At 45.7% G+C, this 65,012-nt stretch overlaps 1 protein-coding gene across 3 annotated transcripts; it reads right to left on the bottom strand.

Annotated features, from left to right (window-relative positions):
- Nucleotides 1-8,526: 8,526 nt before the first annotated feature.
- Nucleotides 8,527-31,766, bottom strand: LOC138762692 (zinc transporter ZIP10-like). Of its 3 annotated transcripts, XM_069936286.1 has the most exons (11): nucleotides 31,688-31,766; nucleotides 26,645-27,006; nucleotides 24,061-24,229; nucleotides 21,878-22,055; nucleotides 20,050-20,219; nucleotides 17,781-17,918; nucleotides 16,459-16,549; nucleotides 13,275-13,559; nucleotides 12,107-12,187; nucleotides 9,430-9,620; nucleotides 8,527-8,907 (listed from the first exon to the last, which is right to left on the bottom strand). In XM_069936286.1, the coding sequence occupies exons 2-11, from the start codon at nucleotides 26,989-26,991 to the stop codon at nucleotides 8,764-8,766; spliced, it is 1,794 nt and encodes a 597-aa protein (XP_069792387.1). In that variant the 5' UTR covers nucleotides 26,992-27,006; nucleotides 31,688-31,766; the 3' UTR covers nucleotides 8,527-8,763. The 3 variants fall into 3 exon arrangements, with proteins under 3 accessions (XP_069792387.1, XP_069792389.1, XP_069792388.1); XM_069936288.1 differs by lacking the exon at nucleotides 9,430-9,620 and having other exon boundaries at nucleotides 8,820-8,907; XM_069936287.1 differs by lacking the exons at nucleotides 8,527-8,907; nucleotides 9,430-9,620 and adding an exon at nucleotides 10,116-10,691.
- Nucleotides 31,767-65,012: the final 33,246 nt, after the last annotated feature.

Here is a 65,012-nt window from a genome sequence, read left to right as displayed (position 1 = left end):
CACCATCACCCCAAATCCTTGCCAGAAAGTCCTAGTTTAGTGTGTAGATCGGATTTAAACATTGGAAAAGTTTCAACAGCTGCACAAAAGCAAGTAGAATTATTCAGCTAGTACAGACAACCATCAACAAGTGAAATGGGTTTCACTAACTCTTCACACCAATAAAATCAACAAAACAAGCAAGTCCCAACAATAAAAAGTATTCTTACATTTTCCCCAGACCACAAGCATCTTTCTGAATACCACAACTCTAGAGGACCCTATTCATCATACCCATGAACTCTTGTCACATGATAAGCAACCATCTTTAGTTTAAAACAATTGTTTTAATACATTAATGCTGTCAGCCTATTGGCCAGAATTCAACCAATAAGAGACTGCCCTTGATTGAATGTGGAATATCAATTTGCTGGAAAATCTCACACGTAAAGCAACCTCTGTGGAATTAAAGGGACAGTCAACATTTCCATTAAGCTGCTCATTGACTCTGGCACTGTCCTCATACAAAGATCCTGAAGTACCTGTTTGCCAGGGACAATTTGATATTGACTCCATGCAACCAGGCTTCTGTTCCATTGATCCTCCAGTAGAGATATTGTTGGTTGTACACAGGCCTATGGGCCTGTTTCTGCTGTGGGACTGACCCTGAGTAACTACAATTCCGTTCTACTGATTTCTCATGTGGCACAAACCAGTGCATAGAAAAACAGTAACATGGTTCCAAGGTGGAGATGATTGAGCAAGATGGAACCTGGCTCTTAATTTGAGTGCAAGAAGAACTGTGAATGTTGGAAAATGGAGCAGATGATGAGAAGCTGGAGGAGCTTAGCAGGTCAAACTGAAGTCAACTCAACCTATATGGGCTTTTCTTTTTGGAGTGACGAAGGATGAGAGGAGATTTAACAGAGGTGTATAAGATTATGACAGGGCGGAGATATGGTCACCTGTTGGTTTGTTTCCAGCTACTGTTGTGAAATTATTTCATGGTGCCCTGTTTCCCTTTACTGTTTCATGAATTGATGGTCTTTAATTACCTATGAGCTTATAGATTTTGGATTCAGCAAAATGGAGATGGGGTGTGTCAGGCCTTCACTGAGTAAATGTGCCATTCAGGGGAAACTTGAGAATGGATTGGTGTGTCAAGTCTTTGTTTTTAATCACCCATTTTTCTTTCAATACAATTTGCCAGCATCTTTATCTTGGGGTGACAATAGCAAATACCAGGGGACATCTGTTTAAGGTGAGTGGAGAAAAGTTAAGGGGAGACATCAGAGGTAAGGCTTTTTTTACACAAAGTGTGGTGGGTGCCTGGAGTACATTGCCAAGGGTGGTGGTGGAGGCTGGTACAATAGGGACATTCTAAAAACTCAGGTAAGAATGTGTATGTAATAAAAATAGAGAGTTATGAGTGTCAGGGATGGAAGGGTGAGATAGATGTGGAGTTGGTTTTCATGGGTCAGCACTGGCTTGTGGTTTATTCATGAGCAAAGAATCCAACTTTTGTGGTTTCCATTGACCACCCCCTCCCATCTCTCCCCTTTCCCTATCCTCTTTCTGCTTTTCTCTAGCTCTGACTCTCTCTCTTTCCCTTTCCCTTTGCCTCCCTTACACTAGCTCTGCATTCACAGCCCTATCCCCTGATCAATTCTCACCTTTCCTCTGCTGTCCTATCTATGTCCAATTATGGCCTTTTTTTCTTTTGGTCGTTGTTCCTCCTCCTGCTCTTTCTTCCCACCTCACCTGCCTGCTTTTTGCTCATCCCTTAAAAAAGAGCTCAGGTCTGAAACATTGGTTATATACCTTCTGTGGAAGCTACGTGTCCTGTTGAGTTCCTCCAGCATTTTTATCTTTTGACTACAGTCACAGCACCTGCAGACATTTGTGTTGAACATCAAAGAGTTTATTATTGACTGTTAGGAAGGAGAGGCCAAGTGACCATGTACCCATCCTCATGGATGGGACCGAGGTGGTTGTTGGGCACTACCAGTTGCCCCAATAATTACAAAGACAAAGACTGAGGGGAACGATAGGCTTTATTGTACATAAGACATGAGCTAGCCTGGATCCAAGCTAGGGAAGTGCAGGGAAGAGAGAGGTGGCTTAGGCCACAGGGGACGAGTCCAGGGGAGAGTCATCAGGGGGCGGGCCAGCCCGCGCCTCTACCGGCCAATAACTATATGCAATCTATACCATTACATTCACCCCCTCTTTTTAAATAGAACCCACCCCCCCGCCCCACTTTATGAGGTGGGACCCACAGACAACAAAAAATTGTTTAACTAGAGGTTCAGTCGCACTGGTGATTTCCTCCTTCTGCGGGACCAATGGGGGGCAGGGGTGTCCGTACTCTGCTTTTCGGGAGGGGAAATGGTCCCTGGCGGGGCAGGGGGTACTATCTGGGTCGGGATGATAATTGAGGGCTCCCTGGAGGAAGGGGGGTGTTTGATGCCTCCCAGAGGACTGACTCCTCGGCCTCTATTATTGTTCCCGTGTGGGGTGGTCTGATCGTGGGATGGTCAGTGGCAGGCAGGGCAGTTTTGGGAACTCTGGCCCTTGCCAGGTCTTAGATAGGCACAGTGTATTCATGGCCATCGGTGTATCTCACAAATATGTATTGAGGGTTAGCGTGTATGAGGTGTACCGCTTCCACCAGTGGATTCATCTTATGGCCCCTCGTGTGTCTCCGTAGTACGACTGGCCCTGGGGTTGCCAGCCAAGGAGGAATGAAGGAACCATTCGCTGATCTCCTACGGAAAGCAAACAAGCATTCATGCGGGGTAGTGTTAGTCATGGTGCACAGGAGCGATCGGATTGCATGGAGCGCTTTGAGCAAAACGTCCTGCCAGTGGAACATCAGCATATTTTTGGACCTAAGGGCCAGGAGCACCACCTTCCAGATGGTGGCATTCTCCCTTTCCACCTGGCCATTATCCTTAGGGTTATAGCTGGTGGTCCTGCTGGTGGCTATGCCTCTGGCCAGGAAGTATTGTCACAGTTCCTCACTCATGAACGAAGATCCCCGATCGCTGTGGATATAATCGGGATACCCAAACAGGGTGAAGATGCTGCACAGTGGCTTGATTTCTGTCGCCAAGGTCATATCCACTCATAACCTGGAGAACTCGTCTACCACTATCAGAAAATAGGCATTCCTATTTGCAATGGGTAGGGGTCCTTTTAAATCAACACTGAGCCATTCAAAAAGGTGTGTGTCCTTAATGAGATGTGCCTTTTTGGGTCAGTAGAACTGCGGCTTACATTCAACGCAGATCTGGCAGCATCTGGTCATGGACCTGACGTCCTCAACGGAGTACCAAAGGTTCCGAATCTTGATAAAACGGTACAACCTTGTGACTCCAGGATGGCACAGACTGTTGTGGAGGTCCTGGAGGTGGTCAAGATGTGCGTTGGTGCATGTCCCCCGGGACAGGGTGTCTGGGGTATCATTGAGTTTACCTGGTCAGTACAAGATGTCGTAATTATAAGTGGAGAGCTCAATCCTCTACCTAAGAATCTTGTCGTTTTTTATTTTACCCCACTGTTTAGTATTAAACATGAAGGTCACAGCCCTCTGGTCTGTCAGCAGGGTAAACAGTTTACCGGCCAGGTAATGTCGCCAGTGGCGCACCGCCTCAACGATCGCTTGAGCTTTCTTCTCGACCAAGGAGTGCTGTACCTCGGGCCCATGCAGGGTGCGGGAGAAAAAAGCTACTGGCCTGCCTGCCTGGTTAAGTGTGGCGGCCAGTGTGAAATCAGAGGCATCGCTCCCCACCTGAAACGGGATGGATTCGTCCACGACATGCATCGTGGCCTTTACAATGTCTTCTCGGATCTGATAGAATTCAGCTTGGGCTTCCGCCAATAATGGGAAAGTTGTGGACTTAATCAGGGGTGGGCCTTATCGGCGTAATTGGGCAACCATTGTGCATAATAGGAAAACAGCCCCAGTCACCTCTTCAGTGCCTTTAGGGTGTTTGGGACTGGGAGCTCCATAAGAGGTTGCATATGGTCGGGATCTGGAGCAATGAATGTGCCACGATGCATCTGAGAAGGGCCAGGTGGTCTGTGTTGAACACACACTTGTCCTTATTGTACATCAAGTTGAGGGACTTGGCTGTACGTAAGAACTTTGTGAGGTTCGCGTCGTGGTCCTGCTGGTCATGGCCGCAAATGGTGACATTGTTGAGGTATGGGAACGTCTCCGTCAACTTGTGCTCCTCCACCATCTGATCCATGACCCTCTGAAAAGCAGAGACACCGTTAGTAACACCAAAAGGCACCCGCAGGAAGTGAAAAAGTTTGCCTTCGGCCTCAAAGCCCGTGTAGAGCTGGTCGCTCGGGTGAAAGGGGAGTTGATGGTAAGCCGACTTGAGGTCAGTGGTGGAAAAGACTCTGTATTGTGCAACCTTTTTACTAAGTTGGCTATCCAGGGTAGAGGGTACACATCCAACTGGGTGAAGCGATTGATGATTTGACTGTAGTCAATCACCATCAGGGCTTGCCTGCCCCTCTGACCACGAGGACATGTGCCCTCCAGGGGTTGGAGCTAGGGGCGATAATCCCCTCCGCCAAGAGTCACTGAACCTCAGCCCGGATGAATGCCATATCCTCAGTGCTGTCGCACCTGCTCTTGGTGGTGATCAGGTTACAGTTCGGAGTGAGGTTCACAAATAGTGACGGAGGGGCCACCCACAGGATGGTGAGGCTGCAGGTTGGTACCAGAGGCCAAATGGGTATTGAGAGTTTGACTTGTGCCCATTCACCTCAATCTGAATCATGGAGTTCATGATCGGGTAAGGACTGGCCTCAAGGAGACCAATGCCAGGATGAGTGCGTCGTCTTCGTCGTCGGTGGGGAGGCCCAATGTCCAGGATGGCGGCCTCCACATTGACCATGCTGCCAACGTCAATGAAGAAGGCAGAAGTAGTGTCATCGGGGGCAGAAGTGGCATCATCGACGAGGGCTGCCGCTGCATAGAGGATGGGGATGGTAGCGAGTAAGATGGCGCCTTCCTTACCATGGACTGGAAGCTCCTCAGCCATGCATGCCGTGCTGCTTTGGGATGGGGGTCTGGACCTACAGATCTGTTGATAATGGTCCTTTTTCCCAGAGCCCGAGCAGGTAGCGGGGCAGAGATGTCGTAGATGTCTTGTCTGCCCACAGAAGTGGCATCTTGTGGATCCCGGCACCACTGCAGCCGTGGTCAGGTTGGCCATCTACAATGCCAACTCCCAGGATGGTGGACCTTGTGGTGGCATGTACTGGATAGGCCCACTTCTGCCCATGATCAAATCCACGTGGCGCTGGGCTGAATCTAAAGATCTGGCCAGTTGGATCGCCCATTTCAATGGGAGTTGATCCTTCTTGAGGAGACGTTGTCGGATATAGTCCAACCTCAATCCCGACACGCAAGCGTCCCGGACCAGGTCTTCCATGCACAGGGCCCCTGGCACAGGGACCATGGGGTTCCCCAAACATCTTTCCCAGTGTGATCAGGGCTCAGACGAACTCTTCCACCGATTCACCATGCTGCTATTTTCTAGACGCCAGGAGGTAACGGGAATAGACCTCGTTGATTTTGGGCTTGTATAGCACCCGTAGCTCTGCCATTGCCTCGATGTAGGTTGTGCAGCTTCTGATGGCCTGGAAAGCCCTTTGGCTGACTCTTGCCTGTAGGACTTTCAGCCTCCTCTCATCCGTATCGACCACTCCAGCAGTGGCCTCCAGAAAGTTTTTAAAAATGATCCACTGTTCAAAGAGTTCCGATGCACCTGGGACTTGGGGATCCACCTCTAGCCGATCGGGGCACAGCAACTTCTCCATAACCGGAGACGTTAAAATTTTATATGGAATAAATTGTTGGGCACTGCAAGTTGTTCCAATAATTACAAAGACAAAGACTGAGGGGAACGATAGGCTTTATTGTACGTAAGACTTGAGCTGGTCTGGATCCAAGCCAGGGAAGTGCAGGGAAGGGAGAGGTGGCTCGACCTTTACGACCTAGGCCACAGGGGAGGAATCCAGGGGATAGTATCATCAGGGGGCAGGCCAGCTGTGCCTTTACTGGCCAATGACTATATACAATCCATACCATTACAGTAGTGAGGGTACATCTATCCAATGTTCTCTTAAATGGTGGCTTCATTTATAGGAAGGATATAGAAGCTTTGGTGATGGTGGAGAGAAGGTAAACCAGGATGTTGCGTCGATTGGATAAAATGCCACAAAAAGCAAGATTGACTTGAGATTAGGCATTTTTCTTTGAAATATGAGTGGTGACTTAATAAAGGTCTGTAAAATTATGAAATGTTGAAATAGGGTGGACAGCCAGCACCTTTTCCTGGGGCGACAATAGTAAATAGCAGAGGACATCTGTTTTAGGTAAGTGAAGGAAAGTTGAGGGAAGACATCCAAGGTACGTTTTTTTACACCAAGAGTGAAAGGTGCCTGGATTTCATTGCTGGGGGTGGTGGTGGAAGGTGGTACAAATGGGACTTTCGATAGGCTCTTACTTAGGCACATCAATGTAAGAAGAATAGAGGTATAGATGTGTGGGAGGGGTTGAGAGTCATTGAGTAGATTTACATGGGTTAGCATAATATTGTACCACTCTCATAGTAAAAGGAAATCACCTCTCAGCTCACTCCTAAATGCTTCTGCCCTCACCTGAGCTATAGTGAGAGGTTGAGCAGGTTGGAGTTTTATACTTTAGAGTGCAGAAAAATGTGAGGTGATTTCATAGAGGTGAACAAAATCATGAGAGGGATAAAATGAGTGAACACAGCGTTTTGCCAGAGAAGGTGAAATGGTAACCAAACCACACAGATTGAGGTGAAGGGGGAGAGAGATCTAACAGGAACCTAAGGGGTAACATTTTACACAGAGGGTGGTGGGTGTCTGGAATGGGCTGCTGGTGGAGATCATTAAGGCAGGTAATATTCAATGTTTAGATAGATCCATGATTGGATGAGTTTAGAAGGATGTGGCCCAAACCCAAGCAGGTGGGACGTGTGGATGGGGCATCCATGGACCAGGATAAGGCCCAAATCCCAATTCATTCAACGAGGTTCAAGAACACTTTCTTTCCAACAACTATCAAGCTCTCAATCCTTCTCTTAATCAGAAACTGCTCTGACACCATAAAAGATCTTGCGTTATGGCAATCACTTTATTTTTGCACACAGATGACAGTGGTTATTTACAATCATTCTCATACACATTGATTGCCTCTTTAAATGTGCTTGGATTAGTTTTCTTTTTTAGTTTCCATTTACAAGGACATGTTTGGATGCAACATGTAAGAATTTTGATGCTTCTCTGTTGTACAATGTGCGTGAGACCATAAACTCCTCCTCCTCATCAACATGTGCATCCAAAAAATGTGCAAAGACAAACCTTTGGAGATTTCTCTGCAGAAAATCAGGAGATCCCACAGTGGACTGAATAGAGTTCCTGGTATAAGTCAAAGCAAAGAACTGAGAGGCTCCTTCCTGGGTCTCAGTGTTGGTTTCACTTCGTCGTATTTCGCACAGCTAAACAAAAACCATACTGACGAATGTCGGCTGAAGGGTGATGAGGAGAGAGGGGAAGCAGGCATGGGGGGGAGGGGTGAGGGTGAGGAGGAGGGGGGGGATTGAGTGAGGGAGGGATATGAGGAGGAATGAGGGGGTGATGGGCAGGGGGGTGAGGAGGGTTGGTGGAGGGGGTGATGGGAGTTGCGGATTATGGGAAGTGGGGATGATAGGGGGTGGGGTGATGGAAGGTTGTAATGGGGAGCATGGGGTAGGGGGAATGTGGTGAGGGGTAATGGGGAGGGGAGATGGGGATATGGAAAGGGTTTGAGGGGATATAGGTGAGAGGGGAGGGGTGATGGGGAATGAGGCTTGAGGGGGAGGGATGAAGGGGTAGCATGGCAGAGAGTAGATCAGGACAGGTGGATGTGGGAATGGGGAGGAGGTAATGGGGAACAGGGGAAGGAGGAATAGGTGAGGGAATGATGGGGAGAGGAGGGAGCTGGGGAGAGGGCAAAGAGGTGATGGAGGAGAGGAATGATTGAGGAGAGTGAGGGGAGGGATGGGGAGAGGGTGAGGGGCAGCAGGGGAGCGATGAGGGGAGGTGGTGAGGGGAAGAGTGGGGTAGGGGTGAGAGGAGGGGATGAAAAGAGGGGCAGGGGGAAGGGAAGTGCAGCAAGTGTTATTGAGAGGGGATGGGGTGAGGATTGGGAGATAGGGCAAAGGGAGGGCATGAGGGGGAAGGGGGATGGGGATGGAGCTGGGGAAGGGGCTGAGGGGAAATGGGTGAAGGGAGCAGAGGGCTGGGAGAGAGTGTAGTGGTGATGGGGAAAGGGTATGGTGATGCAGAGGGGGGGTGACGAGAAGGGTGTCGTGAGGGAGAGGTGAGGACAAAGAGCAGAGGAAAGAGGAGAGGAGAGGTGGGAAGGAAGGCAATGGTATGTGGAGCTGGAGGGAGGTATGGGTGGCAGGCAGATAGTGAGGGCAGGTGGAGGGGAAAGGTGAGGGGCATGGTCTGGCAGGTGATGGGGGTTAGGGTTGGGGTTGAGATGGTGCTGAGGGGTGAGAATTGGAAGGAAAGGGAATGGAGAGCTAGAGGAAGGGAGGAATGGGTGAATGGCAGGTGGACAGGTGAAGGGGAGAGAGAGAGAAAAGGGGAAGATGCAGGTAGATACTGAGGTCATTCCAGATGTTGGCTTGCCCATCTGGGCATGACCCTGTACCTCATTCACTCCTCCTGCCAATGTTTGATCTAGGAACTAATGTCAATAACCAGTTGGTGCTCGAAGAGGGCGATGCACAGCATGACTCCAACACCCAGCAGGAAGCCCATGTTCTCAATCAGGAAACAACACCATTGTCCAGTGCTTGATCGAACTCGGACAAGTTCAGGGAGCTGTAAGGGAGGCATAATTATTTCAACCAAATTTTATAAATTATGGTTGCCATATAGCCAACAAAAGTCTTCAGGGCTGGCAGACCTCCCAAAATCACACACTTTACTGCACTGAATTACATCAATCACACTTTTGCTCTCCGATACCCCCCAGGTTGTCACTGTTCACTGTATGGGTTCTACCCACATTAAACCTCCAACAATCCCACACCTCTCTGCATTATGTTTGATGAACAGTCCCCCTGCTCTTCAAAATTCCCCTGGTCCCCACTGTGTGGGTCCCACCCATCATAGACCTCCAAAAATCCCATACTTCACTGCATTGCATTCCATCAACCATTCCTCTGCTCTACAACACTTCCCCATTTCCCACCATTCACTGTGTGGGTCCTGCTCAGTTTGGACCTCATAAAATCAAACACCTCACTGCAATGAGTTCCTCCATCATCCCTGTGTTCTACAACACTCCCCAGGTACCGACCATGTCTGGTAAAATATGTGAGTATGGATGGACGGACTCACCATGTCGACCAGGGCCACGTAGAGGAATATCCCGGCAGTGGTGGTGAACACCCAAGGTGTTACATCATTCAAATACTGTGCAACGGTGAGTCCAATCACCATGCCCATCAAACTCAAGGCAGCAGACAGGAGGTTACATGCGATGGCTTGCCTCACACTCACCCCTGCCTGCATTAACACCGCAAAGTCTCCTGCAATACAGAGGCAGCAGATGCAACCTTCTTTGTAGAGTCACTGTGTCCCCATCACCTAAAACAGATCCTTCAACTCAGCTATCCCCAGCGTGACCAACATGTCCTCCCAACGCCCCTCCCACCTGCCTGCATTTGGCCCATTTCTCTCTGAACCTGTCCTATACATGGATCCGTCCAGATGTCCCACCCACCCAGTCACACCTGCCTGCGTTTGGCTAGTGTCCCTCTGAACCATCCTATCTGCAGACCTGTCCAAACTTTGTAACAGTTCCTACCTCAACCACCTCCTCCAGCAGCTTGTTCCACATATCCACCACCCTCCCTGTAAGTGGAACAGGAAAGAATCCTTTCTCTACATTCACAGAACTATCGCCTCCCTCGATCAATTCTCAGCTTTCCTCTTCTGCCCACCCATTCATCTTCACCTCTGCATCCTGGCTGTTGGAGTGTGTTCCTCCCTTATCCCTTGATCCCTCCTCCTCCCATCTTTTCATTCAGGTGTCTGTCTGCTATTTGATCACATCTTGACAAAGGAATCAGGCCTGAAAGGTTGTTTATTTATCTTTGCCTCCCTATGAATGCTGTGGGACCTGCTGAGTTTCTCCAATACTTCTGTAGATTAAACATCCTATGTGTAAACCAAGTTAACCCCTATGTTCCTGTTAAATCTCTCACCCTGTCACCTTAAACTGACAAATTTACCTGCTCCGGGCAAAGGTTCACCCAATCTATCCCTCTCCTGGTTTTGTACACCTTTGCAAGCTCACCCTTTATCCTCCTGCATTCCAAGGAATAAAGCCCCAGCTTGCTTCACCTTTCACTATAGCTCAGGAGCCGGAGTCTTGGCAACATCCTTGTCAGATACACAAATGTTTTGGAGAAACTCAGAAAGTCATGTAGCATTTATAGAAAGTAAAATGTGACCAACATTTAAGGTTTCAAGACCAAAACATTCATTTTTTTTTACTTCCCATGGATGTTACATGATCCGCTGAGTTTGCATCTGCAGAAATTTTGTTGAATATCCCCATTAATTTTCCTCTGCATCCTTTCCAGATGATATCTTTCCTGCAACACAGTGACCAAAACTGAACACGATTCTCCAAATGGGATTGCACCAAATATGGACAGGATGAATGGAAACCGGCTTTTTTCATTGGGATGGGTGAGGCAATAACAAGAGGACAAAGACTAAAGATGAACAGTTTAAGGGGGACATTTGGGGGGACCATCTTCACACATAGAATGTGTTAGAGAATGAGGGGGAGATTTGACAAGGATATGTAATATTATGAGGGGTACAGATGAGGTTGGGTAAGACAAGAACTAGAGAATATAGATTAAGGGTTCAAGAGTGAGTTGTTGCACTTTGGGAGGACAAATCAGGGTGGGTCTCACAAGGTAAATGATAGGAAACTGCAAAGGATAGCAGAACAGACAGATCTGGGAATGAAGATACATAATTCCTTGAAAGTGGCACTGCAGGTAGATAGGGTTGTAGAGAGACCTTTAGGCACATTGGTCTTTGTAACTCAGAGTGCTGAGTACAGGAGTTAGGAGGTTGCGTCAAAGTTATATAAGACAATGGTGAGGCCAAATTTGGAGCATTGTGTGCAGTTTTACAGTAAGGGTTGCATTTAAGATCTTACATGGGTAGGACCTACACAGTGAATAGTCAGGATCTAGGGAGCACTGTAAACTAGAGAGACAGGAGTACAGATACATAGTACCTTGAAAGTGGTGCCTTAGGTAGATAGGCTGATTAGAAGGGCTTTGGCATGTTGGCCTTCATCAATCAAAGTATTGTCTGTAAATTGGGAGTTTGATGATTGTGTACACTTTTGGTCACTGTGCTACAGGAAAGGTGTCAAGCAAGAGAGGGTGTGGAGAGACTTACAAGGATGTTGCCTGACTTGAGGCCTCAGATATCGGGAGAGGTTGAATAAATTAGGACTTAATTCCCTGGAGCATCTGTGAATGAGGGGAATTTTGATAGAGTCATGCAGAATGAAGAGGCGTATAGATAAAGTAAACGCAAGCAGGAATTTTCCACTGAGGTTGGATGAATCAAAAATGAGAGGATATGGGTTGAATGTGAAAGATTTAAAGGGAATATTCAGGGGAACTTCTTCATTCAGAGGGTGTTGAGTCTGTGGAATGAAATACCAGGCTAGATTTCGGCATTTTAAAGATAGGTATGGAGGGCTATCATCAAGGCAGAGTAAATTGATCGGCACAGGCTATATATGCAGAGAAACCTATTTCTGTGCTGGAACGTTCTTTGATCAAGAATCAAAGGTGAAGAGTTGAGGATGGAGGAGAGAGACAATGGAACGCAGAGAGGGAGGGGGAGAGAGAGAGAGAGAGACAGACAGACAGACAGACAGACAGACAGACAGACAGACAGACAGACAGACAAAAGCTTGACTGGGTGAGTCAGAATTTTGGACAGGCTGTTGCAGTCTCCAAGAGTGTTCACTCACCGAGCTCATGAGGAAGTTCGTGGCAGAACACAGCGATGCTGGTGCTCAGTCCTCCTGAGATTCCTGTGGCAAATGCAGCTCCTGTCCAGGAGAAGGTATTTGTAAAGGTTAAAACCTTGCGCTTTTTTGCTCTTTGTTAATTTTGTACCTGCCCCTAATTATTATGATAGACATTAATGGCTAATATAGTATTGAGTCACCATTGTTGAGGTCAGGAATGTGTTTAAAACTGCCAGGAAGATTGGAGCTGGTGTGGATCATATAGATGGTAGTTGGAGGTTGCAAGGGGATATAGAAATGATGGGAAGTTGAGTGGACAAGTAGAGGGGTGGATGTGAGGGAGTGAGGAGGGGAGAGGACAAGCAAAGTCCAGATGAAGCAGGATTTTGTACCTGAGAGACAGGGAGAGGAGAGGAGAGAGAGTGGCAGTCCACACCAGGGAGGCTGGGTTGGGGGGGGTGGGAGAGCAGGGATCCTTACTAGGTCAACGAGGCTGTTGAGGAGGTTGTAAAAGGACCAGGTGAAAGAGTGTGAGGAATGGGGTTGGGCAGGGCCAGCTTTAAGTCAGTTGGACCAATTGCTCCCAATTTGGCCCCACACCTAAGGGGGCCCTGCGCTGGGGTAATACAGAAGTCTAACCTTTTATCTGGGATCGTCGGGACCAGACACTTGCCATTGTTTGGAATCTCAGCTCGTGCATGCTGTATCTCTCTCTCTCTCTCTCTCTCTCTCTCTCTCTCTCTCTCTCTCTCCCCCACCCCCTCCACCCCCCCCACTGCTGTACCAGCGCCGGGGAACGGCCCCCATTTTTGTTCCCCTGAGCTGATTTTAGCTGTGTGGGGGATTATGGGTAGTTACGATGGCCATTGATCTTGGCTGTGAACCTGTGGCCCTGCAACTCCTTTGGCCAGCCCTGGGGCAGGGGATGGGGGTAGGAGGGGGAGAGGGTTATAAGAGGAAAGGAAGGGAAAGAGAGGCGGAGTCAAACAAGGGTCAGGAAGGGGTAGGTGGGAGGAGGAGAGGAAGGGGAGGGGGAGCAAGGATGGAAGGGGAATGTCAGAGGAGTTGAGGAAGGGGGTTGAGGAATGAGGGGGAGGGGAGGGTGAGGGTTGAGGAGGAGGGGAGGATTGAGGGGAGGGGGTGAGGTAGAAGGAAGGAGAGGACTCACCAATAGCGAGACCATCGGTAAAGTTATGGACACTGTCGCCCACATTTACCATGCAGGCGATTTTCTCCATCCCAGACCTTGCTGCATCTTCTGGCCCATGGGCAACACCACCGAGACCTACGGCACCACTTCCAAGACCTCCGCATGTGAGCTCCCTCTCCTCTGAGTTCTGTGCCCCGTGGGAGAGATGGCGGGATCTGTCGCTGCTCAGATCTGGACTGGCAGCGACATCACGCCCCCAACAAGGGGTCTCCTCCTCCTCATCTACGACCGAGCCATGAGAGTCTGTGGGAGCAAAGGCATCTGGGATGGGTTCAGTCCTCAAGGACAGTGTCACCCCCACTTCCCCAACCCAGATCCTCCTGCCACTCCCCTTCCCCTCTGCTCCATCCTACTTCTCCCTCTCGCCTCCCTCCCCTTTCCTCCCTCCCTTCCAACCTTCCATCCCTTCTTCCTCTGCTCCTTCCCTCCTCTGTCCTCTCATATCCCCCTTATCTCCCTCATCCCCTCCACCCCCATTCTCCATCCTCCTCTCCATTTCCTGCCCCTCTTCCCCTATCCTCTCGACCCCACCACATTTCTTCCTCACTCCTCACTCCCCTCTCCCATCCAACATCCACTGGAGGGGGTTTGTTGGCACAGTCAAAATTTGTGCAGGGGTGCTTGTGTGCAAAAGGGGATGTGTGCAGGGGCATGCGAGTGGCATTGGGGTTTATGCAGGTGTGTGTGTCCAGGGTATATGGGTGTGGGTGCAGTAAAGTGTGGATAAATGTGCAAGGGGTCTTCATATCACTAGTGTTAGCATCACCCAGTGCAGTAACTCTTGGTGTTTCCCCCCTTCCCCACCCCCTCCACCATGGACTGAGTGTACGAGTGTACTGAGTGCAGAAGAAACAGGTGTGTGTTCCTTGTACGTCCGGAGTGGCGGCTGCGGTTCTGACTGGGGTGGGGGCTCTGACCAGAGCACATTATAATGTTCACAAAGTAAATTAGCATAGAGTTTTAGCCTTGTAGGTATATTGAATCATATAAGCTGGACTTACGAAAAATATTTTTGTTGTTATAACTAACTACAGGGATATTTTTATAAAAATCAATACATTTCTGTTGAAACATGACCAAAAATTTTATAGACAGTCATTTTGGGGTCAGATCCTCTGATGATGTCACCCGGTGCGGTCCGCATCTCCTTAGTGACACCAGCGGTACGTAGTGGGGTGTGTGTAGGTGGGTGGGTGGTGTGCGCAGGAGGTGGTTGAGGACAGGAGCAGGTGTGTGCACAGGAGTAGGGGTGTATGCAGGAAGGTGTATGTATGCAGGGGAGCTCTATCCAGGGGGTGTGGTGTTTCTGCCATCCCCAGCTGAAGCCTAGATTGGATTACATGTCCCATGGAGCAAGGTTGACAGAGCTAGCAGTTTTCTTTTTTGAGTGACAAAGGATGTGAGAGGTGACTTAATCAAGTCATATAACACTGCAGAATAGATATCTGGCATCTTTTTCCCAGGGTGACAAATGCCAGAGGACATCTACTGTACTTAAGGTGAGCAGAGGAAAGTTTAGGGGAGAATTCAGGAATTCTTTTTTACACAGTGAGTGTTTTTTAGTGAGTGCCATGCTACATTGCCAGAGGTGGTGCTGAAGGTTGGTACAATAGGGAATTTAAAAGACTCATAGATAGGCAGGTGGATATAAGGAAAATAGAGGGTTATGGGTGTGAGGTAGGGAAGGATTAGATTCTGTTGTAGAGTAGGTTTATATAGGTCGGCACAACATTATGTCCTGAGATGTTCTGTTTGATGAAGCACTGTTCTTCCTTAGGGATCAGTGCTGGGACCATTATTGTTTGTCATCTATATCAATGATCTAGATGAAAATGTAGCAAATTGGATCAGCAAGTTTGCAGATAACACCAAATGTGGAGGAGTTGCAGACAGTGAAGAAGGTTTTCAAAATTTGCAGAGGGATCTGGGCCAGCTGGAAAAATGGGCTGAAAAATGGAAGATGGAATTTAATGCAGACAAATATGAGGTGTTGCATTTTGGACAGACAAACCAAGAAAGGACATACATGGTGAATGGTAGGGCTCTAAGGAGGGCAGTAGAACAGAAAGATCTGGGAATACAGACACAGATACCCTGAAAGTGGTATCACAGGTAGATTTGGTTGTAAAGAGAGTTTTTGCCATATTGGCCTTCATAAATCAAAGTATTGAGCATAGGAGTTGGATGTTATGGTAAAATTGTATAAGACATTGGTGAGGGCATATTTGGAGTATTGTGTGCAGTTTTTGTCACCTAACTGAAGGAAGTAAATAAATAAGATAGAAAATAGTTGTGTTCCTCTTGAGATGATTACTTATAATTTGAGACATAAATATGATGATTTGGCATCTGTATTTACAAAATGCAGGAATTAATTTATAGATGTTTTTCCTAAACTTTGAAAACCTCATTAATCTCTTTGGAAGTATTAAAAGATACAAATGGTCAGAACCATGTCGTGAGGGGGTGTCCTCTGGCAACCAGGCTTCTCTTCTTATTTTATTACTTTTTTTAATTTCTCTTTTTCTATTCTTTTTAAGGGGGAGGGGGTTGGTGGGGGGGGGGGTGGTTTGGGATTTTATACCATCATGTATAATGGACCTGATATTGAAATTTGATTATTGTATTTTACATTTGGCTATGATTACGTGTATGGGAAGATTTACGTGCAGAGAAGATTTACTAGGAAGTTGCCTTCAGGAACTGAGTTACAGGGAAACTTTAAACAGGTTAGGACTTTATTTCCTGGAGTGTACAAGAATGAGGGGAGATTTAATAGAGGTATTTAAAATGATGAGGGGGATAGAATAAATGTAGATAGATTTTCTCCTCTGAGGGTAGGTGAAATACAAACCAGAGGTCATGGATTAAGAGTGAAAGGGAAAAAGTTTAAGGGAAACATTAGGGGGGAACTTCTTCACACAGAGAGTGGTGGCGGTGTGGAATGAGCTTCCAGCTAAAGTGATGAATGCGGGCTCAATTTTAGCATTTAAGAGGGATTTGGACAAGTACATGGATAGGATAGGTATGGAGGATTATGAGCTGGGTGCAAGACAGTGGGACTAGGCAAAAATAAAGTTTGACACATACTAGAAGGGCCAAAGAGGCCTGTTTCTGTGCTGTAATGTCCTATGGTTCTTACCTTGGGCAGGCCTTGAACTGCTGAGGTCAGTGCTGCCTTTATCATCTATCCAGAGGTTCGACTGCTTTCTCTGCTTCCTCTTGCCTGTTTTCTGGGGAATATAAGGCTGACACTGTTATCAAAGCAAGAAAAATTTGGATAGGTACATTATGGAGGGTTTTGGTGCAGGTCAATGGGACCTGGCAGAATAACAGTTTGGCATGGACTCAATGGGTCAAACGGCCTGGTCGCTGGTCCAATTTCGAATCTATCTTTCCTCTCTACAGGAAGGATATCAATGAAATTGAGAGAGTGCTGGGACATGTCAGGAATTGGAAAAGACTTTAGTGAGGCCAAATTTAGAATATTGTGTGTTATTTTGGTCTTCTACCTACAAGAGCAAATCAATGAGATTGTAAGAGTGCAAGAGAAGATTTTTCCAGGGCTCACAAAGGTGAATTTCATGGAAAAATTGAGTAGGTTCAGACTTTATTCCCTGGAGCTTAGGAGAATTGGGGGGTGGGGGGCTTGACAGAGGTGTACAAAATTATGAGGAATATTGGTGGAGGTTCAGGTATGTACTATGTATTGTTTGTGCATGTGTGTATTGAGTGTATGTGTGTGCACTGTAGTCTGGAGAAATGCTGTGCAGTCAGATGATAATAAGGTTGAATGTGATTCTGCCACAGGATACTGTTCATCAATCTCACTGCCTATGGAAAAATTGAAGGTTCAGGCCAAGCTGACTGCCTGCCAATCTTCCAGGGTTATGTCCATGGCTGTGTGTCCCTGGAGAAGTATGCTGTGTCCACTAGATTTCAGGGACCAATGGGCACCACAAGGGCTCAAGTGTGTTCTGGATAGTGATAACCGTGTTATAATTGGAACCTGTAACTCATGTGCATGTTTCTCCGAGACTAGTGTATTAATGTAATCATTGAATAAAGGAAAAGATAGCAGGAAGAACCTATTTCACAGCCTGGCAGTTCTGATTTTGATGCTCCTGTATCCCCTCCCTGATTGTAGTGGGTCAAAAATATGATGAGTGGAAAGGGTCTTCAATGATTATTTGGGTCTTATTTAAGAAATGATCCCTGTGAATGTCATCAATAGAGGAAAGGGAGATTTTCTCTGCTATTTTAATGATCTTCAGTACTGACTTACGGTCTGATGCTTTGAAGCTACTGCAATGATGGAGATGGATAGGATCCTCTCACGTACTCCTGTAAAATGTGGTCCAGAAGCGGGCCGGTGGACTTGCCCCCCTCAACCTCTGCAGGAAGTGTACATGCCTTTCTGACTAATGAAGGGGTCTGCCCTTTGCTGCTCGTTATCCCACTCACCCCTTTCCTGCCTCCTCTGCACATCTCCAGGAAGTTCTCGATGAGGAAGAACATGTAGATGCCACCCAAGGCAGCGAGGCCTTTCCACACAGAGTCCCTGTCGGCCTGCTCTGCAACCTGCCCTTGGTCCTCATGAGCCTGGACAAACAAAACACAAAACATGTGACAGCACAGGCTCTTCAGCCCACAATATGTTGCTGACCCCTTGGGGTCCTTTGCTCCAAGGGATAAAATCCCAGCCTGCTCAACTCCTCTCTGTTTGGCATCAGAGGGAAACTAAGCACTTTGCCCTGCCATTCCATTGTGACTGAATTATGATCCCCATTCTCCTGCCTTTTCTGGAGGCCCATGATTCCATCTGAAAGTCCTACACTCCCCCATCACATCCCTGAGTCCTGGCAACACCCTGGTTAATCTCCCTGCACTCTCTCTGGCCTTTTTTGGGTGATAATGGGAAGGTCATTTTGCAGTTCTATAAGACATTGGTGATGATCCATTTGGAGAGGAAGAGAGAGGCTGGAGGGTGAGATGGAGGGGATGAAAGAGGGAGAGGAAGGAGGGGTGTGGGAGGCAGGGAGAAGGGAAGGAAAGAGAGGGAGGAGGGAGGGGGGGAGAGAGAAGGGTGGTAGAGAAATTGGAGAGGGAGAAGGGAGAAAGTGAGAGAAGGGGAGAGGAAGAAGGAAAAAGAGAGAAGAAGAAGAATATAGTGTTCCTTTTGGTCACTGTGCTTCAGGAAAGATATAATTGAGTGCAGAGAAGATTGATGAGGATATTACCAGGACTCAGAAACTGAGGTCTGGGTGGAGGACAAGCAGGCTGGGGCTTCATTCCTAGGAGGGCAGCCATGCAGATTGTACAATAGATTGGGCGAACGAACAGTCTTTTACCAAGAGTGAGTGAGATGTTTTGGTTGGCATCGTCAGGTTGGTTGTAAGGGCCTTTCATCATTCTGTGTGACTCTGTGATAGCAAAGAGAGGTTTTAACAGATTGGCCTTAGTAAATCAAAAATTATTGGGTGCAGGAGGGGGACTTCATTTTGAAGTTGCAGAAGGCATTGTTGAGGCCAAATTTGGAGCATTGTGTACTGTTTTGATCAACTGCAGTAAAGATATCAATAAAATTCAAAGGATGCAGAGAGGATTTATAAGGATGTTGCCATGACTTGAGGAACAGAGTATTAGGGAAAGATTAAATCAGTTGGGACTTTATTGCCTGGAGTGTCAAAGAATGAGGGGGGATTTGATGTAGGCATGCAAAATTATGAAGAAATACAGAATTATGAATGGTATAGAGAGAATAAATTCAAGCAAGCTTTTCCCAGTGAAGTTAGGAGAAACAAGAACTCCAAAGGGTTGTTAACTCGGCCTGCGACATCATAGGCACCAGACTTCACTCCATCGAGGAAATCAACATGAGGCAGTGACTTAAAAAAGCAGCCTCTATCCTCAAAGACCCCCACCACCCAGGCCATGCCCTCTTCACTCTGCTACCATTGGGAAAAAGGTATAGGAGCCTAAAGATGAGCACTCAATGGTATAAGGACAGCTTCTTCCCCACTACCATCAGATTCCTGAATGATCAATGAAGCAAAGACATGGCCTTATTTTTCATGCACTATTTTTATTATTATTTCATTTTATTTTATATAGTAATGTTGTAAGATTGGATATAATATGTATGATTGTATTTTGATGCTGCTGCAAACATCAGATTTTATGACTTGCTCATAACAATAAATCTTTATTCTGATTCTGAACTAAAGGACATGGGTTAAGGGTGAAAGGGGAGTTGCTTAAAGAGAACACAAGGGGGAACGTCTTCACACAGAGAGTGGTGAGAGTGTGGAACGAGCTGCCAGCAAGTACATGCAGACTCAATTTTGATATTTTTTTAAAAATTTAGGATAGGTACATGAATATGAGGGGTATGGAGGGACATGGTTCGGATGCAGGTCAATGGAACTATACTGACTAATAGTTGGGTTCTTATTAGATATGCCGAAAAGCCTGTTTCTGTGCTATAGTGTTCTATGGTTCTATTGTGTCTGTGGATATGATGTTTTTAGAGGGACATGGGCCAAATGCAAACAGGTAGAATGCCGACGGGGATGGACATTTAGACTGATCAACAGAAGGGATATGTTTGGGAGGACAGGGTGCAAATGCATACAAGTAGGACACAGGTGGGTGGGGACTGTCCAGCATAGGTGTTGATGGGCCAATCAATCAGTCTCTTGGCCATGCGAGGCAGATGACAGACGTTACTCACATGAGGCATGAGATGAAGGAGGGCATCTGCGGAGAGAGTGCCCACAGCCAGTGCCACCAGGAAGGTGCGAAGGTGTCCCGGGCAGGAGAGTCCCAGAAGAGGGAATGCCGCGATGGACAGCAGGGAGGAGAGGCTGATCAGAGCGATGGCCAGAACTCCCCAGAGCCACACTGCGAGGAAAGATAGACTGTGCTGACTTCCTGGGAGTGAAGATGAATTCTCCTGGTCTGGTTAACTGATTGGTTCGTGGCATTGTCCGCGCTGTATGAGGAGTAGGACAGGCACTTCAGCCCATCATCTGTACTTGGAGCAGCACAGCACTGGCCCTTCAAATCTTTGAACAAAAGAGTACGACACAGCGCAGGCCCTTTGACCCACGATATTGTGTTAACCCTTGTAAACCTACTCCACAACTGATTAATAGAAGAGTACAGCATAGAACAGGCCCTTTGGCCCATGGTTTTATGCTAGCCCATGTAAAACCATTCCATAACAATTAAACTCTTTCTTACTTCACACCTACAACCCTTTACTTTTCTCAAATCCATGTTTCTATCTAAGAATCTTCTGAATGATCCTATTGTATCATCCACTAGCAACACATCCAGCAATATATTCCAATATATGCCCTCTCCATGTAAAAACCTTACGTCTGATATTCCCCATTAAAGTTTTCTCCATTCACCTTAAACAGATGTCTTCTGGTATTTGCTATTGATATTCCAGGAAAAAAGTTGCTGTCTGTCCTCCCTATCTAACCCCCTCATAATCTTATATATTTCTGATACAACAGGGGTCATCCATTTCAATTTCACACCTCTTTGCCAAGAGGAAGGAGCGAAGGGCAGGAGGAGGAGCACAGGCTGATGAGTAAGAGGCGACAGGGATGGGGAGAGGGCAGAGGGCTTACAAGGGTGGCTCTCTGATCGGGGAAGGAAGAGAAGGAGGAGCTGGAGGAATGGAGATTGAGGGAGCGGGGAAGAGGGAGAGACTAGGGAGGGGTTTCGCAGAAAATGGTGAAGATGATCTTCATACCATCTGGTTGGAGAGTGTACCAATGAAATATTAGATGTGTGTGGCTTTGGTTTGGCAGTGCATGACGCTGTAAATAGACATGTCGGGTTGGCAATGGTGTGTTGAATTGAAATAGTTGGCTCCAGAGAGGAGCTTGCTCCCCTTCCTTTCTCCTTTCCTCCCTCCACCATCTAGCATCAATCTGTTTTTCACTCATTGGTCCAGGCCTGAAACATTGGTTATCTTTTATTTCCCATGGGTGCTGTGTGACTTGCTGAGTTTCTCCTGCAGGTATGTGCATTGCCCTTAACTTTAGTGTTTGTGTACTTTCTGCCTCACCCCGTTGCATTTCCCACAACTTTATCGCCTTCCCCTCATCCTCTTCACTCTCCCCCCAGAGAGTCACGTGAGGGACGAACCTCATGGCAGAGGAACTCACCTGTTTCCAAAAGACAGTGGTCTCCTTCCACTTTTCCCTTTCCCCTCTACTGCCTCTCCTGCCCCACTCTCCCCTTCTCCATCCACTCTTCCCTCTACCTTCTCCCCATCTCCTCCACCCTCATTCCCTCTTGCCTGTTCCCCTCTCATCCCCACCTCTCTCCACCGCACCCCAACCCCCCACACTTTCTCTCCATCACTTCTTCACTCACCCCTACTACCCCTTGCCCACTCTCCCCACACCCCATCCCCCTCTATTCCACCCCACTCTACTCCTCTTTTCTTCATTCCCATCTCCCCTCCGCCCCTCTCCTCTCTCGCTTTTTCCCCATTGTCTGCCTTGCAATGGATGAACCCCATGTATGGATGGACTCACCAGTCACGGAGAGACGCTGGCTCCCCATCTCCTCCTCCTCCTCATGAGGCTGGGAGACACAGACTCGGGTCTCGATCTGGTACAGCAGAGCAGGACAGATGCAGCTGAACTGTCTGTGGCTGATCACCTGCAGGTTCCCCATCCCAAAGTTCCTCAGGAGCTGGCTGACATTCAGACACTGTCACAAAGAAAAATATCCCCTGTCAGAGACACAGAAGCAATCTCCCAGCCACCCCATTCTCACCTGACTGTGTATGGCCCCTGACCCTTCAAACCTGTTCTATCCACAGATCCTCAGAAATGGAAAACACCACAACACAGAAACAAGACATTTGGGCTATCTAGTCTGTGGCCAACTATTATTCTGCCTGGTCAAATGGGAGGGGCATGGAGGGCTATGATCCAGGTACAGGTCAAAGGGACAAAGCAAAATAAAAGGTTTGGCACAGACCAGAAGGCCAAAGGGGCCTGCATCTGTGTTATAATGTTCTATGATTCTAATAATTTTTGAAACAGACTAGATGGGCTGAAGGGCCTCTTTTCCTCATGTAGTGTTCTATAGTTCTAGCCTGATTGACCTGCAGCTGGATCATAGGCCATCCATGTACCTTTCCATAATCGACCCAACATCCATTTGGAAGCTCTTTCTGCACTTTCTGCATGAAGAAATTCCTCCCAATGTGCCCTTTAAACATTTTTCTTTTCACCCTTAACCCGTGTCCTGAAGTTCTTGTCTCACCCAACATCAGTGGGAAAAGCCAATTTGCTTTTACTCTATCTATACTCCTTATAATTTTGGATACCTCTGAAAATATCTCCCTTCCTTCTCCAACATTCCAGAGAAAAAAGTCTTTAAACTTCCCTGTGGCTCAACTCCCCAAGTCCTGGCAACAGACTTGTAAATCTTCTTAATATGTGTTCAATCTCATTGATATCCTTCCTGCAGTTAAGTGACCAAAACTGCTCATAATGTTCCAAATTTGGCCTCACCGATGTCTTGTACAACGCCATATTAACTCCTGACTCCTGTACTTAATGCTTTGATTTACACAACCTAACTTGGCAAAAGCTCTCTTTACAACCCTGTACACCTCCAACAAATCTGCTCTGTGTTCCCAGGGAATTGAGTCCCAAACCAACTCAACCTGTCCCAACAACTCAGCTCCTCAAAACCCAGCAGTATCCTTGTCAACTCTCTCTTTTCTTTGACCTGAGATTAGCATTTAGTGTTTTTCCCACATGGAACCAGAGATCACCAAGATAGAAACAAGCTCTTCAGCCCATCAGCTCTGTGCTGACTGATTCATCCTGCTCCTATCTCTGTGGCTTCATTGCATGAAGGGAGAACAAGGAATATTACAGTACAGTACAGGCATTTCAGCCCACAATATTGTGCTGACCTCTGTAAATGTACTCCACAACAATCTAAACCTTGCCAACCTTACACCCATAACCCTTGATTTTTCTTACGTGCATGCGCCTATCCAAGAGACTGTTAAATGTCCCTCATGTAACTGCATTCACCACCACCCTGAACAATGCATTCCAGGCACCCACCACTCCCTGTAAAAAAAAACCTACCTCTGATATCTCACCTGAACCTTCCTCCACTCACCTTAAACAGGTGTTCTCTCGTATTTGCTATTGTCATACCAGGAAAAAGGCACTGTCTGTCCACCCTATCAAACCCCTCATAATCTTATACACCTCTATTAAGTCACCTCTCATCCATCATCACTCCAGAAAATTGCCCTTCCTTCACAGGACATACTCTCAAATCAAGGTGACATACTGGTAAATCTCCTCTCCAAAGCATCTCCATCCTTTCTGTAGTGAGGCAACTAGAACTGAACGGAATACTCCATGTGTGGACTAACCAGTTTTATAGAGCTTCAACATAACCTCGAGGCTCTTAAACTCAGTCCCCCAACGAATGAAGGCCAGCATACCATACACCTTCTTAACTACCCTATCAACTTGCATGACAACTTTGAGGGATCGATGGACCTGAACCCCAAGATCTGTCTTTTCCTCCATACCATGTTCTTCTCCTTCAGGTTCAATTTTCCAAAGTTTATCTTTTCACACATATTGGGATTGATCTCCATCTGCTTTGAGGGATCTATGGATATGGACATAGAAGTCAGAGGTTGGGAGCAAGAAGTTGTAAGGTCAAGACTCACATTTCCATGGAAGTGGCTATACTCCAGGTGGTCGACACTTTTGGCTTTGGCCACTCCCAGATCTCTTGGGCGGTCTTCACCGTGCACCTCTGACCTTCTCCATTGTGGTTGCTCTCCACGCTTGTGTCCGCCCGGGTTCCTCTCAGTTCTTTTTGCTCCCTGGACGAACCTGCAGGCAAGAGGGGGCCTCCCTTTCAACATCCCAACCCTTGCCCTCTCACCCTGGTCTTGCACAACCTCAGGGGGAAATGCCTGATACATTCACCCTCTTTGTAGCCCCTCATAAATTTATGCACCTCCATCATATCTCTCCTTAATCTTTGAATCTCCTGGGAATAATTCGATGTTTTTAAAGTTTAGAGATACAAAAGGTAATTGGCCCTTCCAGTCCACGAGCTCAAATACACCTACATGATCAATTAACATACTAACCCATATGTCTGGAATGTGGGAAGAAGCTGGAGTATGCAGAGGAAACCCATACCAAAAGGGGGAGAATGGATAAACTCTTTGCAGACAGTGCCAGGTTCGAACCTGAGTCACTGGTGCTGTGCTAATTGAGCCACCAAATAGAGTCCAAACGCGCTTGACCTTTCCCTACAATTCATCCTTGTAAATCTTCTTGGCGTACTTTCAAACTCATTGATATTCTTCCTGTAGTTAGGTGATCAAAACTGTAGAACTGCTACAAATGTGGCCTCACTAATGGCTTGTACAAATTCACCATATCATCCCGACTCGTGGACTCAATACTTTGATTTACAAGGGCCAATGTGCCAAAAGTTATTTTTACAACTCTATCTGTGACATCACTTTCAGGGAATTATGTATCTCTATTCCTGCCTTGCAAGCATTGAGGTCGGATGAGACATGAACAAGAGGTCCTGGATTAAGAATGACAAGAATTAAATGTTGCACTTCAAGAGAATGGACCAGGTGGGACTCACACGATAAAGGGTAGGAAACTGCAGAATGTGGCAGAACAGAGGGCTCTGGGAATGTAGGTACATGATTTCTTGAAAGTGGCATCACAGGTGGTTAGGATTGTCAAGAGAGCTTTCAGCACATTGGGTTTGTAAATCAAAATATTGAATACAGGAATTGGGAGGTCAGATCAAAGTTGTTTAAGCCAACAGGTAAAGGTAAAGGTAAAAGGTTTCATACTATATTTAAAATGAAATATACATGAAATTCTTTAACTTTTGTCTATCGTAAGGCAGACACAATTGCCACTTTATCCAGCGCCCTCACAGAAACCTACAGCATCTGGTGTTCTGAGGTGGTCTCCCCTCCAAGTACTGACCAGGCCTGAGCTTCTTAGCTTCTGAGGTCAGACAATCGCAGGTGTATTCAGGCTATTAGGTGCTGCAAAAAGGCCAAATTTGGAATATTGTGTGCAGTTTTACAGTTAGTGTTGCATTTTGGGAAGTCTAACATGGGTAGGACCAACACAGTGAATGGCCAGGATCTGGGGAGTGTAGCAGAGCAGAGGGATCCAGGAGTGCAGGTATATGGTACATGGGTACTTTGAAAGTTGCTTCACTGGTAGATAGAGTTTTCACAAATGCTTTGTCATGTTGGCCTTCATTTGTCAGAGCACTGAGTCTAGAAGTTGGAAAGTCACAGAGCAGTTGTTTGAGATGTTGGTAAGATCCCATTAGGAGAATTGTGTTCACTGTGCTGCACTAAATATGTTGCCAAACTGGAGAGAGTACAGAGAAGACTAACAAGCATGTTGCCAGGACTTGGGGTCTCAGCTATCGGGAGAAGTTGAACAGGTTAGGACTTAATTCCCTGTACCTTTGGAGAATGAGGGAAGATTTAATAGCAGTATCCAGAATGATGATGTAGGGGAAATGCAAACAGGCTGTTCCCACTGAGGTTGGATGAGACAAGAATGAGAGCACATGGTTAAAGGGTGAAGAGGAGCATTAAGGGAACAACTTCACATGGAGGGTGGTGAAAAGGTGGAACAAGCTGAGATGGTGGATATGGATTTAATTGGGATGTGTCAGAGAAGATTGAACTAGTTCAGGATGGGAAGGCTGTGGATGGAGAATGGGTTCCAGGGATGGAGATGGGGGATCCAGGGATGGAGATGGGGGATCCAGGGATGGGAGACAGTGTCTGAGGATGGGGAGGCTAGATCCAGGTTTGGGAATGGGGTTCCAGTGATAGGAGTGGGATGTCTGGGAATGGAAAGAGGAATCTGGGGATGGAAGTAGGGGGTATGAGGTTGGGAGAGGGTGTTCCAGGATGGGGAGGGGGGATCCAGGGATGAGTCTGGAATGGGAATGATTGTCTGGGAATGAGACAGGGAGCCTAGGGATGGGGAGGGCTGGTCCAAGGATGAAACAGGGATGTTCAGGAATGGGGAGTGTAGTCTGGAAGTGGGAAGGTTCTGTCTGCAGAGACACTGAGGGGGAGGATTTGGGACTGGGAGGGATGGAGGGAAGGGGTCTGTCAATGGAGAGGAGGTGTCTAGAGATGATATGGGGTTCTGGGATGGGTCAACTTGATGGGCTGAAGATCCTGTGCCTGAGCCCTGACCCTTGCTTCAGATGCCACCTGGAGACTCACTCACCTGCTGGGGGCCCCACGGCGTCCACGCCATTTGTCTGGCTCATCTGGGTGAGAAAGGTGGTGGACTGGTTTCTGGTGCTCTTGGTGATCCCAACTTGCCTTCTGCACCTGCCCCAGGCCCAGGCTCTGCAGCAGCCGTGCCAGGCCTTGGAATGAGAGCTTGCCATTCTCCACGTAGCTGCGGAGCAACTGCCGTAGGTAGTAGCGGTGTTCCCTGGAGGCACTGGACCCAGCATCCCCTCTCCTGGGCTTGGGCAGGTGACTGGATTCAGTTGCCAGGGCTGGGCCCAGACTGACCATGCATAGGCCCAGTATCCCGGCAAAGGAGCAACCCCAGATGGTCCTCATCTTAGCCTGCAGTTCCTATGGGAATGAGATGAGGAGAGAGAGTGAAACTGAGAGCAATGGGGCAGAAGATCACAGAACCACTGAAGGGAGGCAGGCCATTCGGCCCATCTCAGCCAACTGGCCCTATGGGATCCAAGGCAAGAAGAGAGAGTAAAGCCAAGAGCAAAGGGGAAGAAGATCACTGGAGGGTGACAAGCCCTTTGGTCTATTGATTCTGTACATCAAACTACCAAAATAAAAAAGCCCTTCGACCCATTGATTCTGTATTCAGAAGCACCCAAGAGAGACAGGTCTTTTGGCTCGTCAAGTCTGTGCTCAAAACCATTGAAAAGAAACAGGAGGGAAAGGACCTTCTAGCCCCTCTAGTCTGTACATAGACCATTAAACAGAATATGCAGTACAGAAAGATCCTCCTGCCCATCTAGTCTGTACAGTACCTGCAACATTCGCGTGTATCTCTTCTGCACCCCTCACAATTTAGAACATAGAACTTTCCAGCACAGTGCAGGTCCTTCAGCTCATGATGTTGTGCCGATTTATATAAACTGACTCAACCACAATCTAACATTCCCTTCCTCAAATCTATAACACTCTACTTTCCTTACATCCCTGTGCATCAGAGCCTTTTGAATGTCCCTATTGTACGAGCCTCGACTACCATGGACAGCAATGCATTCCAGGCACCCACCACTTTCTGTGTAAAAACACTTACCTCTGATGTCTTCCCTAAACTTTCCTACACTCATCCTAAACAGATATCCTCTAGTGTTTGCTATTGTCACCCTGGGAAAAAATCGTGCTGGCTGTCCAAACTATTTAAGACCCTTACAATCCTTCAAAGCCCCAGGTCTGTCGACTTTGCTTCATAACACAAGGGATATCCTTCTTAGCCCCTGACACTCTGCCCCTATCACTTCTAAGCTTCTTTCTATGTCCACTGTCAGCCTCTGCATCTGTCCCCATTTCTCCTGCTTATCCTCCCCCCCTTCCCCCACCTTTTTATTCTGTCAAATGCCTGATTTTCCACATTCTAAAGGAAGGGCTCAAATCCTAAACGTCAAGTGCCTCTTATTTCTATGGATGCTGCTTGACCTGCTGAGTTTCTCCTGCACTTTTGTGCTCTGCACTAGTCCCAAGCATCTGGAGTTTTAAAAAATCTTATTAGAAAAAGTATGAAGAAGAGTTCGTCCCCAATACATTCCTCTTGTCGTTTTGCAGTCCATTTTCCCAGCTTGTCCAGATCCCACTGCAAGCTTTGAGAACCTTCTTTCCTGTCCATAATACCCCCTATCTAAGTGTGATCTGCAAACTTGTTGATCCAGTTTACCACCTTATCATCCAGATGGTTGATATATATGGTTTTTAGACTGCAGGCGTGTAACGGCACAATCAATTAATTTTTCTGCTATATGGACAGTCTAAAAAGGAATGTGCAGGAATTTTGAGTCAATTCCTGCACCATATTTGATCCTGCAGGACGCCACAACTTTTTGGAGGAAGCCTTCAGAGTAAATCATATTGGAAAAATTTGTTGACGGACATCCACTCTACTGCACGTCCAACCACTGGGAACTGTTGCACTCAGGTACTTGCAGTCAAAAAGGCGCCCATTGTGAATGACCACATGGGCAGTAATTATGTTATTTTTTGTCTGCGATTTTCCAGACATTGCAGTCTAAAAATCATAATAGATGACAAACACCAATGGACCCAGCTCCGAGCCCAGAGGCATACCCAGCCAGAGAGGCTACAGAATGCCTTAGTTAGAACATAGAACATTCCAGCACTCTATAGGCCCTTCAACCCATGATGTTGTGCCAACTTTTGTAAATCACCTACACAACAGTCTCATCCGTTACCTCACCAATAAGATTCAAGATTGAAGATTTATTTATTGTCATGCAATAGTGCAGAATATGTAATATTACACAAAATTGCCTTCACCCTGCTATAAAGCAGACAGAGTCACCATTGTGTGTTACCTAGCACCCCTTCCAGTAAGAATGAAAGAGAAGCAAACGAGAGTCCCTTCAGAGACACTGAGTGTCCTTGGATTCACCCCAGGGCACCTGCAGCTTCAGCACCTGCACAGACTCATGTTCAACCTGTTAGCAACCCAAGCTCCAGATCCAAACCTCTAAAATGATCAGGAAGCCTCCAGTGCCCAAAGCCCTTTGGGACCCCTTCTTGTCCTTAGTGTCTTCTCGAATCCCAGCTCTGATACGTGGTTCCGATGAGCCATTTTTTAGCACCCTGCAGTCTGTGTGGGCCCTTCAACTGCTGAGCTCCTCGCTGGACCTCTACCATGGTCACCATCATGTAGGGTTTTCTCTTCTACTTCTCCTTCTCAACAGGGAATGTCCTCTCCATTTGCAGTGCCCTTCACTGCTGCTGGTTCCCTGGATGCTGCACTCTCTATTTCTACATCCATATGCCTATCTAAGAACTTTCTGAATGTCTCTATTGTACCAGCATCCTCTATTACCCCTGGCAATGGACTCTAGACACCCACCACTCTCTGTATAAAACAACTTACCTCTAACGTCTCTCCGAAACTTTCCTACTGTCACCTTAAATAGATGTCCTCTGGTATTTGCTATTGTCCTCCCAGGAACAAAGGTGCTGGCTGTCCATCCTTTCTAACCCCCTCACAATCTCATATACCTCCATCAAGTCACCTCTCATCTTTCATCTCTCCAAAGAGAAAAGCTTAATTTGATAATGGTTGATTCATGAGACATTTTCTCCGATCCAGGCAACACCCTGCTAAATCTCTCCCTCAGCATCTCCAAAGTATCTACATCCTTCCTGTAGTGTGGCGACTAGAAATGAACACAATGCTCCAAATTCAGACTCACCAGTCTCTTATACAATTGCACCATAATTTCAAATGCCTGTACTCAATACTTTGATTTATTAAGGCCAATGTGTCAAATACTCTCTTAATGACCCCGTACACCTCCATAAATCTCCCCTCTCATTCAACCGACACTCCAGGGAATAAAGTCCTGACCTGTTTAACCTTTCCTTGTAATTTAGTTCCTCAAGTCCCAAAAAGATCCTTGAAAACCTTCCCCACACTCTTTCACTCTTAATATTCTTGTAGTTAGGTGACCAAATTTCCATGCAATGCTCCAAATTTGGCTTCACTCATAGAACACATCAAATATAGGAACTTACATCACAGTACAGGCCCTTCAGCACACAGTATTATCTTGATCTCATAAACTACCCCAACACTGCCTGGAATTTCCCAACTGCATCACCCTCCAATTTTCTCTGTTCCATGTACCTATCTAATAGTCCATCAGTAGATCCTATTGTACCTGCCTACACCACCATTTCTGGCAGTACATTCCATGCACCCACCACTCTGTACTTTTATGTATTTTACATAAAACTCTGCCCCCTAGTGTTATTTCAGATTTCATACCTGGGAAAAATCCTCCAGCTATCCATATTATCAATATCTCTCATCATCTAATATATCTCTAAAAGATAACCTCAAATCCTCTGTTGCTCCAAAAAGAAAAGACCAGTTTCACTCAACTTATCCCCATAAGACATAGTCTCCAATCTAGACTACAGCATCCACATCCTTATTCTGGTTAGGTGACCAGAACCGAGCACACCATTACAATTGGGGTCTATCTAGCTTTTGAACTTGATCCCATGATTATTGAAGGCCAACACATTTTAATTCCACACACCATTGCTACACAGACATGTCTATCTATAGCCTCATCGAGGCTATCTGTAAATTGGAGGAACGACATCCAATATTCCATCTGGGCACTCTCCAACCAGAGAGCATTAATGTTGACCTCCAATTTCTGTTAAACCCCTCCCCAAGTCTCCTTATTCCTTATCCCTCTGTCTTCTTTCCTCCACTTCCATCTCCATTCAGAGCTATCCCCTCCTTTATCATTTCTCAGCCTTTTTCTCTTCCACCCTCCCACCTCTTTCCAACTCTTACCTGTTGGCCTGTCGTCCTCTCTTCTTGCCCCTTCCTCCCTCCTCTCCTCTCTTCCCCCTCCATCTTTTCATACTGCCTGCTTTTTGCTCATTGCTTCACAAAGTGCTCAACCCTGAAATGTTGGTCACGCTTTACTTTTTTAATCGATGCTGTGTGACCTGCTGAGTTTATCCAGCATTTTTGTGTATTACCCAACACACCACATGCCTTCTTAACAACACTATTAACCTATACTTACACAACTTCACCATAGCATCCCAATTCCAGTACTCAATACTTGGATTCATGAAGGCCTACCTGTCAAAAGCTCTTTACAGCCCTTTACACATTCAACAAATCTCCTCATTCTCTAACATTCCAAGGAATAAAGTCCAAGCTTGTTTAACCTTTCCCTGTAACTCGGTTCCTTAAGCCACGGTAACGTCCCATTAAAACTTCTCTGTGCTTTTACAATCTTATCGATATTCTTCCTGCAGTTAGGTGACCAAAATAGCACGCAAATGCTCCAAATTTGCTTCACCAATGTCTTGTACAGCTTCACCATAATATCCCCAGCTCCTGTACTCAACACTTTGATTTACTAGGGCCAAAGTGCCAAACTCTCTCTTTATGACCCTATCAATCTGTAACGGCACTTTCAGGAATTATGCCCCAGTGTTCCAGGCTCCCTCTGTTCTTCCACTGTTCTCAGTGCCCTTCCATTTAAAGTGTATGTCCTACCTTGGTTAGTCGTCTCCTTCGAGGCCAATTCACAGCTGCGTGGAGAACAGTGCTGATCTCCCAGCCCAGGCAGAGAAGCAACCCTGCACTTTGCACCTTAACACAACATGCGAAGTAGGTGGTCGAAGGTCGACTGAATCTCTGCAGACGTTGGGGGAGGAGTGAGGGAAAGATGGAACAACAGAGCATGCACAGGGTGGAGCCAGACAGAGACAATATAGAGACCACTGGAGGAACCAGACAGACAGGAAGTGAGTCAGGAAAGTTCAATCATTCGGTGTTCTTGGCGAGGTAATAAATTTGATTCAACATTGTCTTTAAAGGAGAAGCCAGAGAGCAGTGGTGGATGATTGCCTCTCTGACTGGAGGCCTGTGGCTAGTGGTGTGCCTTAAGGATCGATGCTGGGTTAACTGTTGATTGTCAGCTATATCAAAGATCTGGATGATAATGTCATAAATTGGATCTGCAAGATTAGAGGAGGAGTGGACAGCGAGGAAGACTTTCAAAGCTTGCATAGGAATCTGGACCAGCTGAAAAATTTTTCTGCAAAATGGCTGATGGAATTTAATGCAGACAAGTGTGAGATATTGCACTTTGGAAGGACAAATCAAGGTAGGACATACATGGTAAATGATAGGGCTCTAGCAGTATGGTAGAACAGGAATCTGGAAAAGAGAGACATAATTCCCTGAAAGTGGCATCACAGGTTGGATGGTAAAGAGAACTTTTGGTGCATAAATCAAAATATTGAGTACTGGGAGTTGGGATGTTATGGTGAAGTTGTATAAGGCATTTATGAGGACAAATTTGGAGTATGTGTGCACTTTTGGTCACCTAACTAAGATTGAAAAAAGTGCAGAAGAGGGTGGCAAGGTTAACCTAACAGTTAGCTGAAGACTCTATTACAGTGCCAGCGACTCAAGTTCAAATCTATCGCTGTCCGTGAGGAGTTTGTATGTTCTCCCCATGTCTGTATGGGTTTGTTCTGGCTGATCTGGCTTCCTCCCACATTCCAAAAACATTTGGCCATCATGGGCTTGTCAGCCAGAAGGGCCTGCTATTGTGCTGCATCCTAGCAGATTTGCTAGGATGTTGCCTTGACTTGAAGAAGTGAGTTACAGGGAAAGGATAAATGGGTTAGGACTTTATTTGCTGGAGCATAGAAGAATGAGGGGAGGTTTGATAGAGGGAAAAAAATGTCATGAGTATAAGACTAAATGGAAACAGACTTTTTCCACTGACGTTAGGTTAGATAAAAACTAGAGGACATGGGCGAAAGGGGAAGTGTTTAAAAGGAACATTCGGGGGAACTTCTTCACATAGAGTGGGCAATAAGTGGAGTGTGGAAGAAACTGCCAGCTGAATTAGTGAATGCAAATTCAATGTTGATATTTAATTTAAAAATTGCACAGGTTCATGGATGGAAGAGATATGGAGGGCTATGGTCTGGGTGCAAGTCAGTAAGATAAGGCAGAATAATAGTGCAGCACAGACTAAAAGATCTAAAGGCCCTGTTTCTGTGCTGTGGTGATCTATGGTTCTATAGAGATGGCTTGGAGACTGGGGGAGGGACCAAAGGAGATGGGGGAGAGACAAGAAGAAGCAAGCAGATAGAGATGGTGGGGGGGGGGGGGGGCAAGGATCTAGTAGAGATGGACAGAGATGGAGATCAGATGGAGATGGAGACCGAAAAGAGACAGGTGATCAGACGGAGATAGAATGGAGACCAGACATCACCTCACTGAAGACCTTTGCTGCTGCTGTGGCTAGCACCTCCTAGGGATAAACTCTGTCCCCATGCAAATCGGGGAAGCAACATCCCCATGTCTGCCTTGGCAAATTCCCACCAGATACCAGCATTGTCTACACTGATTTCCCTTCGCCTTGGCTCTCCAATCCTTTCTACTCTACTCTACTCCCCTCCCTCTCTCCTATTTCCTTCACCTCTCTATCACCCTTCTCCTCTGCTTCCCCTCTTTCTTTTCTCTCCTCCTCTACCTCCTCTCCCTCCCTTTCCCTTGTCTCCTCTCCTGTCCTCTACTTCCCCACCCCTTCCCTTCCTTTTTTCTAATGGAGGACTAACCTCAGCCCCTCCCACTATCATCTCAGTTTCCTTCTCTTCTACACATCACCTCTTACCTGTCAGTTTTTTATCCTTCCCTATCCACCTCTCTCCCTCTCCTTCCCCTCCCTTCTAACCCTTCTTCCTCCCTCCCTCCTCCACTTCCCCTTCCCCTCCCATTCCATCCTCTCCTCCCTTTACTCTTTCTCCTTCTCCACTCCTCTTGCCCCCATCCCTGCTCTTTTCATCCAGTTCCCCACCTCTTCCTTTACTCCTCTCACTTCTCAGCTCTTTCTCTCTTCCCCCCTCCCACCGATGCCCACCCCTCACCTTCCAATCCCATCACTCCCACCCCTCACCTGCCGGACCGCCCCCCCCCCCCCCACTCCTCACCTGTCGGACCCTATAGATAAGAGGACATAGGTGGATATAGGAGGGGACATGAGTAAAAAAGCTGAGATGATGGGGAGGAGATCACTCTCTGAATGGAAAGGGAAGGGAAGGGGTGGAGAGCTGAAGGAAAAGAGATAGAGGGATAGGGAAAGAAAGAGAGTGGGAAGAGGAGTTTATCAGAAATTGGAGAAGTTGATGTTAGTACAACTGGTTGGGCAGTGTCCAGACAGGTTATTGGGTGTGGTTCCTCCAAATTGCGCAGTCTCCACCTCTAGAAGTTTAGCTGAATTTCTCTAGGGACAATTTCAGAGGTTCAAACTGCTTCTTCTTGAAAAGTGGACAGTGAGGCCAACATGGGTGGTGTTGTTGCTAAACAAGGGAAGTCCTTCAGAGTGGAGCCAGTTTGTCATCTTCCCATGCACACTTAAATGCATCAAAATAGACAACGAATGGCTAAGCTGTAAATGGATGATGGAATTGAAAAAGATATGGAAGTGTAAATTTAAAACTATTTTTGTGGGTTTGCAAAAAATAACCTGGTCCTGACCTACACACCCCACCTTCCCTTTCCATCCTTCCTCCCACCTCCACCAACTCCAGGACATGCCTGGCAACTGGCTGAGGAGGCCTCTATGATGGCCACTCCAAAGATTTAGGGATTCAGTGTTTTTAAATTGGAGGGGAAAGTACAGCTGGCTGGCACCCGAATTTAAATTGGCTCCAGCGACAAGGAAATCAGTCAGATAAAATTCACTGGATTGCAAACAAGTAATAACATTAAGTATGTAGTTAAACAGGAAAGTCTACCACATGCTAACACTGGTATCTCATTGGCGGAGATGTCGCCGTGACTCGGGAGACCAAACAATGGCTTGTGCTCTCACCAAGGCGACGCCAGGACAACTTTCGCGACGTCTCCAGACAAGGTGACAACCAATTCACCCGGAAGTCGTGGTGACGTCTCCACAACATCGCCACAACGTCTCCTCAGTCTCCTTGGTCTCCAGCAGGTTGCGGAGATGTCACAGAGACGTCTCCCCAGTCGCAGATAAAATTAGTCTCCACAACATCGCCGCAACTGATGGAGACGTCACGGAGACCTGCTGGAGACTGGAAAAAGTCTCCAAAAAAATCAAGCATGTTTGAATTTCCCGCGACTCCCTGGAGACCCAGCTAGTGTCCAGGAGACATCGCGGAGATATCTCCGCAACCAGTGGAGACTCGAGTCACCACCAGGTCGCCACCTAGTCTCCAGGCCAATGAGATAGGCCCTTAAGGTTGCAGTGCAATGCACAAAAGTTCTGAAGAAAGTCAGCATATTTCACAAAGCATATTTTGGAAGTAAATGATAATTTCTCTGGACTGAGTCCTTTGTTCAAGATATGAGCACTTTCTGCTACCTCTGACGTGATCCCACCACAAGACAAAATTTCCCCTCCTCTCTCTGCTTTCTGCAGGAACTGTTCCCTTGTCCAGTCATCCCTTCCCACAAATCAATCACCTCAGTACCTATGCCTGTATGCCAATGCACTTGTGCTCAAACGTCCTCCCTCACCACCATTCAGGGTCCCAAGCAACACTTCACTTAAGAATCTGCAGGGGTCATTTACTGCATCTGGTGCTTCCGTGGTAGCCTCCTCTACTACAGAAAGACTGGACGCAGACTGGGAAATCATTTTGTTGAGCATCTTCGCTTTGGCTGCTGCAATAGCATGAACATCCCAGGAGCAAACCATTTCAGTTCCTCAAATCATTCCCTCACCGACATCTCTGCCCATGGGCTCAAGCACTGCCAAAATGAGGCTGTCCGCAAATTGGAGAACAACACTTCATATTTTCTGGGTATGCTTTAACCAATGGCATTAGCATTGACTTCTCCAGTTTCTATTAAACCCCTTCCCCACATCTCTCTCTTTCCCTACCCCTCTGTTTCTTTTCCGCCAGCTTCCCACACACTTCCCTCCCCACTCAGAGAGCTCCATCCTCCCCCTTTCACTTCTCGGCTTTTTTCTCTTCTGCCTTCCCACCTGTATCTACCTATGACCTCTTAGTCATTAGGCTGTACTCCTCCCCCTGCCCCTTCCTCTCCTCCCCTCCCCCACCTTTTATTACGACACCTGCCTTCTGTCTACTCACACATTGATGAAGGGCTCAGGTCAGATTGGAAACATGTTCCTGTTATTGCAGCAGGCAAAGCAAAGATACTCAAGAAAACGATTTCCCACTCTGCGTCCAGTCTTTCTGTAGAGGAGGCTACCATGGAAACACCAGATGCACTAGATGACCCCTATTGCTGCAATACCTGCTGAATTTCTCCCGCACTTTTGTGCATTGCATTGTGTGTGCAGATTGACTAGTTGTGCAATGGGCGTGTTTTTTTTCAACCTCATTGTTGAGAAGCTTTTCCTGCTTGATGTTCTGAACCTTCTCTCTTCTCCATGACATTTTTGTCATTCTTTTTCTTTGACATTTTACATTCTCTCTCTCACCTCTACTCTCCCTTGCATTCTTTCTTTTTACTATATTACACAGATGGACTCAAAAGAGGACTACATTTTTAGTGAAATGTGCCAACTGTTTTAACAGTTCAATGAATTTTTCGCCTGAATTATCTATTTAAAAAACTTCAGACCTTAGCTGTTGCTCTTTGTGAAAGCAGAAATTGCATAGGATTTACTAGAAATGGAGTTGAACGTGAAGTATCCTTGTATGGGGATGATCTTTTGCTCTTTATCTCAAACCCTGAGATTTCTATACCAAATATATTAACTTTGTTTACCCAAGTTTGCCAGTTTTCAGGTTATAAATTAAATTTACATAAGGTGAGCTATTACCACGAAAATAATCTTTTTCAAGATTTTCTAATTTCCTGTTTAAAGTAATGAAGGACCAATTCAGATATTTGGGAATTAAAATTGCTCAAAGTTATAAAAATCTATTGAAAGAAAACTTTTTGGTATTATTTAATCAGATTAAAGAATTATTATCAGGATAGTCACCTTTATCCATTTCAGTGATTGGATATTATCAATTTGATTAAAATGAACATTTTACCTAAATGTTTGTATTTTTTTCAATCTTTTCCAATCTTCACTCCTAAATCTTTTTTTCTGATTAAGTGGATCATTTATTTCTTTGTATATATGGCAAGGAAAACAACCTTGCGTAAATAAAACTAATTTTCAAAAGACTAAATGAAATCTTAGATTTTATTATTGGGTGGTTAATATGTGTAATCTTACTGTTCTGTTTTGATAAACTAGTGAACCGCCCCTCTTGGTAGAAATGGAATTGAATTTCTCTAAAGATTCATTTATGTTGGCAATTTTAGGTTCATTTTTACCCCTTTACTTTTCTAAATTGACACGTAATCCGATAATGAGAAATAGATTGAGAATATGGACACAATTTGGGAAATCCTTCGGCCATAATAGATTTCTCTTGCCAGTTCCATCATAGATAACCATCTTTTTCCAACCACTTTAAGTATTCCCTATGCCATACGTGCTCTGTGATTATTAAGGGATTGCTTAAGGTGATATGTGAGTGGAAAGAAAATGCTTGAAAACCACTGTTTTAATCGGACCTAATTGACTTGTTATGTGCACGGTTTCCTAACCCCAAAGGAAATGGACTATGACAATGTTTCTCAAGCAAAATATTTCAGTAACAATTGGGTCCAGAGCAGTGATTCTCAACCTTCACTTCCCACCCACATACCACCTATAAATCACAGAGCACTTATGGCATAGGGATTACTTAAAGTGATATGTGAGTGGAAAGAAAAGGGTTGAGAACCATTGCTCTAACCAGATGATATTAATATCGATTTCTCCAGTGTGGTGCACTGTTAGCCAGAATCAGACACACACAAAGATAAAGACTGTACAACAGGCTTTAATCCACAAAGACTTCTACAGAGCCAGGTTGGCTGTGGCTGAAGCAACTCTGAGTGAGGCCTCGGGAGGTTGGCGCAGGCTTATATCCCGGAAGGTGATTGATACCTGACCAGGTGGGGCTTGATCCATTCAGGCCGACTGATTGACAGCCAGCCAGGTGTTGTCCTGTCCCCTTACATTCCTGAGGTTTCCCCCTGCAGTAGGCTGGTGGTGTACCACCACATTCACCCCCTTCTTTAAAATTGTCCCGGGGTGGGGGGGGGGGCAGTAACAAGGAATTGCACCCACTATGTACATAAAATATTTACAGGTTGAGACGATTCAGCGGCCGCCGGGGTCTCTGTGACCGTCGTAGGACTGGCTCCTGGTCACTGGTCAGAGGGGAAGTGGGGGGGCTGGCGGCATGGGTGTGTGTGTGGCTGGTGTGGTGCCGCGCAGTGGGGTAGCCAGGGGGGCCGGGGTCGACATATGCAGGTCATATTGGATGGGTGGGGGGGGCGGGTTCGTCTCCTAAGGCTGATGTGGCCCCCTGATGGTCAAGGAGCCCCTGCGTGCCCCATAGATGCCTGGGGATGTGGATGTATGCCTGGTCAGGGTCATCCTGGGTTGGAGGGTGGCATGGTATGGTGGGTGCTCCTGCTGGAGCCAGGTCCCTGCTTGAGACGGTGTCCTCCCTGCCACTGCCGAACCTAACATAAACATAGTTATGGTTTGCACGAAGGAGGAAAACCTGCTCTACCAGGGCTTCGGCCGTGTGTGTCCGTACATGCTTATGCAGAAGCACCGGTCCCGGGGACGTGAGCCATGCTGGGAGTGACATTCCAGTCGCCGACCTCTTCGGGAATGAGAACAGACGTTCATGAGGGATCTTGTTGGTAGCCATGCACAGCAGTGACCAAATGGCATGGAGCGCCTCGGGCAGGGCATCCTGCCAGTACTCAACAGCCCACCCTTTTGACCTGAGAGCCAGGAGGACTACCTTCCAGACCACCCTATTCTCGTGTTCCACTTGCCCCTTGCCTCTCAGGTTGCAGTTTGTTGTGCAACTGGTGGTGATGCCCCTCGCCGTCAGGTACTGGCACAGCTCATCGCTCATGAAACTAGACCCCCGGTCGCTGTGGATGAAGGCGGGGTCGCCAAACATGGTGAAAATCTGCCCCAAGGCCCTGATGACGGTGGCCATGGAGGTGTCCGCACAAGGGATGGTGAAAGGGAAGCGTGAGTACTCATCCACTACCGTGAAGAAGTAGACGTTTTGGTTTGTGGAAGGCAGGGGCCCTTTGAAGTCCATGCCGAGATGCTCAAAAGGCCGAGTGGCCTTTACGACATGGGCCTGGGAGGTGGGGGGTGCAGAAGAAGTGGGGTTTACACTCTGCACAGACCTGACAGGCCTCTGTCATGTCCCTGACATCCCTGATGGTGTACGGCAGATTTCGGGACTTAATAAAATGGTACAACCAGGTGACGCCCGGATGGCAGAGGGACTCATGCAATGCCTGCAATCTGTTGTCATGCATAGACACGCAGGTGCGAGAGAGGGCATCGGGTGAGTCGTTAAACTTCCCGGGGCGGTACTGGATGTCATAGCTGTAGGTTGCCAGCTCAACTCTCCAGCGCAGGATCTTGTCATTCTTGATCTTGCTCTTGTAGGTAGTGTTAAACATGAACGCTACAGGCCGCTGGTCTGTGAGGAGTGTGAATCTCCTGCCGGCCAGGTAGTGGTGCCAGTGGCGGACTGCTTCCACAATCGCCTGGGCCTCTTTTTCAATGGCAGAGAGCCCTAGCTCGGAGCCGTGAAGGGTTCTGGAGAAGAAGGCAACGGGGCACCCCCCTTGGTTGAGAGTAGCAGCGAGGGCCACCTCGGAGGCATCGCTCTCCACCTGGAAGGGGGAGTCCTCATCCACAGCCTGCATAGTGGCATCTGCGGTCTTGCCTGATGCGGGTGAAGGCTGCCTGAACCTCAGGTGGGAGGGGAAAAATTGTGGCTTGGGCCAGTGGGCGGACATTGTCCGAGAAGCGAGGGATGCACTGAGAGTAATAAGAGAACAGGCCCAGGCACTTATGGAGGGCCTTTAGCATAGGGGGGAGGGGTAACTCCATTAATGGGTGCATTTTTTCCGGATCTGGGCCAACAAATCCATGGGCCACGATGTACCCCAGGATGACGAGGCTGGTGGTGCTGAACACACACTTCTCCTTGTTGTAAGTGAGGTTCAGCTCCACGGCCATCTGGAGGAATTTTTCCAGGTTAGCATCATAGTCGATACTGCCACAGTCCAACAGGCACTTTGTTACCTGCCCATTGACTCGCATGTCCATCATCGAGTGCCCGAAATCGTAGGGAATGTCCCTGGTCAACGTGGTGACAGCCAGGACCATCTCGGAGTCAGAATCGTCGCTATCTGGAGGGATGGGGAGCATCGATATGGCAGCCTGTGTTGACCACGTCATCATCGGTCGTGAGGAGAAGCTTGCGGTAGCCGATGGCCTCCGGAGGCATGGGGAGAGTCGATAGGGTGGCCTGCTCATCGCATGTGTTGATCACGTTGCTGTCGGTCACTGGGTGCGGCGTGCGGCAGCTGATGGCAACCGGAGGCATGGGGAGCATCAGTAGGGTGGCCTGGTCATCGCTCGTGTTGACCACATCATTCTCAACGTCGTCGGGGGCTGTCCGTGTTGGGCGCAGCCTGGCACAAGATGGCCACGGCATGTGGGGGGCCACTGTATGGCTTGCCTCCTTCCCCAGCAATGTTCGCTGCACCAGGGGAAGTGATGTCATCATGGCCGGCGGCAGTGATGTCATTACGTCAGCCAGAAGTGACGTCACACCTTGACCCGGAAGTGAAATCACTGTAGTTCTCACTGAGCGGCACCGGCGAGGGCGGGGGCTGATGCAGATGCTCGGGCACACACTGTGACAGTCGCTGGTGGGGCCGGATGTTGCGCGGTCGAAGTTGGGGAAGGGGGAAGTCATCACAGGGACAATGGGGCCGCCCGGCACGCACATGTGGGGGGGTCCGCGGGGGAGGTGGGGAGGTCATAGAGGACCACTGAGCTGCCAGCAGGTTTAGAGAGGTACACTTTTGCAAAGTGGCCTTTCTTGCCGCATCAGGAACAATACTGGTTCCTAGCTGGGCAGTTTTGGCACGATCGTCGATCTGACCAACACCAAGACCCACAGTACTTACAGGGGCCTGCCGCAGCGATGTTCTCCTCCTCAGCTTGTCCTGAGGCTGCAGCTGCAGTGTGAGAGGGCCATGAGGGAGCCTGGGGGAACCTGGAATCGAAGGCTTCGACATGCAGGGCTGCTGCTTCCAGGATTTGGATGACTTCCATAGTCCTGGTTAGGGCATAGATGTTGTCTTCCAGAAGCTTCTGCCAGATGGCCCTCGAGCGTAGCCCTCAGACGAAGGTCCCGGATCAGCCTCTTGACCTCATCTACACCTACCCCAGGTTCAGCCAGACACAGTCAGGCCAACTCTCGCAAGTGTCCCAGGTAAGACTCAGCTGTCTCCCTGGGTGGCTGGGCTTTGGTGTTGAGAAGGTACCTTGCACAGACCACATTCATGGGGGGCTTGTACAAGTTCTCGAGTGTGTCCATTGCACTTTTGTACGTGGAGCAGCCTTTGGTTACCTGGAAGGCACGGGGACCCAGCTTTGACCGGAGTAGGACCAACCTCTTCCGATCAGAGTCCAGGATGTCGCCCTCATGTGCCTTGATGATTGCCTCGACCGCGTGCTGCCAGATCTCGAAGCGTGTCTGGGCTTCCGGGTGGCATGGGTCGACTTCGAGGCTTCCTGGCGCACAGGAGTTTTTCCATAGCTGCCGTGGGAAAATTTTGTGGATTAAATTGTGGTGCACTGTTTGTCAGAATCAGACACACACAAAGATAAAGACTGTACAACAGGCTTTAATCCACAAAGACTTCCACAGAGCCATGCTGGCTGTGGCTGCAAAAACTCTGAGTGAGGCCTTGGGAGGCCGGCGCAGGCTTATATTCCAGAGGGTGATTGACACCTGACCGGGTGGGGCTTGATCCATTCAGGCCGACTGATTGGCAGCCAGCCAGGTGCTATCCTGTCCCCTTACACTCCTGCAGGTAGAGAGGTTGTCCCCTGCAGTAGGCCAGTGGTGTACCACCACATCCAGTTTCTGTTAGTGTCTCCCCCCCTCCCATCTCTCCGTTTCCCTTCTCCCTATGTCTCCTTTCTTCTAGCTCTGCATTCACAGAGCCAGCCCCCTCCCCTGATCAGTTCTCACACTGCCTCTCCTGTTTTCCTGTCCATGTCCAATTATTGCCTTTTGCCTGTTAGCCTGTTCTCCTCCCCTGCCCTTTCTTCTCTCCCTCCCCAGCCTTTTTAATCAGGCACCTGCCTGCTTTTTACTCACACCTTGAGGAAGGAGTCAGACCTTTGTTGGTAAATATGGTTATATACCTTTACCTCCTGTGGACATGGTGAGACTTGAGAGTTCCTTACGTACTTTTGTGTTTTTAGTACAATCACAGCACCTGCAAACTTTTGTATTGTTCTCTTTATGAATGGTAAATCATGTTTCAGATTTGTTTAAGTTTGTTTATATAATTATACCACATACAATAGGAAGGGTTCTTCTGTGATCAGTCTTGCATGTTAGCTCTGACATAAAGAGCACTATTACAGATCATGGAGTTACAATGAAAATGGATCAATTAGTATCAAACAAGGACAGCATTGCTGTGGGCTTCATTCAGGTGCATCATGGCTCCAGAGAGGAAACTGGCTTTCAGCCTGTTGGTGCATGCTTTCACACTCATACGTCTTTTCCCCGATGAAGAAGAGAGTGTGTCCAGGGTACGTTGGGGTCTTCAGTCTGTTGACCTGCCTTCCAGAGGCAGCATGTGATGCAGATGGAGGTCATGAAGGTTCAGGACATTTGCAGAATATGCTGATCTCCATTCATCCCCTTCTGTTGCAACTTCTGATGTTAAGTAGAGCAGTTCCCAAACCACAGCAGGTGTGCTTGTGACGGTGCTCTCAAATTCTTCAAGCAGAGATGGTAAATTGGGCTGTAGTTGGAATGAGTTTGAGTTTTAGCAAGCATTTTTTAAGAAATGCACAGATAAAAGCTAAAAACCGCACGAGTTTATTATGAACAGAGAGCAGGCAATTGGTAACAGTTTCCCTATTCCCTTGTTTTATAAGTGCACAGTATTGTTGAGGCTGCTCCTGGAGTACTGTGAACAGTTTAAGTCCCCTTACTTAAGAAAGCCTATGTTAGCATCAGAAGGAATTCGAAAGAAACCTAATCTTTAGACAAGAAAGCACGAGTGTTTAAACCAGATGAACCTGAACTCTTTGAAGTTTAGAAGAGTGAGGTGTGATGTGAATGATCCCAAGGAGATGTGACGGAGTGGATTTTTTTTTCCACTCGGGACAGTTTCAATGAAGAGCATGGTTACAAATTAATGCACGGCCATTGGATGCCGAAGTGTGTAGAAATGCCTTTTTGCAGTGGGTGGTGAATCTCTGGAGTACTCTGCCAACTTGGGTGGGCTGTGCTGGCTGGATTAATGGAGAGCTTTAAAGAAACTGGATACATTTTTGGAAGATGGTGGAACTGAGTGCAATATGGAACTGGAATAGAAGAGATTTTGCAGCATGGGATTCATTAGCCATGGCTGTATTAAATGATGAGGCAGGCTTGAGGAACAGAGGACGACTCCTGCTCCTTTTTTTGTTTTTCCTTGTGATGTTTTCAGAGAAAGAAATGTGAATGGTGCTATATAAATGTACATATTCTGTCCTTTTCTCTCTTTGCCTTTCTCACTTAAAAGGGTCCCTTCAGTCCCCACCCAGAGCCACCTGTCCCTCAAGCAGAATTGGGGGTTTGCTACTGCATTGTCTCAGGGTAACAGGCCAGTCACATTTGCTACCATCAGATGTGACATCTTTGATAATTTGCTCCTGGCGCAACATCAGTTATCTTAATGGAGTTGGTTCAGAGAGTAGGTTGACCTCTTGCAATTAATTGTAGAGATTATCAGAATTGAAAACATCAATCAGGACATCAAACTCTATTTAAAAAGTCATTAGCAAATTTTTTTTAGCATAAAAGTTACCACAGCACAAGGTCATGGTCACTGAGTTCTAAGCAGAGCTCTGGACTCTCAGCACTTAAGTTCTTGTCCTCATTAAATCGTAGTCAGAAAGTTGTATTGATGTACAGCCTGTGGAAATGGAAATGATGTTGGCTCTGGATTCAGTCCTTTTTCACAAGCAAGTTCCTTCATAATACCAGCTGTCCACATGAGCCATTGCACAGGATAGCATCTGTTTGTTTGTGGTTATTTATTTGAGCCCTGAGAACATTATTGAGGGAACCTGGATTCAAGGAATTGCTTAACCTGTGGGTGCAGACATGTGAGTTAACACTTGCAGTGGAACCGAGCAAATTACTGAACCAAACAATGTCATTGGTGTCGCCACTTGTATGAGACTGACACCTGCACGGACAATCGTCTAGGCTTCAAAACATAGGGGTTTCCAAGAAGCTGCTTCTACCATCTTTAGCTCAATGGTACTTTTTTATTTTCAAAGATGCGCAACAATGAGGAAACCTGATGCTTTAGGTCTGGAAATCTTTGAAGAAGATAGAAGAGTTATTGGTGCACCTGATTGGGGTCTTGCAGATGGCGGAAAGGTTTTGGGAGTAGAAGGTAACTAATTGACAGCAGAAGGGCCAAACTTCATGTGTTGTTATGGACAAGCTATTCATTGTGTCTCCGGTGTTTGAGGAGCTCCCTAGATATTGATAGTGGTAGATTAGCTGATGCAGTTGCATTGAATATTAAGAGGAGATGTTTGGATTTCCCCTTGCTGGAGATGGCCTTTACCTGCCTCTTGCATGACCTGAATGTAAATAGTCACTTTCTCTCTTCCACCTGCATGCTGTTCACGTCTCAATGTGTGAAGGCACACTTCACTCCATGCTCATCCCCTCTTCTGAGCATCTGACAAACTTGTGCAGCTGGGCTTCAAACATTGCCCTGAGGAACTTTTGGCACAATGGCCTGGGGCTAATTTGACTGCAGAGGAATACTGCGTTAATGTCACGGGGTGTTGCACCTCACATCTTCAATTCAACTTTCTTCTTCTATGTTTGGCCCTGTAAGAAGATGGTTGCAACTTCTTCAGTCTTTAGCTTTTGTACTGAGCTCCACTGAAATGAAAAATGTAATGGTTCAGGAAAAGGAATTAATTATCTTGTCGACCTGCAATTTCTTTGCATTATCTAAAACGATCAGGAGAATTGCTTTTGCACAAAACTGCAGTTATAAGAAGGAAGAGTGCATGGACCATGGGATTTCAACATGCAATTTGTTAAAGACCCGTGACCTCCTTTAACTCAGATCCAGCTAGAGTTGAAAGTCGTCATGCTCGATAGTCACTTGGGCACCCTCCAGTGTGGGCTGCAGTGACTACCTTTCAGCTAATGCATCTTGTACTCTGTCTGGGCACTCTCCAACCAGATGGCATGAACATTGACTTCTCCGATTTCCTTTAACCACCTCCCCGAGTCTCTCTCTTCCCTTACCCTCTATCTCCTTTCCTCCAGCTCCACCCCCTAGGTTTTCCTTCTTTATCTGATCAGAGAGTTCACCCTGACCCTCCCCTAATCCTTTTTCAGCACTTTTCTCCTCTACTCTCCCTCCTGTGTCCATCATTGACCTGTTAGCTTGCCTTCCTCCTCCTGCTCCTTCTTCCCCCTCCCCCCACCTTTTATTCAGTTGCCTGCTTCTTTTTTTAATCATAACTGACAAAGGACCCAGGCCCATAATGTTGGTTAACCTTTCTGACCTGCTGAGTTTCTCCAGCACGTTTATGTGTCATAGCTAATACACTATGGCAACTTAGCAAGGCTTCTCCCACAGTATGCACCATGCCCACAACCTCTCCTACTGAGAAACATCAGGGTGACAGGAACATGGGAGCCTTTCATATACTGCAAATTAAATCTTGAAATGTACGTAGGATGGGTGGAATGGAATGAACCTCACATGCAAGAGTCATTAGGACGTAATAGAGTGGCTCCATGAAATGTATCATAAAAATCCTGTAATGGGGCAGTTGTAAAGGTCATTGGTGCTCAAGGTGTCAGGCTGCACAAAAAAGGCCCTTAAACACCCTCTGCTGTGCACTGAGCTGCTGAGGGGAATAGAAGGAAAGTTGCAAGAAGGTGGCTTTGTCTCAGGCTTGGAGGGAAATGGGATCCCAGGAAGAGTCAGGCATCAGAGTTTGAGTCAGGCCTCGGTCAAGCAGTCATTCATCAAAGTGGGGAATTGGGTGCCACGAGCAAAGTGAAGGGAACAATGAGGGCAAAACTGGATCAGAAAACTGGGAGCAAGGCTGTCAGAGGGTATATTGGGTAGATCTGACAGGGGTCAAGTCATGAATGATTTATTGTTCGGTTCAGTTCCGTTCTTATTTATCGTCCATTTGCACTAATATAACCTGATGAAACAGAGTTCTCTGGTCCATAGTGAAGAACAATGTAAAATACACATCCAGACATAACACATTTAGACAAAAAATACATACAATATATGCAGCACATATATTAAAATAAATATTATTAATAAATAGAAGTCATAGGGAGTTATTTTAGTAGGCATTCAACCTGTGAGAAGAAGCTGCTCCCTTGTTTGGTGGTTCTGGCTCTGATATTTCTGTATCTTTTTCTCAATGGGAGTAGCTGGAAGATTCTGCGTGTGGGGAACTAGGGGCCTTCCTGATATTGTGAGCCCTCTTTAAATAAGGATTCTGGTAAATTACATTGATGGGGGGAGGGTGAAGGGAGACCCCAATGATTCCCTCTTCCATTCTAATGGTCCTGTGATTTAATCTCAGGCCCAATATTCTACAGCAACCATACCACACTATGATGCAGCCAGCCAGGATGCTCTTGATAGAGCTCCTGTAGAAAGTTGACAGAATGGTGGCCAGTTGCCTGCCTCAGCCTTCTAAGGAAGTGCAGTCACGGTTTCACCTTCCTGACAGTGAGAAGTTGTTATGTATCCAGGATAGGTCACTTCTAAAGTGGATTCTGAGGATCTTGGTGCTCTCCACTCTCTTCACTACAGAGCTATTAATGTGTAGCAGAGGGTGATCGTACCTGGTCCTTGTGAAGACAACGTTTCCTTTGTCCTGTAACATAGAGACTCAAGTTGTTATTCTCTCACCATTTCACATGATTTCTACCTCTTCTCTGTATTTCGACTTGTTATTGTTGCTGATGTTACTGTAGAATCATCTGCAAACTTAATGACTCTGTTGGAGCTTGATCTGGCGATGCAGTTGTAAGTCAGTCATGTAAACAGCAGTGGACTAAGCACAGAACCGTGAGGTGCATCAGGACTTATGTGACGATGTTCAATATTCTGCTGCCAGTCTGGGCTGACTGCGGTCTTTCCATTAGTAATCTAGTTACTAAAAGAGGTGTTAAGTCCCAGTGAAGATAGTTTCTCTACAACCTCTAGGGTATGATTGTATTAATTGTCGAGCTGAAGTCAATGAACCACCTGCATGCTGTTCAAGTCTCGATGTGTCAAGGCACACAGTATGAAGTGTTGTTCTCCAGGTAGGTCAGGACAGAGTGGAGGGTCAAGGCTATAGCATCATTAGTTGAATGGTTCTGTCTGTAAGCTAATTGAAATGGGTCATTGTATCTGGGAGGCGCAGTTTTATATGTTCCATCACCAGTCGCTCAAAACATTTCATAATGAAAGAAGCCAGAGCCACTGGGTGGCAGACATTGAGAGCCTGTTACAGTTCCTCTCTTTGGCACGAGGATCATGGCAATGAGTAAACCACAAAAGTCTGCAGCCATTATGACTGAAGCAAAAACACAATTCTAAAGAAACTTAGCACATCAATCAGTGAACTTTATATAGCAAAGATTAAAAAAACATAACCAACATTTCAGGCTTGAGCCCTTCATCAACGTATGAGGAAAATGTAGGCAGGCGTCTAAACAAAATGGTGGAGGGGGAGGGGCAGAGGGAGGAGCACAGTCCCACAGGTAAAATGTAATAGGTGGATAAGGCAGGGAGGGCACAATAGCAAACGAGAGAGGTGGTGGCTCTATAAATGAAGATGGAAGGGGTGGAGAGCAGGAGGAAAGGGGAGGGAAGAGAGGGAGAATGGGGAGAGGGCTAGCAGAAACTGGAGAAGTCAATATTAATGCCATCCAGATGAAGAGTGCCCAGATGTAAAATTAGGTGCTGATCCTCCAATTTACAGGTGGCCTTGCTTTGGCAATGCATCAGGCCATGAACAGACATGTTAGTGTGGAAGTGGGGCACAGAATTGAAATTGTTAGCCACTGAGAGATCCCTATCATTGATGCGGATAGAGTGAAGATGCTCAGTGAAGCTATATCCCAGCCTGTCTGATGTAGAGAAGACCACAACGGGACTACCAGATGCTGTAGGTGACTCTCGCAGATTCACAAATGAGATGTTTCTTCCCTTGGAAGGATTTTTTTGGTCTCAAATGGTGGTGAGAGAGGAGGTGTGGGTGTAAGTGTGGCACTTCCCGCAGCCACAGGAGAAGGTGTCAAGGGGATGGTTAGTGAGGTCAGGTAAAATCTTCCATAACTAGTTTGATTGATGCTCTTCTACCAGGATGCAATAGATTGTAAAGAGATTCAACCTCCCATCTCATAACCTTCGGCACAAAAGGCTTAGGCCTTCCTGTGGAAAAATCACAGACTAACTTTTTACCCAATTCATTCAGGTCACATCTTGAAGATAGAGACCAGAGTTGAACGGGCAATACCAGATGAGATCGAGATCGGTGTGCTGTGCGTGAGCCATGGTGAGGAAATCGATGGTAGTGGTTGTAAGGCATCAATGTCGCTCCTGGACAGGGCATCAGTCATGGCATTCACTTTTTCTTAGATGTGCTGTATGTCCGATGAAAATTGTAGGATGAAGTCCCAAATCTCTGGGAGAGTAGAGATGTGTGCATATACACACAGTATGCGTAAGAGGCTGGTGGTGGCCTGTATAAATGGTGAAAAGACGACTTTCCAATAAAAAGCAGAAATGTTTCACTGTGAGATAGATAGTCAAGAGTTCTCGACCAAACGTATTATACATTGTCTGAACCGATGGCAGTTTGGCTGAAAAAAATGCCAGAGATTCCAAATGCCCGCGGACTCATTATTCGAACACTGCTCCCACACCACTGACAGATGCATCTGTGGTAAGAGAGAGCAAGGCATTAGGATTTTGATGTACAAGCATCGTGATATTCATAAGTGCAGTCTTCACATCGTTGAAAGCACGCGCAACATCATCTCCCAAAGTTAATGGCCTGTTGGACACGGACATTGGATGCTTTTAGATCTCTCTGCCAACTGACTTTGTTCATTTTTCCAGCGGTCGGTATCCTGGGATGCATTGAAGCATTAAGGTGAGGTTTGGTGACACTCAAGGAATTTGGGCTGAGATTGTTGTGCAAATGGGCACCTTGCGCCATGAGGGAATGAGGGCTGGAAGGAGAAGAGGTGGATCAGGGAGCTGGCCTTTGAGGGATTTCCAGGGCAAATGAGGACATAATTGCCCATGATAATTCCACCTTGGCTATGTATCCATTCACTTCAGGCTATGCTGTACATATCTAAAATGAAACTAATTTCATCAGCGTGTGGGTGTGACTTATGGCTGGAAGTGCCCGATCAAATTTTGAGGGAGCTCCAACTTGGATCAAAAATTATCGCCATGAATTCCAGGGAAATGTTGGGACAATAGAACTCATGGGAATGTTCCGAGGACCAACATAGATGGGCAAAAGATCTCCTTCTGTGCAGTAAAGAGATTGGAGCTTTTACTCTGTGAACAGCTGTTTTTCATTCTTCATAATGCTGAAGACCACCAAAATCACTGGTGTAACATACTGGAACTGATCCACTCTTGGTCAGTGTGCTCCTTGTAAATTCATGGATGTTGACATTTTCATTAAGAAGGATTAAATAAAAAGCTGTACTTGTTTTAAATAAACATTATAAAATTGATTACTCAGAGGAGTCTCTGACATCTGAATTGTGTCCAGCTTCAATGGCAACTATTTCTCAAAACTCAATGATAGTTCTCAGCGTAAGTTTCTGTATATCTCAATGCAGGATTTTGATGCATGCAGATTGAAATGTTCAAGATGCAAATGTTCAACGATGCTACGTTTTCAAATCAATCTTAAAAAGGCTTTATATAAGTGTTAGGCAGGGCATTCAATCCATTTTCTTTCTGATTCACCTTGTATCAACTAATTACACATCAACCGAGCTCCCAAAGAGCTCCTGGCACTCGTGTTTTCAACTATGTCAGGCTACCTGCACGTTCCTTCCTTGTATCCAAGGGGAAAGCCTGTTTTTTTCTCTCTCTTGCTGGAGAGCCAGGACCCACAGTCTCAGGATGAGGGTCTATTTAGGACAGAGATAAGAAATTTCTTTGCTCTGTGGATGGTACTTCTGTGGGATACATGACCTCACGAAGCTGTAGATGCTCTGTCATTCAACGCAATCAAGGACTACAGTGATTTGAAGTGACAGGGTTGGAGTAAAATGCTATGGACAATAATTTGGATGTTTTAATACAAATTCTCAAACCTTTTTCTTTTTTGGTGAACCTGGAATATAAACGCTAATATCAGTGATATCACCGTGAAAAGACAAGAGTCCACTGCCCAATTTATTGTGGTCCTTCTGGGAAGGAACACTCAGTCTGGCTCACATATGCCTCTAGATTTAGTAGTGTGGCAGAGCCCTTTTGGCCCAGTGAATACTTCAGATCAGGTGCAGGCAACTAACATTCTCAATCAGGCTGAGTGAAAGCATTAAGAAATAAGATTGAGGTTGATGCATTTTTAAATTAAAGAAATAAAGGAAGGTGAAGATGAAGATTGGATGGCTGAATGCACATGGATGACTCACTGTGATTTTGTGGAATGCAGAACAGTCATCTGGTGATTTTTCTTCCACCCCATACAACTACAATAGTACACTTTATTGAATAAAAAGAGATCATTAATACAAAAATAGATAATAAATATTCACAGTTTTCCTCTGCAACGCGATCAATTACCACAAGCAGACTCAAAGCGAGTGACTGAAGGTCTTAATAACCTAAACCACAGGCATATTTTTACATGCTGCTGGCCTGGTTCCAAGCCTGGTATGAAGGGAGGAGACTAGGGCGGCTCAGCCTTCATTGGGGGAATCTTCTGGGGAGGAGTTACAGAGTTGGAGGTGGACCAGCCTGTACAGTATACATGCAATGCCATGTTCCACCACATCGTCGTGCAAAAACAGTGACTTTGCAATGACGAAGACAGTTCTTTTGTGATGTTAGAGCAGGCCCTGATTAGTGCAACAAGTGGAGGTTCAAGACCTGATAGGTGTCAGAAAGAAACTGTTCTTCAACCAAAACATTAAACAAGAAAGGGTGTAGATTCTGGGGTTATAGTCCAATATACAAAAGAGCTGGGCAAACTCAGCAGGTCACGCAACCTCTGTAGGAAGCAAATGGTAATGAACATTTTGGATCTGAGCCTTTTATCAAGGTATGAGAAAAAAGCAGGCAGGTAGGTGCCTGAATAAAAAGGTGGGGAGGGAGTGGGGAAGAATAAAGGAGGGACAAAGGGGCAGCCATGTAAGCCATAGGCGAACATGTAAGTGCTCATAGGTGGTACAGGTGGGAGAGTAGAAGAGGAAAAAAGCTGAGAGATGACAGGAGTTAGCTCTCTGAATGGAGGGGAAATAGGTGGGGAGCTGGAGACAGAGGGATAGGGAAAGAGAGAGAGACTTGAGGGAGGGTCTAATGTTAATGCTGCCTGGTCAAAAAGTGTCCAGGTGGAATATAAGTTGTTGTTCCACCAATTTGCACATAGCTTCAGCTTGGCAGTGCATGAGGCCATGGATTGACATGTTAGTGAAGGAATAGTGTGTGGAATTGAAATGGTTGGCTACTGGGATGTTCCTGTTATTGCAGTGGACAGAGCAAAAGTGCTCAACAAAATGATCTCCCAGTCTGTGTCCAATCTCTTTGATGTAGAGGAGGCCAGTATAGGAGCAGCAGATACAGTAGACGACCCCTGCAAATGGTGGTGAGAGCTGAGGTGATGGCACATGTATATCAGTTCTTGCAGTCACAGTGATAGTTACCAAGGGGTCAATTAGTGGGAAATTCAACCTAGAAATTTTGTCGAAAGGCTTTTGTGCCTTCTGCCCAAACAATAACTACTAACCATTTATAATTATTAAGAATTGTTCGTTAAGAATATCAAATCCATACCAGGCTCCAAATATGTTTCACAGCACATGGGTGAACTGAAGTAAGTGTCTCTCCTGAAGACCAGGATGCATGTTGTTGTTTATGTTGCCTGCTTCTGTCTGTGGAGACACCTGCACACACTCTCGATGATTAGATTCAGTCATATTCCAGAGGCTCGTTACTCTTGTACAAACTTTTATGTTAAAAATAATCAATACCAACTTCTGCAGTTCCTTGTTATAAGGTTTAAACAATTGACTTAATGTTTTAACCATGAGACATATATTCAAGTTAAAGTTCAAGTTTGTTATCATCTGTCTTTTTTTCTGAACCACAGTGCGCACACTCACATACATACACAATACTTCTTTGGCTTGGCTTCGCGGACGAAGATTTATGGAGGGGGTAAACACACACACAGCTCATAATAATCACATATATACATCATAAAGAAAAAACTCTCTCCATTTAATGTCCTATTCTCTGATTATTCATCATTAGTTTGAGAACTGTAGAGTTCAGTGAAAACCTTTTTAGCTCAGAGACATTGAAATAACTTGGGTGGGTGAACGTGTTTATTTGAAGGATCCTTTCCCGAATATCACCAATGACTTTAGGTTTGGAACCCCATTGATTACTATGGACATTACTGTTGTTTTATGCACAAAGGTCTGAATTTGTTTTCTTTGTCATTCACGTATTGATATAGTGCATTTAGATTCCTTATCCTCCTTATGATTAGCATGTCTGTGTTCCTCTGTTTTTTTTTCCTTTACTTCTGAATTAATGACCAAAGTGTTGAACTCCTGCAGTTAAACGACATGCTGGGAATCCTCAGCAGGTCAGGCAGCGTCAATGAAGAGAACAACAGAATTAAAAGTTTTAATCGGAAATGGGATAACAGGTTTTGGGATGCAGAGGGAGCTGTAGGTTGGAAGGAGCAGGTCTGCCGAAGACTAGAGGGTGGGGTAGATTAAACATTGTGAGGACTAAGGATGAGGCAAAAGAGGATGGTAAAAGCATCAAAACGACTGTCTGCAGGCTGTTTATCTGAAAATGGCAGAGGGGGGGAAAAAAAGGGAAATGCTGGAAATATTCTGAGTTTTGTAACTGGAAGGCTGCACGGGTTTATGAGAAGGTGAACCTCAAACTCTCCAAAACTTCCACACGTGCTCATCTGTCTTGTGGGCAGACAGAAGCAAGTATTTGCTTCAGACCTTTTGAAACAGCTCTTTGGTCAGAAGGAATGTGCAGTAGGCAACAATATAATTGAAATATCAAGGATGCAAGAGTAAATGTTCCTGCTGGCACATTGTAAGCTAAATTGTACCACAAGAGGCAGCAGCTGGTTCAAAAGACAAATTGCCAGAGGGACTCAGCAGACCAGGCAGCATCCGTGGAGGGAAGCCAGGAAGCAGAGTTCTGACCTGAAATGTCAACTGTCCAGTTTCCTCCACAGATGCTGCCTGACCTGCTGAGCTCCACCAGCCGTTTGGGGGTGGGGGGGAGGGGGGGAGCATCCAGAGGAAGTGAAAGGCAGTAGACATTTGGAAATGTCATAAAAGGCCTTCCCGCTCCCTCATTTCATTCCCCAGTTTGAGTGACCCTAGTACTATTAAAGAGACATGTCAGAGCTTCTACTTGCTCAGGAGTCGGCGGAGGTTCTGCATGAGCTCATAAATCTTGGTAAACATCTACAAATGTGTAGTGGAAAATGTTTTGCCTGGCTGTATCATGGCCTGGGTATGGGGGCATCAATACCTTTGAGCAAAAAGCCCTGAAAAAGCTAGCAGTCAAAACTCTCTTGAGAAAATCTACATGGGACACTGGTGTCAGAGAGCAGTTGCAATCATCAAGGATCCACACTACCCAGGGCAGGCTCTATTTTCACTACTGTCACAAGGAAAGAGATATTGGAGCTGCAAGACTCGCACCACCAGGTTCAGGAGAGTTGCTCTCCCTCCACCATCAGACTCCTCAACAACAGACACAATCAGAAGCTCATTTATTTTGCACATAATTTATTATTGAATATTTATATTTTTTTGTAGTTACACAGTCATTTTGTTTACATTTTGCTCTATCACATACATATCTTTTGGGTACAGTTTACCCTAACGGTAAGTATAAATTCTCCTTGACATGCAGGAAAGAGAATCACAGGGTTGTATGTGACGTCATATAACCATATAACCACTTACAGCGCAGAACAGGCCAGTTCGGCCCTACTAGTCCATGCCGTAGCAAATCCCCACCCTCCTAGTCCCACTGACCAGCACCCGGTCCACACCCCTCCAGTCCTCTCCTCTCCATGTAACTATCCAGTCTTTCCTTAAATGATCCCGCCTCGACCACGTCTGTCGGAAGCTCATTCCACATCCCTACCACCCTTTGTGTAAAGAAATTTCCCCTCATGGTCCCCTTATAATTTTCCCCCTTCAATCTTAAACCATGCCCTCTAGTTTGAATCTCCCCCACTCTTAATTGAAAAAGCCTATCCTCGTTTACTCTGTCTGTCCCTTTTAAAATCTTAAACACCTCTATCAAGTCCCCTCTCAATCTTCTACGCTCCAGAGAAAAAAGCTCCAGTCTGCACAACCTTTCCCTGTAATGTATTGTAATGTAATGTGATGTCAATGTATTGTACTCGGACAATACACTATGAACTTTGCACGTTGGGATTGGGAATGACCAAGCAAAACACTGTGAAGGAGAGCAATTAGTAACGGCCCCATCAGCTACCACTGTCGCACCCACTGAATTCCTTTAAAAAATAATTTTGTGTATCTATCAGGCAAAGTCATGAAGATTCTGCTGCATTAAATATTACTGTGGTCTAGGTAATAATTGGACGTCCCATTGTCTGCCTTGATTGTGGGCCTTTTATGTGTGTCAGTAAAAGGCCCGGTGATTGTTTAAGGACACGCTGCATCATTAAGCAACTGTTCTTAGTGGAATTATTACATGCAACCGATGAAAAGGTAAGATTCTCTCTGAAAATTCTGTTTATGCACTCAATCGCTCTCTCAAATTGCTGCACTGGTTTGTGACTGCAGACAGTGGAGATGATCTAATGGATGTGAAGTTTGTCTCTTGTTTTCCACCATGAAACCAACAAAATCAATAATCTACTTGTCATATAATTATCACCTTCAGACATGTGTTCTCCTTAAGAAGGCAAAAATTATGTCGAGAGAGAGAGAGAGGTGGGGGGGGTGGAGGGAGAGCAGAGGTCCTTGTGAGATTAGATAATCTGGTTGCTAACTCTTTATCAGTGTGGTACGGCAGCTAATGCCTTGGAAGCTTTGTTGCCTCATGTGCTGACCAAGACTAACCATGATTAGGCACTAACAACAATGATTTACTTAATCTCAGAGGTTTAACTTAAAAGAAGCATTTAGAAATACCATGAGTAGAAATCATTGCCGAATAACTGATCACAGAATTGTTTTGAATGCAAAAATTTAAATGTAATTAGACAGGTGAACAAGCAAATTATTCATTTGGTCAAAAATGATCAGCAGGCTGTGCCTGGAAGGTAAAAAGTAAAAAGAAATTGCATATTTTTGAAGCAAAATAAAAATAGAAAATGCTGTAGCTACAAAACGTTCAGGCAGAGAACGTTTGGGATGTCCAATTATTACCTAGACCACAGTAATGTTTAATGCAGCAGAATTTTCATGACTTTGCCTGATAGATACACAAAATTATTTTTTAAAGGAATTCAGTGGGTGCGACATGAGTGTAGCTGATGGGGCCATTACTAATTGCTCTCCTTCACAGTGTTTTGCTTGGTCATTCCCAATCCCAACGAGCAAAGTTCATAGTTTCCAGTTACTCTTTCATCAGGATTAGGATTTAAGTGGCTCTGTTTTGAATGGTGAAGTTTAGAGTGGAGGATGGTAACCACCATCAGAAATAAATTAAGGTTAAATCCACTTACATGCATTAATTCCAAATCACTCCATGTCCTGCTCATTCTAGAATCTTAAACGTTGTTACTCTTCCTGCCTCCATCACCTTTTCCATCATCTCATTGCACATATTAGGTTCACTGTCATGCACCAAGATGAATTGACAGAGGTTGTTTTGCGAGCAAATCAATAGACATCTCAAACATCATGCGATAAGTAAGACACAGTTTAAAAGTGCAGAGTTAGAGAGGGAAAGCAGTCACTATGGAGCAAAGACAGCATAGTTTTACTATTTGCTGTTTTCATTCAGGAATCTGATAACAGTGGGAATAAAATTCTTTGAATATGGTGAAGATGGTTATTGAGGGAGGGAGTTATGCACGGAGGTGGATGAGGGAGTTATTGAAGGAGGGAGTTATGCATGGAGGTGGATGAGGGAGTTATTGAGGGAGGGAGTTATGCGTGGAGGTGGGAGTTATTGAGGGAGGGAGTTATGCATGGAGGTGGATGGTGATGGAAATTGAATTTTCCTGATGGCTAGGTTTAGTGGTTTCAGTCTCAACGTTGAAGAACCCTTAACTATTTTGCTTGGACTAGTTCAACCTGAGTGTATGATCAGAAATAAAGTTTAATTCATGTCAATGGAGTTAGATTTCAAGGAGATTGAAGGTCCTTATCAATTTGGTGAGATACCAAGAAACATAAATATGTAAATGAGAATATCCCATTTTAAACAATCTTGGAGTTAGTATCAACTGTTATTTACTTGGAAATACTCTTGCATTTGGGTCAGGAGGATATGGGTTCAAGTCCTACTCCAACAACTTGGGTACACAAGTAAAGAATGATACTCCAATGCAATACTGAGGAAGTGCAGCATGGTCAGATAGGACAAAAAAGAGGAGAAGCTCTTCCTAACTCCTGGTGCCCCAATCATTATGTATCATTAGTAAGGCAAGCCAGCACATTGTTATCAAATAACTGTTTGTGGGAGCTTGCAGCATTTCCAATTTTACAAGTGACTACATTTCAAAGTACTCAATTGCTGTCAGGCACCTTACAACAGGCCAAGGTCACAAGACCACAATGAATGGTGCCTTTCTTCCTTATTTCTTCCTTTCTAATCAGCAACTAATTCAAATTAGAAAGAATGGGAACAAATTATAGTGAAAGGATTGTGCTGAAGTTAGTGTAAGGTGGAGAATGGGAGGCTGGCCAAGATGGCATTGGAATGGTCACCTCTGCATCTGACAGAGTGGCATGCAGATCAAAATTCAAGATCATTTTATTGTCATGTTATAAAACAAAGAATGTGATATATTACATGAAATTCTCTTTAGTCTATCATAAGGCAAAGATTTGCTATCAGCAGAAATTGCCCAGCAGTCCTTACAATCAGGGAAAGAGAGCAAACGAGAGCACCCCCAGAGTCACTTGAGTGCCCCTGGATTTGCCTCCAGTGCTCCAGCAGCCTCTGCAGCCACACAGCCTTTAGTCCAAAGCATCAACAATCCAAGCTCAAAATGCAAACCTCTAACATGATCAGGAAACCTCCTGCACCCTTGGTACCCTCTGGCGTCCTTGTTCCGATACCTGGTATTGACCCCTTTGAAAGGTAAGTGGATCGGAGTCAGTGTGGATGAATAGGAGTGTAAGTAGACAGTTTTTGTCATGAAGCAGACAAGTGATAAAATGAAATGCACTTGATAATTTTGAGGAAATTGTAACAATTAGCTTGAGGTAAGATAATGGCAATATTGGTGTTTAAAATCACTTCCATTTCTTGAGGAAGAAGTCCTGAGATACTTCATGAACAGAAGATGGTGTGGGATAACTTGTTCAAAAAACAAAGCAAACTTAAAAAATGATGGCAATGGAGAAAAAGTCCATTAGGTCAAAGATTAAGGGGAGTGGGATTCGGCTGGCATTTTGAGTGAAAAAGCTAATATGGGTTAAAAGATGGAATTATCACTCCCATTTCTAGAAGGGGCTGATGATTGTAGCCAGGCATATGCTTTTGAATAAAAATGAAAAAAGGATAACAACATAGACAACTAACTGGATGACCTTTAGTTCAATGACAATGTAAGTGTCTGAGAGGTGTCTGAGGGTAGGACAGTTAGTGTAGTCATTAGCACAATGGTCTTACAGTGTCGACAACCCAAGTTTGGATCCAGGGCCATCTGGAAGGAGTTTATATGATCTCCCTGCAATCTGCATGGGTGCTCTGGTTCCAAAACTGTAAGGGATTGGTGGGTTGATTGGCTGTAATAGGGCAGCATGTGTTTCAAGGGTTAGAATGGGCTTCTACTATGCTGTATCATTAAAAAAGTAAAAGTTGGTGGAGGCAGGTACTCTCACATTATTTAAAAAAGATATGGATGACCACTTGAATCCACCAAGGCATAGAAGGCTGTGGATTTAGTGCTGGTAAATAGGATGAGTAGAGATGAAGACTTGATGGTCAGAATGGGACAAAGAGCCTGTCTCTGTCCTATCTGACTCAGTGGCATCTGCAACCCCTCACGGGCGATATGAAGTGGCACAGATCTGTTGGGTTGAATAGCTTCCTCTACCTTTCAACTTTTCTCAGATTTTGACCCTCCAAACTTTTCATGGTTGATCTGTCTTGGATGACAGGAGGAGATCATGCAGATGGCAGAGGAGAAGATCAGATAGGGATGTTGTTGCCTTCTCTCTTGACCCTGTATTAGAGGGGCACTAAAGCCTCACACTGCATCATGTGGTCCAACTCTATCTGATGATGAGTGATGGAGATAGCTGTGGGTGGAACTCAAAACCCAGCTCAGACAGGGATTGAAATGTGCAGATAATCATTGAATGCAAAATATGTAGATCACAGATGTTGAGGTAGAGAATTTTATGGAAAGATTGTTTTGTGCTGGCGTTTGCTAACTTCAGCATCAGTTGATGGATTCAGCACAATTAAAGATACGAGAAACTGACCTTCAGTCATAATCTTCAAATTCACTTTGTTTGCTGCATACATGTGCCACCAATATTCAGTGCTAAGGAGTGTGCTTGGCAGTGCCCTAACAAGATTGTTATCCACCTAGGCAATCTATGAAACAACATTGAGCCTATTGTGGAGTTCAGGAGGCAGAGATGTCATTGATGACTTGTGTCGATAGTATTCCATGTCTTCAGTGTGGGTGGGTTACCAAACTGTGCTCCACAACTTCAGTGAATGTAAGTATTTTATTTCCATAAAGTTTAGACACATTCCAATTATATTCAGTGTTTAATTGCTTTTAGTAGATATAATGAGTCTTTAGGTCTTTATGCTGCTGTAATCCCTTAATTACAAAGTGTAAGCATGGAAAGGGGAAGAATTCTAGGACTTTATCAGTTTCTGCACAAAGAGGGGATCCTAAATATTTACTCAATTGCATCAGACAAATAAAGAAGAAACTACAGTTCTGTTGATACTAATTTTCTGTATTTAATATAGAAACTAGAAGGATTCAGTCAGCTGTGAATCGGCATCTGGAAAACTAAAATACTGACATGATAATGCAGGGGACTACAATTCATGATGTGGTGGTCTGGTAAGTCAGGTGGCATGCACACTCTCCACCTGGCTCAGTGTGTCTTGGATGCAACAGGAGTCACAGCCCCTGGTAAACTCTTGGGCAGCAATGAAGGAGCAGGAGGGAGCAGGGGGTTGTGCATGATGCCAGCTCTGGCCAGAGGAAGGAAAGACAGGTGGGAACTCAATGCATGAAGCTAACAAGAAAGGAGAGAGATTGGGTCATTGGCAGGTGAGAAGCACAAGAGGGGATGAAAGTCTGCAAGCAGGTCGAGTGAGGGGAGAACATGGTACTTTGAAAATCATGAGGCATAGGTTAAGGTGCAAGGAGAGCAAATTATAAGAAATTGTTCAGTGTGTTGCAGAAGTCTCAAGGTGCTTCATTGTTCAGCATGTGGAAAGCTGATACAAACCAGCACGAGGCATTGAGTGCCTGAAAGGAAGACTGAAGAATTCTGAAGTTAAACAAGAAAGTCAGCAGATGCGGGGTCAAGTAGAATTCACAGAAGTGCTGAAAAAACTCAGCAGATCACGCAGCATCCATAGAAAGGAAATGGTAACCAAAGTTTTGGGCCGGGGCCCTTCATACTCATTCATGGCACTCTCCAACCAGAGGGCATTAACATCAACTTCTGCAATTTCTGTTCACCCTCTCCTCAAGTCTCTCTATTTCCCTGTTCCTCTGTCTCCTTCCCTCCAGCTACCTACCTCCTTACCTTCCCTCTCCTGTCCGAGAGCTACCCTCTTACCCTGTCGCTACTCAGCTTTTTTCTCTTCTACCTTCTCACCTGTATCCACCTATGACTTACCTGTTAGCCTGTACTCCTCCCCCTGCCCTTCCTCCCTCATCTCTTCTCCTCCTCATCCTCTCCCCCCTTTTCATTCAGGTGCCTGCCTGTTTTCGCTTCTACCTGACAGAGCTTTACTTCCTATGGTTGCTTTGTGACCTGCTGAGTTTCTCCAGCACATTTGAGGACCAATCAGCTCTTCAACTGTGAAGGATATTGCTCATGAGCCTAAAACTTCACTGGCTGATCTGATAGCAAGATCACTTTGTAGATCCCAGAGCTAGTCTTATCCTTCATCCTCCCTCACATCTGCAAATGTGTGGCTGTTAATTGTAATATTGTTTTCTCTCTTCCCAATTGAAATCATGAACTTAGCACTAGAATGCAGAACAAGATGTGCTGGGTTTTCAGGGAGACTTCACACATTCAATTATTAAGCTACTTGGTGAGTTAAAGAGATTTAACTAAGTACAGCAAAACCCAGAAACATAGAAACATGGAAAATAGGTGTAGGAGTAGGCCATTTGGCTCTTCAAGCTTACACCACCATTTATTTTGATCATGGCTGATCATCCACTCAGTATCCTGTTCCAGCTCTCTCTCCATACCCCCTGATCTCCCTAGTCACAAGTACTAAATCTAACTCTCTCTTAAATATAGCTATGGAACTGGCCTCAAATAGAATTCAAGCAACCAGCAAAAAACTCAAGGAAAATAAATAAACATTAATTGATAAGAATAAATAAAATTAATAAGAATAAAGTAAATGTGGCCCATAGTAACATATAAACCTTTGGTGAAGATGGTAGCAAATATTCAGCCAGCGGAGTGCCTTGGCCATGCTTTGCTCATAGCAGCTGTCTGAATAAAGTTGTGTTTGAATAAATGGCATCACACAGGAATAAGAGCTGGTTGATGCTGCTTGCCATTGGGGTGACTCTCTTATCTCTCCTTATTAAGATCTTTATTAGTATATTATGAAGTATATTAGTAAGGCTTTATCTGTAAACTTGAAGGAGAATGGGTTAATTATGATGTCAGCATAGTTAATTTAAATTTAAATTTTGAAAGTTACGGGAATTACTTGATTAAAATGAACTTTGCATAATTAAGGATGGCAATACTGATTTTTAAAATTACTTTACATCTTGCACTTCATTTTGTCTTTAAAACTATTCACTCTTAATGGGCATTGAAAGAATGAGTCTTGGAAAATTTGTATATTTGGCATCTACCAATCCCCATAGATGCCACATACCAGGGATTTTACTGTAATTACTTAAATCAATTATTCTGAATGAAGCTCCAGACTCTTTCTACCTCCTACAGACATTATAAAGACTATGCTATTATGACCACCAGTGCAATAACTAAGTGTGGATTATGGGACATTGATGGGGTCCATTTGCAGTTTAATACTACACTTGGCAATGCTGGGCACAGTTGACACTAGATCCTATTCTCCAATATGTTTTGAGTTCTGATTTTTAGTATTATGGTCATTGGCTCTAAGAATCTGTGGCAGTTTTCACTTCTACTTAGCATTGTGTTAGATATCAGCTTATTGAATTTAACTTTAATTCAGAGCAGCTTGTGAATAGATCTATTTAAAATTCACTGGGACACATCTGTCCAGCTTTCTGACTCGGCTTGGCTCTTTTCACTGGCTTTGGGTCTTGAGCTGTTCCTGCTGGAACAGACTGTGTTTTACTGTTACAAATTGTACCTGCTTTTTATCAGGAGGTGGAGAGAGAAAAAAATAAGATGAGGGCAGCTGGACTGGCACTGAACTGCAAATAACAAAATTGGACAACAGGTTAGTCAGCATTTGTACAGAGAAAAGCACACTTGAAGTTGAACTTTGATAACAAGTTCACTTCCAAAGCATAAGATGCTTTTATTTGATGCTTTTATTTTATGTCTTGCAGCACACTCTAGTGAACTAATTCCTCTATGACATCTGCAAGTTTTGTAGAAGTCATATTAAGGGCAGCCATTCTCCTAGCATAGAATGTGATCGATTTCCTGCATTGTGGGTCTGCTGTGTCTGTAAGGAATTTGTATGTTCTTCCTGTGTCTGCATGGGTTTTCTCCCAGGGCTCCGGTTTCCTCCCACTCTTTGAAAATGTACCAAAGATGTAAGTTAATTGGGTGTAATTGGGCAGCACGAGCTTGTGGGCTGAAAGGGCCTGTTACTGTGCTGTACATCTAAATCTAAAAAAAAATCCCCTAGCATTTAATGCTTTTTTCAGTGTCATGGAATGTCTTCTCTGACTCTAGCCCCATTTAGCTATACATTTATTCAATTCAGTACATCACATGCATCCAGTAGACGACTGGTAAGCAAGATGGAGAAATTCCATGAAGCTGCCCATTTGAAAATCAAATGTGGCACTGGTTTCTGGCAGCAGGACACAAAAGTTCTGGAAGAACTCAGCAGGTCACGCAACTTCAATGAAGAGCATGAGGCGAACGAGCCCTTCTTCAGGACTGCCGAAAATCAGGCAAGTGCCAGAATAAGAAGGTTAGGTAGAGGGAGGAGCAGCGGCTAGCAGTTGAAAGGTGGATACAGGTGGAAGGGGAAAGGAGGTGGGAGTTGATATGACCAGCAGAATAGCCTGAGCTCCTCTTCTCCTCCATTTCCCATCCCACACACACTTATTTGGGCATTTGCATGATTTTCAGCACACATGAAGAATGGCTCAGGCCCGAAGTGTTGAATGCCTGTTGCTTTCCATGCACGCTGCCTGTCTTGCTGAATTTCTTCACTTCCATGCCAACATATCTGTCTATGGCCTTCTCTACTTCTAAGTTAGGCCCACTCAATAATTGGAGGAACAACTCCTTATATTCCACCTTGGCTGTCTCCAACTAGATGAACTCAAAGATTGACGACCCTCCCCCCCCCCCAACCCCTTGATTTCTAAAACCCCTTGCTTTTCCTGACCTCTCTGGCCCTATTACTGTCCTTGTTTCCCTCTTACCCCTCTCTACCCATACCTTTCTTCCTCTTCCTTCTTCTAGCTTCCACCCTTCCTTGATTCCATCTCCTATAAGAGTACACCCTTTTATCCTCTGCCACTTGCTCCTATCACCTCCGAGTTTCTTACTTTTTTTCACAATTTCTTCCACATCCAACCTGAATTAACCTGTCAACTGGCAACAAGCTCCTCTCCATCTCCCTTCCTACCTTTTTATTTGGGCTTCTGCTGTTTTTCTTGCAGTCCTGATGAATGGCTACAGCCTGAACCATTGACTACCTATTGCCTTCCATGGATGCTACCTGACCTTCTGAGTTTCTCCAGCATCTTGTGTGTTAGTCCCTTCAGCCTTTGGGTGTTTAATTCTGCCTCTTTATCAGTGTCCTGGTCTGAAGTGTCAAGTGCCATCCCTCATCAAAGTGTCAGTTCGGAAAAAAGAGTGGTCGGCATTTCCTCATCAGTCCTGACCCGCTGAGTCCTCCAGCAGATTGCTTTTGGTGTCAGATTCCAGCATCTGCAGTTTTCTGTGTGTCTTTATCAGCAAGTTCCTGGTCGATTTAACAAACGTGTTCTGTCCCAGACTACCTGTCTGCTTCAAACATAACCCTGTCATCAAACTTAGTGAAATGCACAAAGTGCTGGGGAAACTCAGCAGGCTTCTACAGCATTTCTGTGGATTGCACTACAACCCCAGTATCTGCAGACTTTACTGTTCAGCATCGGACTTTGTACCCTGACTTTTTAATGCATTTCTGTAACAGCATGTTCCTTGTGCTGAACGTGACATTAAAATCAACTGACCCCAAATTTTGTCTCTTGACCTTGCTCCATTTTAGTACAGTTAACACGTCATATTTGCATTAACAATCTTTACAGGTCTGTTCCAATAACAGCAGGTGATGTTAAAATACATCAGAGACACCACAAACTATCTTTATATACTTTCAATATTTTACTATTTGTTTCTTCTTTCAAGTCCCTCAGAACAACAGCGATTTGCTTCCACTCTATTCTAATTTTGGTTTTGTGGCTTCTGTTGTGGCCACTGGCAGATCCCTTTAACATAAGCAGCTAGACAGGTAGAGTGTGAGGTGGCCCACTACATATACAGGAGCTGTATGTGCTCACAATGCATGGCCTTGAGATTCTCTATCCACAGACACTAGTTCAATCCATCGGCAACCTGAGCTCCAGATCCAAAACTCCGATTCGAATAGAAAGCCTTTAGTGACAGAGACCCTTCAGGTGCCCTTCTTGCCCTCAGCCCGCTTTCAAATCTTGATTCTAATACTTGGTTCCCATGAGCATTCCTCCAGCAGCCTGCAGCCTGTATGGGTCCTTCACACGACACCTGCTTTCCTTTGATAGCAAGTCATCAACCTGTGTGGGACTTTCAGCCGCAGAGCCCTTCACCGGTCCACTGCA

Source organism: Narcine bancroftii, chromosome 5, assembly GCF_036971445.1.
Source record: "Narcine bancroftii isolate sNarBan1 chromosome 5, sNarBan1.hap1, whole genome shotgun sequence".
Lineage (NCBI taxonomy): Eukaryota > Metazoa > Chordata > Chondrichthyes > Torpediniformes > Narcinidae > Narcine > Narcine bancroftii.
This window is presented reverse-complemented; position numbering and strand designations above follow the sequence as displayed.

What these genes read in the sequence shown, in the direction of transcription:
- LOC138762692 (XM_069936286.1), bottom strand. Translation starts at nt 26,991, where the DNA reads ATGAGGACCATCTGGGGTTGCTCCTTTGCCGGGATACTGGGCCTATGC. An exon ending in CGAACTTCCTCATGAGCTCG is followed by an intron (nt 9,621 to 12,106) that starts GTGAGTGAACAC and finishes TCTGTATTGCAG; the next exon opens with GAGACTTTGCGGTGTTAATG. An exon ending in ACGTGGCCCTGGTCGACATG is followed by an intron (nt 8,908 to 9,429) that starts GTGAGTCCGTCC and finishes CCTCCCTTACAG; the next exon opens with CTCCCTGAACTTGTCCGAGT.